The sequence below is a fragment of the Protomyctophum bolini genome (assembly GCF_963924005.1).
Source record: "Protomyctophum bolini genome assembly, chromosome: 23".
NCBI lineage: Eukaryota > Metazoa > Chordata > Actinopteri > Myctophiformes > Myctophidae > Protomyctophum > Protomyctophum bolini.
This window is the reverse complement of record NC_137884.1, coordinates 19,332,655-19,393,602: the sequence shown is the minus strand read 5'-3', so window position 1 is coordinate 19,393,602 and position 60,948 is coordinate 19,332,655. Positions and strand designations below refer to the sequence as shown.

The 60,948-nt window shown below is 42.8% G+C and overlaps 2 protein-coding genes across 3 annotated transcripts in view; both read left to right on the top strand.

The window, feature by feature from the left end:
* The first annotated feature begins 215 nt into the window (after positions 1-215).
* tmcc3 (transmembrane and coiled-coil domain family 3) lies at positions 216-40,480 on the top strand. Of its 2 annotated transcripts, none has more exons than XM_080757552.1 (5): positions 216-540; positions 33,250-33,420; positions 34,300-35,132; positions 36,263-36,398; positions 37,969-40,480. In XM_080757552.1, the coding sequence occupies exons 1-5, from the start codon at positions 496-498 to the stop codon at positions 38,272-38,274; spliced, it is 1,491 nt and encodes a 496-aa protein (XP_080613678.1). In that variant the 5' UTR covers positions 216-495; the 3' UTR covers positions 38,275-40,480. The 2 variants fall into 2 exon arrangements, with proteins under 2 accessions (XP_080613678.1, XP_080613679.1); XM_080757553.1 differs by lacking the exon at positions 216-540 and adding an exon at positions 14,948-15,222.
* Positions 40,481-48,061: 7,581 nt separating this feature from the next.
* Positions 48,062-60,948, top strand: part of fbxo18 (F-box DNA helicase 1) — a 16,113-nt gene continuing 3,226 nt past the window's right edge. The window contains exons 1-17 of the mRNA XM_080757541.1: positions 48,062-48,108; positions 48,463-48,600; positions 51,162-51,314; positions 51,590-52,086; positions 52,881-53,026; positions 54,138-54,267; positions 54,427-54,611; positions 55,430-55,504; positions 55,819-55,907; positions 56,585-56,753; positions 58,405-58,618; positions 59,083-59,170; positions 59,270-59,365; positions 60,098-60,234; positions 60,318-60,417; positions 60,570-60,730; positions 60,920-60,948. The exon at positions 60,920-60,948 is cut by the window's right edge and continues 47 nt beyond it. Coding sequence (XP_080613667.1) covers positions 48,582-48,600; positions 51,162-51,314; positions 51,590-52,086; positions 52,881-53,026; positions 54,138-54,267; positions 54,427-54,611; positions 55,430-55,504; positions 55,819-55,907; positions 56,585-56,753; positions 58,405-58,618; positions 59,083-59,170; positions 59,270-59,365; positions 60,098-60,234; positions 60,318-60,417; positions 60,570-60,730; positions 60,920-60,948 — 2,288 coding nt within the window. The 5' untranslated portion in view covers positions 48,062-48,108; positions 48,463-48,581. The remainder of the gene's footprint in view (positions 48,109-48,462; positions 48,601-51,161; positions 51,315-51,589; positions 52,087-52,880; positions 53,027-54,137; positions 54,268-54,426; positions 54,612-55,429; positions 55,505-55,818; positions 55,908-56,584; positions 56,754-58,404; positions 58,619-59,082; positions 59,171-59,269; positions 59,366-60,097; positions 60,235-60,317; positions 60,418-60,569; positions 60,731-60,919) is intronic.

Sequence of the window (60,948 nt, the reverse complement as noted above, 5' to 3'; positions counted from 1 at the left end):
GCAGTGGAGAGGGTGGCTGATAAGGATCTGAAAGCTCAGCCCCGGGGCAGCTTCATGCCTTATAAGGAGGTACCTCCCAATTCCCCAGGCTGCAAAAGGAGGCAGAGCACTTTAAGAAAAAAGTACAGAGCAGAGCAGCCGGGGAACACTGCTTAGGTCGGTCGGAACAAGGTGGAATTATAGGATGGGATGTAAGTGTACTCAAACTCTGGACAGGGAGTTATGGTGTGGGAGCGTATGGGGGTGGGGTGTGAGTTGAGCGAGGTGGCAGCTAACACTTATCTCCACTTGCAGGAAGGGAAGCCTCTGACAACACAGCAACAGGGTTGCGCTTTCTCTGTCTCTCTCTCACACACACACACGCACACACACACACACACACACACATGCACAACTCTCTTAGAGGGTAGCCCCTAAACAGAGCAAGAGCGCTCCCTGACGTGGAGGAGTCTTATGAAGGTGGCTGATGACCTCAGGCTCTGAGGAAGAGGAGAGATGAGGAAGCACGTCAGCACCATTCCGCTCATCCATGTGACAGAGGTAACACTTGTTTGAATACTTTATCGATGTCTGAAGCACCACTGTCTGTGTTTATTTGTGTTTGTCTAAAACAGTGCAGGTTTTCAACCCGTTTTATATCAAGGCCCATTATTTATTCAGCATTTGAGCCACAGACCACCATTTGATGACGTTTAGCCTCTCGGATCTTATCGTTGGATAAGATTTTGTCCACAATTCCATGCTGTATTGATGTTGGTACCATTAGGAGGAACAGGCAAATGTTGATCAAAATAACAATTCTTCTACATTCTCTAATTGTGTAGACTTCTTGTAAATGAAGTAATGCAGATGTTTAACAATACATTGGCTCTCGAGAGTTAAAGATCTATAAGGGTCCATTCGGTTACCAACTCCCCATCATTTAGCTGGGGACCACCTGGAACCCCCTCAAAGCCCACTGGTGGTCCCTGGACCACTGGTTGAAGACCACTGGTCTAAATCATTCTGTTTATATATATATGCAGCAGCCCTTTTTGCTCTCTTTTTGGGGGAATGACACGAAGACATGGTTATTGCCTAGAAGAGTTACATGCAATCAGCATCATATACTTCTGCACCTTAACTTCTGCTCATGTGCAGACTTTGACCTGGTGGTCACATGTCACGAGTTGTTTATTTCGGAGAGATAGGAAGAGCCACCTTTCCTGCCAGTCGAGTTGCCTTACCCTTTTCTCATGCCAGGAACTGTCTCATGACAATGTTGTAAGGACATGGCATCCTGAACATAAGATTGTTGACTGGATTAAAAGATAAAATATATTAGTATATGGACGATGAGGGCTGAAAGGAATTCCTTCAGATGGATAGGATGTATAACCATAGCATATCAGAGATGTTGTTTTGGTATACACATGTATACAGACATGCTGATACATCATACAGTAACTGCAGCAGCAGCTTACCAGAACAGGGAAGGGTTGTGATATTTGACAGTCAATTGCAGTTTCAAACGTGTTGCACCATGCCCGAGTGGGGTGTGTGTGTGTGTGTGTGTGTGTGTGTGTGTGTGTGTGTGTGTGTTTGTGTGTGTGTCATTTGACCTCACTGCTTACGTAATGTCTAAAAGAATGTAATTATAATAAACCGTATAGATCAAGCACACCCGTTACTGACGGCTCACGACTCACGAGTTCCTTTTTCTTATCTCTTTGTTTCAGAAAAGAATGTTAGTGAGGTTTGCTTTATCAGACTGCGGGTGCCAGATGGCCTGATTAGAGTCTCTGTCTGTCCTCGCACAGTATATCCATCAGTGTCACAGCCATGTAATATCCCTTCTGACTGTGCATAGACTATTCTATCATCTTCTTCCTGCAGAGCACTGTGTGTGTGTGTGTGTGTGTGTGTGTGTGTGTGTGTGTGTGTGTGTGTGTGTGTGTGTGTGTGTGTGTGTGTGTGTGTGTGTGTGTGTGTGTGTGTGTGTGTGTGTGTGTGTGTGTGTGTGTGTGTGTGTGTGTGTGTGTGTGTGTGTGTGTGTGTGTGTGTGTGTGTGTGCGTGCGTGCGCATACCTGGATGTGTTTGTGTGTCTTTGTGTCTCACTCCCCATATGTCTGCATGTTTTTGTGTAATTCAGTGGTTCTGGTTCCCAAACCTTTTCACGTCAAGGACCCCCAAATTGACCCCAATTTATATTGTAAATCAATGTTAATTTAAAGGTATATTCAGATATTCGGTGATAATCCTCCCTACTGTAGAGTGTGCTGACCATATAAGTATAGTTCCTTACCTACCTGTCCCCAGTTAAACCCCTGTGGACAAAAAGGACGTAGGTTTCGTTTTTGGCTAGGTGGCCCAGCCTTCATCCAATCAGGATAGAGAGGGGCCTTCCACCAATCATGATCGAGTGGGGGGTGCCTTGGTGTGCGTACTGTTGGCCTGTCGCGTGTCCCCCCACTGTAGTGCGTGCATGTGCACATCTTGTTACCGGGGCGGACCGGGGTTTTCTTTCCAAATCACCCAAATCACTGAATGCTCCTTTAACTCTGAGAGTGTACAAATGGTTCAGTTTGTACACTCTCAGAGTTACAGACCCATAAGGGTCCATTTGGTTCCAAACTATCATTTAGCTGGGGACCACCTGGAACTCCCTCAAGGACCCCTGGGTGTCCCCGGACCCCACTTTATATCAAGGATTTGTCGTGGCATTCGGTTCCGCACTATGAGCTTGTAGATCTGCTATTTTTCAATGGCGTGTGTAACATAATGCTTAAAACACCAAAAGGGGTTCCCACCCTGAATGGTAAACCATGCCCAGACAAAGGGAGCCAAACCAGTTATTAACCATTCTCAGTGGTGTATTGGAAAATGGCCTGACCTGATAAAATAACCTTAATAGCCCGGCCGCACAACCCAGAAAATAGCCGAATGAATGGAGCATAATTATATACCGTATATCAGTGTTATATCTGAAGGAAAGCAGACTTACACAGTCTCCCTTCTTTGCTTGCAGCTTTTGTGCCAATACTGAACCTGGAGGTGTATTCACTCACTTAATACAAAGGATGTACATTTAGATGTATTTATATAGTCTACCTGTGGCTGTGATAACCTATGATAACCAGTGTGGCGTCTTAGATAATATAAATCGCACGCCTCGAGCTTTGCATTGTTTTCCTTTACCCTGTTCCTATACAGTCTGTTTATCCCATAATAGTGTTGGTATCTTTGAGGACATCATGGCGTAAAGCATAACTGTATTATACTGTGTCCCATAATAGTGGTAATAACTTTGAACATAATGAAATCATGGCTGTAAAGCCTTATTCGTCCTACAGAGATGTGTTGCATGTCGAATGTGACTGATATTCAAGCTTGCGACGTGGCGTCATCATTTCATTTCTGTGATGAATTGGGCTTTGATGTGTCAACATTTCTACGGCGGTTTGTGTGCTTGTATTAGTGTGCTGCTGCTTTGTAGAATGAATAGATAATGTATCTTTGTGTCTGAGACTTGTGGATAGAGCACTGGTTGCCAAAAACCCATTTGTGGGTCACGGACACCATTTTTATGGGTCCCTTTTATTTATTTATTTGTTTCCTTCCTACATTTTGTTTTGAATTATTAATTCTAATTATTAAGTAATCCCATGAATAAATAAAAGAAAAATCTAAAAAATTCCATAAATTAGAAAACAAATGTTTAAGAAGAAGTGAAAATAGCAAGATCTACAAGACACGTTGTGAGCTTGTAGATCTGCTATTTTCACTAGTTTGGCTTCCACGGCAACGGAGCCTTAGATATAGACAGTTACGCAAACTGCGTTCACTTCATGGGGCCAGTCCAATGGCGGCTCTCCTACATAGACTTCTATTCTATTGAGAATGGGGACAACCAACTGGAAGTAGGCAGAAATGCCTTTATTTTAGATTGTTTTGTATTAATAGTACAATATAAACATTAAAGAGACTTTAGTTGTTACTGAACAATACTTTAAAACAGTTGTCATGTTTGCACAAAAGCTCTTATTTGTGCCGCCCTCGTTGAAAACAATGTATTTCCATGAACAGCGCCGCTCGAGCGCTCGGTTTCCGCCCCCTCAATATCGTAACTCTTCTATTAGATGGCTATGTCTGGCAGAACCGCGTCTAATTTCTCTTTTGGGTCTTCTTGGACTGAAACCAGTGTTGGAGCATCACAGTGTGGGAGCCTCGTGACCTTACAGTATTAATGAGGTCAACGCTGGCCTTCCCAGATCCTTCCCCAACAGGCCCAGTGGAGCAGCTGCTCTACGTCCCAAAGTGGGGTCCGGGGACCCCCAGGGGTCCACTGCTCTACGCTCTGGCCGGGCGATACACAATCTGCTGTCACAGCGACCTCCGTCTCGCTCCATCGCTCCCAATTAGACTTGGAAACCTGTGTGTGCTCCCCGGTGTGTAGGATTCCCCGGCATTGATGATGATGATCCCTGACCCTAGCTGGACCACAGCCCCTCCCGCCCCACACCATTAGAGACTAGAGAGAGAGAGAGTGGTTTTTCTACATTCATTCCGTTTCTCTCTCTGTCTAATTGTCCATGTGCGCACGTTACCCGCCGTGCGTATACCGTGTACAGTGCACGTGTCGGCAGTCACTGTAAAAACAACCTTCCATTTCGTTTCCATTTCTCTCCCAAATGTTTTATGTCACGGGCAAATGGCTCAATTTGTTGTACACAAAAGCGCCTGCGTATGCATTCACATGCACACTCATGCACATTTTACGACGCGTCAACATGTTGACGTGTTAACTACCCATTATGGCCAATTCCATTGAAAACCTTAATTGTAGGTTTGAAATGAGACAGTGTGTGTGTACGTTGTAATTAGAATCAGGAGGTGTACTGTATTATCCTTCTGTCTAAAAGTATGTGTGTGTGTGGGAGGGGGGGATGTCTAAATAACAGTGATCCAAGTATGTTAAGTATTTGTTCTCAGTCAACCCTCAAGATTAATGAAGTGTGTGTGTGTGTGTGTGTGTGTGTGTGTGTGTGTGTGTGTGTGTGTGTGTGTGTGTGTGTGTGTGTGTGTGTGTGTGTGTGTGTATTATACAGTATATTTAGCATATAACCTTGTCTGTCTGCAGCTGGTCCGTTTTGAAAGTGGGAAAAATAAGCGTGTTTGTTCAATTTACTTTATAGTCTCATCTCCTTGCTTCACCCCCTAGCACTGCTAGTCAGAAGGAAGAATAGTCTATTTATTAGATACCTCCTCTCACACTCTCTTATGTTTTATGTACATTTCACAATACGGGATCTGACTCCCCCCACACCCCGAGAATGCTACTTCTTCAATATACAAGTACGAGTAATTTGCTTTGTGAATGGAAAGTTGTATACAGTACCTGATAAAAAAATTACCGAGTGCATGTGCTCGTTTGCATTGTGCGGATGCCTCTCGCACACGTCAGCAGCCAATTCACCTTTCCTTTTCCTACTTGTGCCACTGGTAATTTGTTACCATGGGAACCTGACAGTTGGTTCTAATTGCAGTCACTGTGATTGCCACTTCCCCCTCGGTTTGATTTTTAAGGGGCGCTAGCCAATAAGGGACCTTATGTACCTTATGTTGCAATGTCAAATGCCCGCTAACATAAATTGATGTACAATGACAAGAGTGCCCCACATTTCACACGGGTGTGATTTCTTTTTTTTAAAGCATGGCATTTCCTATCACTTTTAGGCAGGTGTTTATGCATAACAGAGTTATATGACAGGCAAGGGTAACTTACAGCATTCAGTTTAAGATTTGAATGTTTGTGAAAACTCATGTCTACTCCTTGGCTACCTTGGCTTTCGGAAATTACGTCATATGGCGGCTAAATCTATGGACTTTTAATGATGTTAAAAAAACCACATGTGACATGTGGCAGCCAAGTCTATTGACTTTTAATGAAAAAACAGAACCCCACGTGACTTAATGTGTCAGGTCTATGGAATTTCTAAAGTTTGTTTAGAGCACTTTAAACAAACACGCTCTCACTTCGTCGTCGTCCTCCGTCTAGTGTTTGTTTTGCTCTGAGTATGCAGCACTTAAATGTGCTCGTTAAATTAAGTGGAATGGATTGGATACACACATACAGTACACGCATATGCATGCCTAATACCCATATTAACACACACGTCAACCTGTTAACTACCTATTATGAAGATTAGTTAATTGAGGCCCAGTCAATTGAGATCTTGCCCAGTCTAGCTTCTGAAAGACGGAGATGAAAAAAACAACAAAAACAACAAAAGATAGCCTACATATTTGGCAGTAACCTCGTGTCGCGACTAGCCAGACTTTCCACCTCACCTCGGCTCGGAGTGACATTTGCAGCCCCTCACCCCTGTGCATGCAAATGTCTCTTGTAGTAAGCCAACGTGTCCAAAATCACACCAACCCCTGCAAGCCGCCTTTGTTTTAAATGGTCCCCTGTTAGCAAGTCGGCAAAACTGGTAATTGGCCCTGTCAAAAATTCTAATTACACAAGCTGCAACTCCTTGCAACAACTCGCAACAAAGCAAACCACACCAATGCAAGTCCTTGCAACTGCCATTGGGAATAATGGTTGCAAGTAGTTGCATGTTACAAGGAGTTGCATGGAGACCCTCTGGTGTGGTTAGGGCTTAAGGGTGGCAGCAGGGGCAGTGTCTTCAGTGTACAGGGTTTGATGAGGGCCCAGGTAGGGCCAGCCGGGCCCTAATGTTCGGGCCTGTTGAGAACTCTAGTTTTCGCCTGCTGCCGGGCGCGGCGGCTGCACTAATAACTTTGGGGCAGGTTCGTCTAGACTTTGAATGGACAGGTATCAGTCAAAAGGGAGACATCGAAGAGGAAGAACGTGGGGGGATAAGGTCAGTGTCGTGATGGCTATTATTGGATGTATACCTCTCACTCACGATCTCTATTTACATTTCATGAATCACGACATGGAATTTGATTTCTGCGCCGATAATGCTACTTCAATTATGCACTCCATACTTGATGAAGTATGAGTCATTTGCCGTGTAAATGGAAATTACACTACATTAAATGAACTCTCTCTCCATCTGGTGCAGGGGTTGACAGACATTAAGGTCTCAGAGGCACTTGCCCGAAAAGTAAATTCTTAATGCTAAATCCAAGTGATAACTGCTGAGTGGCGACAGTCACTTTGAAAAACAGAATGAGTGCAACTGCTAGTTGTAAAAAGGTAGCATTGTTCTTCATGAATAGTCAATTATATTTAATGATGCACTTGCCTGTCGGGCAACCTGAAATCAAGCTCCACTTTCCCGAATGTTTTATTTACTCGCCGCGGGCAGTTGGACAACTGTTAGTGTCAACCTCTGCAGTGAGCTTTGTTCCTTTTGCTGCATTGACGTGTGAATCAGGTCGTGATGATGATGTCAGAGCAGCCAAGGATGCGTCACTCTCAGACAGATGTGTTATACTCTCTCTCTTGCTTTAATGTCACAACTTCAACTCTCTCCCTGTAACTTCATCCCTCTCTAGCCCCTCATATCTCCATAGTTGTCATATTTTTCTCAGAATAGACCTCTGACCACAGAGGACAAAGGAGCTGAAATGCCACGAGCTTGGTGTTTTGGGCTGTGACGTGAGAGGCTGGGAGCGCATGCAGAGATGAAAGAGGAAGGTGACCGTATGGGTGTCCCAGTACTGACCCCCACCAGCACTCTTTGACAAAGTGACCCTTTAGATCATTATTTCAAAAGGCACCTGGAGCTGGCATAGGATCACAGCATCCTTCTCTGGAACCACGTTCATCCATAAACTTGGGTAATTGGGAATTAAATCTTCTGATGTGTACCGTACTTGTATGATCCTTGATGTGTTGGTTACAAAACAAACACCCACACGGTGTATGTTTCTCATGTTTGAAGTTGAACACGAACACTGACAAACAACTCAGTCAGTTTCATCGTCTCAGACCGCTGTAATAAAGTGGCAAGACTTGTGTAGGCAAGGCAGGGCACAAACTAATAAACAGTACAAACATTGGTCAATATCCCTGTCGGACGGTTGTATAATCCATGTACCGAAGAACTCACGCTGTTGTGACGTTAGTGATTAACACCTCCGCAGAATTTCATATATCTATCTCCCACCAGACTGTACATTTACCACCAGTGCCCCATAGAACCGAACCACCACTATTCATGTCCAGTGTGCCCATTCATGTGTCCCTGATTTAGTTCCCCTGCTGGGCACTGACAAAAGACACTGATGGATTTAGGGAGGGGGAACCTGAGGTTGTGTGGGTCTCTTTACCCCACACAAAAATAAATTATGTTGAGCCGTAAAAGAGAGAGGGGTGGGTGGGGTTATGTAGAAACGGGAGAGGGGAACATTTATTTAGCCATGTAGTGATCATGAGGGAATTAAGAGAGAGACGCGAGTGTGGGGAAAGCTTTCTACCCCTTCTGGATCTCTGCTGTCCAGCTGAAAGATCCTTGCCTTATTAAAACACGGGAAGAACACTGTTCTGCTTTAAGTTATGGTGTAATTTTGGCTGTATGGTATTGATGTTGTCCAGTGGTGTGGTGTCCTCTGAATGTGTTGAGCAGGGCTGTAGCTGACGATTTTGTTGCCCTACTCACAACTATCTTTTGGTTTTGTGGCAAATGTGCTCAAACAGTCTTCTTTCCTGCCTTGATCTGTTTAATTAATATAATTTAATATTTTTATTCGGCCACTATAATTACTTAAGCCTTAAGGCCTAAACTTGATAAAAGATATGGGGAATTCAGAGATTCCGAATATGAGCCGAGAGGAGATGTGGGAAGTCTTTTAATTAAAATGACAGGAGTGGAAGATGAATGACATAGGCAAGGATATGATAGCTGGCACAAGCAATCACTTGTAATATAATAATTTGTGGGGAAAGGAAGGAGTGTGATTTACAGGCAGAATAGACACAAGCTCAAGAGAGAAGAGGATTAGAGTGAGATGAGAGGGGAAGTGTTTTGGACTGCACCATTCTGGGGGCTTATGCAATAAAATATAAGACAATCCGCCACAACGTCTGACTCTGTGCACTAGTCATTGAGAAACGGCCAACAGGATGCACAGTGGTAGAGTATTGGCTCTGTCCCAATTCAGACAGTTCGGGTCTTAACACTGCCTAACCTGAACCAACGTCTTAGCTATAACCATGATGTGAACCAATCAAATGACATAAGAGAGTGGTGGTTTCAAAACTTCCAATGGCTGAATAATCTCTACCACTTTAATCTCTCAAATTAGATGTTCTTCTTTTTACCGAATGGGTTCCCAACCACCTACAGGGGGACAGTAGGGGGACCCTTAGATGGTTAAAATTTGTATTTATCGTTACATCCTGTGCACAGGTACATAAAAAAGCGACCTTTGGAAAAACAAAGCTCTGCTGTCCCTGCAGGACACACAACATTGTGTGCTTTAGTAGGGCATAATTATTTGATGTTAAATGGAAAGATGTTTTATAGATCAGGGCTCACTGCTGGGAAAGAGTTATTTCCTAGGGTCAGAGCCCTCAGTTTGGAGACATGGTCAAAAGATTTAACAATAATAATGTAAGAATCCTCAAAGTATTACTTGCACAATGTACATTTACATTTATTTCGTCAGCACTTTATTTTATGATATATTTTTACTTGATTTATTTGCATTTTAATGTTTTACCTTCTATTGTTTGTTTCATGTTTGTTTGTTTGTTTGTTTGTTTGTTTGTTTTACCTTGTTGTACAGCACTTTGTAACATTGTTTCGAAAGGTGCTCTATAAATAAAATGTACTTACTTACTTACATACTTACTTACTTACATGGCATGACAGCTTAATAGACAACTTCTGCTTGTTGTCAAATTTGACTGCTGTAGTGTTAGATATACATATATGCTTACTGCTTCATTATATTACATCCAGTAACATTACGATACTTCTTATCCAGTATCACTTCATCTTCTTATAAAGTTATATTGTATAATATTGTGTTAGAAGTCTCTGTGGAATATCTCCCACCAACATTTCACTGCTTGTACCGCGATATACATTGCAAAGGCAGATGACTCTCGCGTAGCCAGGCTAGCTTGTACCTGTATCATGAGTCATACAGGGTTGTAGTCTTAAGTACCAGGTCTTATTCCCTAACTTGAGTAAACTAAATACCTGGAGGCGTGATCAATGCTCTTTGGCCACTCAGAATAGCCAAATGGCATTGATCACGCCTCCAGGTCTTTAGTTTACTCAAGTTAGGGAAAAAGACCTGGTACTTAAGACACGCAAAATAGTCTCTTAGTGTGGTTATATGTTTGGGTGTGGGTTTGACTTTTAAATTGATTCAGGTGAGTTAAGGTTAGGCAGTGTGTCCGTATGGTTAAGTTTTGACATGGGTTTTGTGTGGTTAGGGTATGGATTCAGTGTTCAGATTCCATCCGACTTCTGAATATTTAATGCACCTATCATGTATCCCAATAAAATAAAAGAAAGAACGTATAACACAATCTGATAGTTGTCTCTGTTATCCAAGATAATATTCTATCTGATTCAAGACACGCACATCCCTCCACGATGAAACATTAAATATCCCTGATTTGATTATCTGATAATTGTGTTATCATCCTCTTATTTTCGGAGATATTGGTTCCTGTCTTGTCTCCCCCTTGAGATCAGCCTAAGAGTCGTACTTACAGCTGGGCACCACAGCCAGTAACGCACACGCTATACTGATTTTAATTAAAGTGGTGTGTGTCTGAGTAGGAACATGTTGTAAAGGAACAAGGAAATGAGGAAGACACAATCTGAACAGACAATGCCCTGATGAGAGGTCACTTCCTGTCTGGGTCAACGACAAAGTAATGGAAGGGCCTAATTACGATGACTTGTGTGCCTGTCGTCTTTCTCTGTTCCTCGTGCTCTCTTTCTCTCTCTCAGACACACACGTGCACAATACCCCCCACCCCACCACTGAAGTCAGTCGTTTTTTTTGCATGGAAGTCACGTTACGATATACAACAATACACAGTTTCGAGGAATCCAGTGGGAAGTTCTGGGAACCTGTTTGACTAATAATAAGGGCGGCAGTGGCTCAGGAGGTTGATCCCGGGTTGCCCCAGAATTGGTTTCCTTGAGCACGACATCGAACGCCTAATTGCTCCCAGTGAGCATGTTGGTGCCTTGCATGGTCCTCTCCCCATCGGTGTATGAATGTGCGTGTGGATGAATGCAATGCACGATCATTGTAAAGCGCCTTGGATAAAAGCGCTATATATAATTGCACCACATGTCATCTAAAACAACATTACACACCCTCCGCCTAAACATTCCATACCAGCACCAGTGTTCCGAAAGCATGTGGCAATGGTTGAGGTCAGTTTGCGTTCACAGCTTGGAGAGAGTCAGGAAGTGGCACAGGAAGCATTCAGGATGAACACAAACATTACTGGTGGGAAGGAGGAACAATGGCGTCTTGTGCTTATCATCGTACATTGCATACATACCGGTACTTGCAAATGCTTTATTTCATGATGCAAACATTTATAAAATACAGGGCCTTCGTTCTCCCTGCTCTATTCTGAGACTACGCTCATTGTATTGAACTCAAATGTATGGCATCTCTGCTTTTCTTGGATAACGGCATTCTTCTGATCTGGTGACATCACATGTAAATAATGTATGTGTGTGCACTACAGTTCAGATATCGGATGTATTTGACCATGGGGTGTTATTTATTTTTAAAGTGGATCAATGCAGGCAGAGGCAGGCTTTACTTCAAACATGATGCTGCTGCGTAGCTACAACTCGACAAGTAATGAGCTGCAGCTCCCATTAATGATGTGTGCACTGTGCAGAAGCCTGAAGACACACTCTGCAAGCACATAGCCTTTCTTTGCCAGATCAATTAAATGAGGAAAAACAACACTGTTCCACTGCTTATGGGAATGTGAGGAGATTAAAACATTTTGGAGGTCCGTGGTCCATTATGTCTCTCAGATTACGTCAGGTCCAGTTCCTCTGTGTCCTAAATTATGTATACTCAGTATTTATCCATTAAATTGTACACTAAATAGTAATGAAAAAAGAATGACCGACCTCTGCCTGTTACAGGCCAGACGCTCAATTGCGCTATGTTGGAAGAATGTCAATGCCCCTACGATCGGCTTTTGGCTGAGGAACTTAACAACCAGTTTGGCACATGAGAAATTAACATATGTAATTAGGAAGAAACCTGCAGTATTCTATAAGATATGGGAGAAGTTCTTGGACTTCATTAAGCGAGGTGATATTGAAGAGGCTTTGGATGTATAGTGGTTAACTGGGGTAGCCAGCTGTGGGGTGGGGGTAGGGAACTGTGATGTATGTAATGTGTTTTATTTTCGTTTTATTTTTCGTTTTGTCATTATTTATTAATTTTTGTTCTGTATGTATTGTTGTCAAAACATTTTGTGATAAGATTTTGTTTGTATTTGTGCTGCCATGGGGATGTGGGGGGAGGGGGGGAAATATATGTCAATTGTTTTGAAAATACTTCTTTGTACTGTAAAGAAAATCAATAAACATATGTTTAAAAAAAAAAAAAATGAGGAAAAACAGTGCCAGCTCATTTAATTCTGAATTGCCTTGCTCTCCTAACACATCTTTCTTTCTGAGAGTCACACTCACACATAGTTATTGACAAATTAATAAAATAACCAATATGGACTGGAAATGTGTTGGGCAATCAGGATTGATCAAAGCGGAGATTTGTTCTGGATTTGATGTAGACATGTAGTGTGTCAACTCCCTCAACACCCTCGGCTCTCTCACTCACACAGAAATATGATTTAATCAGACTGGATGAGATTCAAATTCAGCAATATGGTGCTCTTTTTCTGTGCGCACTCACATTTCCACTGTGCTATGTCCTGTGGGCTAAATCATTGAGTCCCAGAGTGTCAACATGTCAGCAGCAGGCACTCTCATCACATCAATTAACAGCTGTCTGACTCATTCACTGCTTTCTCTATGTGCACTTTAACTAAAATTGCTTTATTTCGGTGGTTTTCAACCTTTTTCATATCAAGGATTTATTTGGTATTTGAGCCTCGGACCACCATTTGATAACGTTTAGCCTCTCAGACCCAAAACGAAAGAATATTTTGTTGTCGTTGGGTAAGATTTTGTCCACAATTCTTTCCAAATTGATGTTGGTAGCATATAGGAGAGACAACAGATAACAAGTCTTCTACATTCTCTAATTGTGTTGTAGACTTCTTGTAAATTAAATGATGCAGATGTTTTAACAGTCGGAGCTGGAACCCCCCCAAGGACCACTGGTGGTCCCCGGACCACCGGTTGGGCATAGTCACCCCTTTATTTTATTTTGAATGGCCACTGATATATTTTGGGGGTGGGGGTTAGAGAAAGAAATGAGTGGTGTGTTTAAATTTGTGGTGACAGATGTCAGGTGTGGGACTGGAGGACTGGATATGATGGAATGAATACTTAATATGTGCTTGTGTAACAACCTGCCAACTGGCCATGGTCACATGACAGAGCCACTGACTAAACTAATTACTTTCTGCTGCTCTATAGCTATATAGACTGTCACTGTAAATCATTCATGACATTGTCAGGTTTTTCAAATGCAGGAAAGAGCAGACAGGAGTTCATAATGTAAAACCAAGTTTTACATATGATCGGCTTGATGCAGAAATGCAGGCAATGGATACAAGCAGTTTACAGTCATAGGCACAACACAAGATGAAAAATGCAGTTATGGTTAGGTTGAGGGTTTGGGGTAGGTAGTCGATGGGACCAATGGATCGGACCTATGCCCCGTCGGACAAAAGGCATGCACTCGAACACAATGGGTGTGCTATAGCGTGATGGAAGCGTCACAGCTAGGCTATGACACATGCTCCTGCCTGTCCAGCAGAAGTCGCTCGATCGCCCCCCACCTCCCCCAACCCATCTATGTCATGGGGTGACTCCATAGCATTGACAGTCAGACATGATGAGAGACATTATGGTCTTCAGTCCCTGTGGCCTGGACCATTATAGGTTAACAGACATCAATTCAAAATTTGGATATGTTCTACATATTGCCCTATACTACCCAAGTAGTCATCACCATGTTGGCTTGTGGTGGACATTTTTGTCAACATATTATTTTTGCCACGGACATACAAAATGAGTGGACAATAATATGACCAGAAACAAATAAATAGATAGCCCTGAATAACAGGTCTGTAACTCTGAGAGTGTTTGGTTCCATTTGAACACTTTTGCAGGTCTTTGCAAATAATAAAACATTTGAGACCACTAGTAGCCTACTAGTTGGACTCCTAATGTGCCATAGTGTCATAATAGATAATTGCCATACATATTCTGAAGAAAACCTGGAGATTGACATACCGTAATTGGGTGTTGTGATAAAAATAAGAACATCATAATTTGCCACAGACATATGACCAAGTCTTTGCTACGTCCGTGTACGGACATGTTGGTGAATGGTGACCCCTGGACTGGAGGATCAGGCATCTAATTTTGTGTTTTCCCCCCATCTTTCTAGAACCATATGTTAATAAGAGAATATAATTGTTCTAGATTATTCAACTGCTGACTGTCATTCTTGTTTTTACTAGTGCGCCTGCAGCCTGCTACACTCCTGCTTTATTTGAAACAAAAATAGAATGGGTCTTCTTATTTTGTATACAAATCTGGGGAAACTGTAAGTAAATTGATAACAGGGTGAGAGAAGTGAAAGTGAGTATATTATTAAACCAGTTGTTGACTTCTGTTACCTCTCCCCTCATAACCATTGCGTCACCACTGACTGGCTTTCTATATTCCACCTCGGAGTAAAACTCCCTCATAGTCCAGCACGGTGATGGGCGGGGTTAAATCCCACATTGTTGTGAGACACCCACCCTGGGTTCCACAGAGAGGGACAGAAGGGAATAGGGAAAGCTATCGTCGCCGCCCCGGTCGCTGATAGCGGCAAGTATAAGAACTGAAGAACTGTCTGTGATGTAGCCTAACCTACATGATACATCCCATTATGTCGGAGGGTTAGACCAGCTTCAGATGTAAAAGCAGGGGCTCGAGTCGGTGTTCAATTTAAACGTGAAACTGCTGCTTATCCCACACTCCCATGGAACTATGAACGGCGCTTGTGTTGCAGTTGGGGGAAAAAAAGTTTATCACAAGTAGAGGGAGACTAGAAATTAAATAAACGGCGAAATGGTAAGTATGACATCCACTGATGATCAATTAGATAATATAGCCTGTATGTTGTAGGGCAGGCTACCTCAAAGGTGTGACATGTTGGCTATGTATGTGGTATGCATGGTGGACCCTATTGTAAAAAAGTGTAATGCTCGTCTACACTCCACAGTTATTGACTTGTGCTTGAACTGTATACTGTAATCATCCAAACTGTGAATACATTCTTCAAATCAATCAATCAATCAAAAGGCTATCATCGATGGATCATTTCTATCCGCGCCTCTATACTTAAGTAGGCTACTCTGTCTCCTTTTTGGCCACGTCGTCAAAAACTATTTAGCATCTGCTTTGCGCGCGACTGGATAAAGTTGATTTATTTTGTTGTTGCATGGTCTGATATAGCCCGATTGACCAACACTATTGTGAAGTCACGTAACGAATTATTAACAAGCAAATGAAGATCAATCATGACATTGACATATTGTATTTATTTTGTATCGTCATGCCGTGTGACGAGTCGACGGGGCTGTGTCTGTGTCTTAATTGTCACTTCATGCAGGCTGCTGCAGAGCTGAACACACTTCTCTGTTCTCTATAGTCTCCGCATAAAGTTTTCAATCACGGCATGCTCTTCCAGCCAGGGCAGGCTATAAAACAATGCGTGTAAAATCCTTGTCCAAGGTTCTGCGGTCGAACTGGTCGTTTTTGCGTTTGTAAGAACAGGCAGTTTGTTGATGACAGACAGGTCCAAACATGCGTGGTTTCTTTAGCAGTATAGCACGAACGGATCCTAATCATATCTGTCATCAGAAACTGTCACCGGCAGCTATAATAAATGCAGTCCAAATGGCACAGAAGGGGGGCGCGTTATTTCCCTTGTTGTCAGCACTCAGCACTGTCTGCAACACTGACTGAAGTCGCAAATGCTTCGCTTTTTGCCTTTCTCCTGCGTTTATAGCCTAGCCTACCTGTTGTTGCCTTGGCAGTTGGCACGCGCAGCAGCAGTGATGGCAACAATTATTAAAGAAACATCAATACTGTTGCTTACATGACTCAAAAGGTGATTATCCGTCCTATGATGACCCAGTTAGAGTTAGGGGCTCACAAAAGCCTCACATAGGCTGCTATGGTTCAGCTTTGCACAGTCTTATGTAAAAATCACCCGTGTGAACTGAGTGGTGCAACTCCCCTCCCCTCTCCTTCTCTCTCTCTCTCTCTCTCTCTCTCTCTCTCTCTCTCTCTCTCTCTCTCATTAGCAGGCAACAGTGCAGCACTGTGTCTCTCTCTCTGTTTCTGGCACAACAGCGCCCCTACTGGTACTCATAGTCATACTGGTGCTCATTAACGTCACATAGGTAGTCACATTGAACCAACACATAGGTGAACACGGACATTGCTGTTCCTTGGAGTGGTGGCACCACTCAAAAACACGCACACTATAGATATTTTACATTGACAGTGATGGCATAATTGCCATTCCTTGTTCAATATTCACCACCAATGGACGTTTTTTGGCAAGCTATCACCTTGCATCCATGGCCGAAATCCTCACCTTTTGGCTGTCCATCCATTCAATGTATGTTGTAAGAAGCCTGGCTTCCGGAAGGGGATGCTGTGCATTTTGGTCCAAACGGAGGGCAGATTCTCAAATCGGTTGCAAAATCTTCCTTGTTCTGCTATCTATCCATCATCATCATCATCATCATCATCATTATCATCATCATCTTTGATGATCCTGACGAACAGGGCTCTTGTGTGTTTTTGTGTGTCAGGGAAGATACTTGACATAAATATTCATGGAAATTATCCTTATTACACCGTTTTCAAAGCCCTATGTGATTATGTAGCTAATAATAACCTCAGACCTCATCATGTGAAACCTTGTCCTTGTACCCTCATTCCTTGGCCATCTGTTTTCTGTTACGGTTTTCTAGTTTTATCCATAGGTGGTTAAAATATGCTTACATCCTCCTTCCAAGTTCTATCATCCTTTTTTTCCCTCTCTCTTTTTTTTTTTACACAAACTGTTCATAAAGTATTCAATCAAACAAAACATAATTAAACAAAACTATAAGGCCTAGTTTACTTTGCCACTCGATTCGCCATTGACTTTATACTATAATGAAATCATAACATTATAAACAAGTTTATATTGAGACTTATGCATCCCATGTTAATTCTCAGACATAATCATTTCATATTGCTATATAATCACTTATGCATTATAATGTCATTGCATTATAATCTTATATGTTTTGAAAGTTTCAATTTGTTGGTTTAAGAAAAATAATAAATCTATTAAGACTAGAGACTATGAATATCAGTTATACAGCATTCTACGAATTTGTGAGTGCTTAAAACTATAATTTGACAGTGTTATAATTATAAACAGATTATTATGCATTATAAGTATGTTTGCAACGCATCATAGACATGGGATATATATATATATATATATATATATAGACAGATAGGTGGCAAGTTTGGCCTAAAGGGTATAAGGTTGGATGAACCCTATTGATATTGGTGACTGACCCCCCAGTATCAGGGTTCCTCTACCGCAGAGCATGCAGATTCCATTGCATTCCGAGGCGAGGCAGTATAGTTGTCTAAATAAGTGATTGATGGACTGACATTACTATCCTTAGACCTAGCATTAGCATTGCTATATTAATTAGATAGGATAATGTACTAGAGATAGAGAGACAACAAGACACCGGGTGTCTGTCGGCTTAGTACGCACAACTCACGAGGGACATACATTGATGCAACGTGATGAAATGCAGTGACTGACTGGTTCCTGCATTGGAACTTTAAGGGAAAGATTTGTAATGCATGTCGGGAACTATCTCCCCTCAGACAGACAGATTGATAAATTAACTTGCAGATGCGTTCTCTTTTACATGGACAAATAGTGAGGTCAGGCAGAAGGTCTTCTCGACTGGGCCCTCTTACTCATCAATATTGATGATATGTAAAGGTCAGCTTGCTCCTGTATGCGACTGTCTGGTTAGATTACAGAATAGGTGCAGGCAAGAGGTGGTTATGTGTAATGTTTGAGTGCTTTTGTGTACATGTGTGCACTGTCTACACAGTAAGCATCAAGTAGCCTTTTCTCTTTCTCTCCATTACCCCACTTAACTCTGTCGACAATACCACCCGATAGTATGTGTGTGCGGCTGTGCGTGCTTGTGAAAGTGCATGTGCAATTGTGCATGTTTGATTAATAAGAGAAAGGTGATGGGTTGTTTTTCCCCTTTAGCAAGGTTAGCATTAAAGAAAAAACAACACAATGTATTGTTCCTAAGGTGTTGGGCCAACATAACAGCTCCAATGTGCCATGACAATTTGGCGCACGTCTCTAGAACGCTACTAAAGGGATGGACCACTATACACTCTAACAAAATATATTCTCTCATGCAGTGTTTCCCCTTGCCAGAAGCTGTTAGTGTGGGGGGGAAGCTTCCACGCATGCACGTTTGTGCTTCGCGAGTGCATCCGTCGGACCCGTAAACACCCGCAAACACCTGTAAACACACAGGCGAAACTGTTGTAATACTTTATAACGGAGGAAGACACTGTCTGCAAACTTATAAAGGACTGTATGAACAAGAGTGAGGGTGATGATCGAAATAATTATGTCGCAAATACAAGTGGCCAAAATGAGTTTTCTTCGATGGAGAGAGACTCAAAGTAGAGTCGCTGCTTCTTCGCCTGGAAAGGAGCCAGCTTAGGTGGTTCGGGCATCTGGTTAGGCATCCCATGGTCTCCCTAGGGAGGTCCTCGAGACCCCGGGGCAGACCAAGGCGCAGTTGGAGGAAACACATCGACTCACTGGCCTTGGAACGTCTCGGGGCCCCCAGGAGGAAGTCACTACTGTTGCTCTGGAGAGGAAAGTCTGGAGCACTCTGGTGGAGCTGTTGCCCCCGCGACCCGACTACAGATAAGCGGTTGAAGATGGATGGATGAACAAGAGGGCACTTTGGATATCATCTCCATAGCACTACCATGCAGATCAACACGCAGAAGAAAGGCACTCTGAGCTGCCACTACCTCTTGCTTCTAATAGCGGAACGTGCACAGATAGACACGTGTGGTGCTAGAGCACCTGCCATTTTGCCCTCTGGACAGCAATGTGCCCTTTTGAAAGTTTTTATTTTTGAAAGTTTGTTTGCTCATTCACTATTTAGGCAGCCGGCGGTTCCACGCACCGCACAATGTGCCTTTTTTCACTTGAGCACCTGCCCAAGCAAAAAAGAAAAGTGTTTTCAGACCGTTACCACAGTCATAATTCATATTTTGTATGTGAATTACGTCTAGTTATACATGCCACAGAGCATTGCCCCGATATTAATTGCTTAATTTCTCACCTGTCTGTTTTGGACTTTTCACCAAGCTGGTCTTCACCTTTGCCTTTAGATAAGCACATATATTACCCTCAGCAACACACCATCTACTCCAGTCCAAACCCTAATAAAATGCCTGAAGTCATGCTTCAGTCCTGGTCCAGGTTTTGACTCAAGCTTATCTAGGCCGTTACTCTGTTTGTATTTCTCAATTTACTTCTATATTTGTAAAAAAAAAACTAAAAATGAATAAACAACATAAAAAAAAAAGAAAAGCTTATCTAGGCCATAATTTTAGACCGGTGCCTTTGCGAGTCCACACAGATCTCAGATCGCCCCCAAATCAGGTTGATGAGCTTTTGCCATGCCCATTGTTGTGCTTGTAGTGAAAGGGAATGAATGGGAGGAGTAGATGTATTGAATGGTGGTGGGTGACTGATGGTCATAGGGTCTGACACGCTTCACTGGCTATTATGGCAGTCAATGTAGGGGCCAACACCAAGCTCTGCTAGCTTGCGTCTGTTGTCAGGGCAACCAGTGGAATCTCTAGCCCTCTTTGTATTGCTTTCTCTCTTGCCCCCTCTCTCTCTCTCTCTCAGCCTATCTTCGATAAACCGCCGTATTTTTCTTTTTCTCTGCTGTCTTCTGTTTGTGCCCCTTATCTATACCGCCATGCACCATTCGGTGCACTCATGCCATGAATAAATGTGATTTTTTATTTCACTATTTTATTAATTAAGGTCCCGACTCCCCACCTTAATTAAGGAGGTGGCTCCTTAAAACGAAAGGTTGTGTGGTGTCTCTAACACACCGTGATGTCATGGCTCTGAAGTGTGTGTGTGCGCGCAGAGCTGAAACCATGGAGTCATACATCATAGATATGTCATAGACTGTCGTCTATGATGTCACAGGCTGGCCACTTGAAGTCTGTGAGATACACATGGGAATTCTACTTTAATTTTCCACATTTGATTTTCTCATTGAAAGAACAACTCCACATTGGGGGTGTCTCAAATGTTGGCACATAGCCTAAATGTTTTCCTCTACCTTCTCTGTCTCTCTTTCCGCCTCTCCCCGCTGCATATGGATTTGGAGGGAGAGTGTGCTAAGCTTCAAGTGATAAACTTGCACTGACACATCAGCAGAGATACCGTGTGTGTGTGTGTGTGTGTGTGTGTGTGTGTGTGTGTGAGTAGGCTAATGGCGTGGATTAACACAGACGCCCATCAGCGATCCTATGACAGGCACAAATCACTCTAGTTTTCATGAAATCATGCCATATAAACCTGGCCCATGGCCTATCACTCTCCATTCTCATTCCTCTTCAATCCTCACATAGAGCAGAGGCCTACATTATCAAGATAATTCCTTTTAATCTAGACAAAAAGCAGCTTAACTCTGAATTCAATGCCGGCATCTCAATTCAAATGAATTGCACGGCCTGTGGACTATTATAATAAGCCGTGTGAATTGAATTGGTGCCTGAATGAAGCACAAATTGTGATGCAAACTTGGGAACAGGAACACACAGGACATGCATATTCACACACAAATGGGATTCAGTTTTGTTAAACCAGTGTATCCCTCACAAAAATATCTGGGCAGCTTGAAAAGCATGCGGTCCCATCACATGTAAGTCTCACACATGCTCTTTATAAAAAGGCTTGGGAAAGTGTGCACATATGACAGAATAAAACCTCTGCCTTCTTAAAGGCAGAGAGGTTTTTAACTTTACAGAATTTACCTGAATAATGGAGTCAATAAGTGATTAATGATGAATACGTTTTCTCAAGCCAATAAAGCCCTTGTGGTGTCAAACATAATCGTTTCAGCAATGCATCTCGATTCTGCATCGATGCAACAACGTGACATAATCGATAATAGGAGCCTAACATATAACGCTGTATATAATATTATATATATAATATAATTCTAAATAAAATATTCTGTTCAGTATATCTGACTGAAACTTGCCATGTATAGTGCAGTAATATAGAAAAGGGTGATGCATTGCGATACATGGTAGAATCAAATCGAATCATTACCTGGTGAATCGTAATCAAATTGAACCATGGCGGCATTGTCAATGCACACTGTGTGTGTGTGTGTGCGAGTGTGTGCGCGAGTGTGTGCGCGAGTGTTGTGCATATGTGCGCATCATAGTCCAAGGACATAGCCGCACTGAGATTAAATGAGAAATCCTAAAATGGAGCATCTCTGATGGTGGAACAAGACTGAGCCCCCTGAGCCCAAATGAGGCAAGCTCGGTGCAACACAGGACCATTTACCATGTGATTTCTCTTGAGTTCCTAAAAGAGGATCCATTTATCGCCAGACCAAAATAAATGTATTATTCTATTTCATAGGTATTGGATGGAGCCCACACAGCACACCACAGGTACAAGAAAGACGTTCTTTATTGAAACGTTTCAATCTATTTGATCTTCATCAGGTCATTGGCCCTGCATAAAAAAAAGGAGATTAAAACTCAGATTACAAGAGTAAGGGGAGGACAGTGGGATTATAATGTTTTTTTTCCACCCATAAAATAGAGCTCTGGCACTGCACCTGTGTACGTGTAATGGGCCCTCTGATTCGTGTAGCACAGCTTAAGTACTCAATCGTTTGTGCGTTTTTGTGAGTTGTGTGGAGGAGGTGTGTGTGTGTGTGTGTGTGTGTGTGTGTGTGTGTGTGTGTGTGTGTGTGTGTGTGTGTGTGTGTGTTTGTGTACTTTCATGTAAATGTGAGGAGTTGTTTTCATTATCAGCTGTTGCCCTCCGGGGAGTGGTTTAGCTCGAGCAGAGCTCCCCAGATACTAAATGGAGTGCTAACAGGCTGTCGATTTCAACTCAATATCCCCCTCGCCCACACCTAGCGCTCTCTGGTTCTCTCTCTGGCTGTGTTGAATGATTTAGTCACCGTTAGCCTACGGTACAGTTAATTTCTGCCACGCTTTAGCAGCAGCGTCCTGGACTCCACTGAATTCTATTGCATTACCTCTTTGCGCTGTTGTAATCAAATCTCGCCTCACATTGTCTCTCCGTTTCCTTTTTTGAGCTAGCATGGCAGTTTATCTGAGGTGAAAGTCACATTTCCCTCTTGCACAGCAGCACAGAATGCATTGTGTGTCCCAATTTCTTTTGCCCTCAACCCCTGATCTGAACAACATTGATCACATTTGTGGTGAGTCAGCTAACCAATAACAATGGAAGAAAAAAAAAAAGAAAGAAAATAACAGAATTTGGTTCTGTTCTTTCTCTCTAGTAAAAAAGGCCTTTTCCTTCCCTTGTCTGATCTGCTAGTTTACAGTACACTCATCTACAACCACCTCCTTAATAATGATCCTCTGGCAGTATTCAGACGGCATTTCTGCAGACAGACCCCATTGCACTGTATTGCCTCTAGATATCTTACATGTTGTGCTATAGATCCTCACAGAGCCTGACTGTACAACACTATCCAAAACATCCTAAAGGGGTAAAAAAAAAGAGGAACAGCCTTTATCTAATTTCAGGTTGACTTCCCAACCTTAGTTGGGAGGTCTTCATCAGGGCGAAATGAAATATGCAACAACAGATTATATACTAGTACTGGAACATGTGAGAATAGAGCTGTGCAATTAGGCAATTAACAAATTCCTAGGTTCTGCACTGACCAATGTTTATTCATGAATCATGTATTTCATTTTCTCACTTTAGTTTTTCTTTTTTGGTGAGCAGTCACACCCTAGTGTCAAGGCTCTGTGCAGATTAGACAGGTGAGGCACACTTCTGTACACGTAGGTGCACACACTAGTGTCACACAGCCGAAATGGCAGATCTATGAGCTCACAATGCATCGTGATGTGACACGTTGTGGGCCTATAGATCTGCTATTGTCATTGGACAACACAGCATAGTAAAACGGGCATCAGTCTGTGACACTGTTATGCTAAGCTCCGCGGGCAACAGCGGACTTGTTCTGCTTTGCCCCATGACTCAAAAAATGTGTCTGCGTGTTTTGCCAACCATGACTCAACATGTGCCGTGTGTATGCATATGAATGAGCTGAAGCTGGGGAGAAAAAAGACGCCAGTAATCTGGTTGTGTACTGTTTACCTAAACTAGGCTTGGCTTCAGCCTAGTGCTGTCAGTGGCTCTCATTCAAGTGCACAGTTTGCATACGCAATCTTACTCTGAGTGCCTTTTGTTTCATGAATTTGAAACCCTGACCCTAGCCTGTAACTGAATATGACTTTGTGTAACAGACTTGGTGGAAGACAAGATTCAAGAGCCGTGGGTTGGAGTTGCTTCTGGCCACACGGGCATGCAGAGAGTACAGTACGGGACTCTACGGACAAGATTCAACAGGGCTTCTTTTTTTGATCAATAAAGTACACCACACACAGTGAAATGTTGGTGCGGCATGCTCTGCAAGTCTGTGTACTTTGGAAGTATTCGAGGATATTGTGCAGTGCACCGTGGCACTTGAAGCTTCTCACCCTCTCCAGTAGTGGTGGTGGTGTTGTTGGGTTTTTTTCTGTCTGCCTGATGTTGCCTGTTCAATATTTTTGTCTTAATTTATGAAGTGCATTTTGAGATGATTAAAAAAAAAAGAGATTGTTCATCTCTTGACTTTGATGAGGCTTGTTGTCCTGGCTGGCACCACAGCGACAGGTCTGCCGCCTCCACCAGGTACGCCCTCTTCTTGTCATCGTTTGTGCTTGGCCCCGCCACCACCACCACTGTGTCGTCTCTCAATAGCCGCGGAGCCATGTCAACCAACATGTGAGAGAGGACCTGTGATGTCATGACATACTTTTTATTTGTGTTTTTTTCTATTCACTTGGTCATTAAGGTCCACAGAATGAGAGGTCTGCTCTGCCGGAAACATCGCGAAATGTTATGGACATTTTTGTATACCACACCATAGACAACCAATATTGGGCAACATTTTTCAAATATCATCATGCTTTAAGTAGCATGTGACATGTCAAACTAGGGGGTTTTCGTGATTCTGAATCCTCCAAGCATTAGTTTTGCACGAAAAACACTCCTTGGCCTAAAAACGGCCATCACAAATTTGATGAGGTCAGCACAAGTGGCTATGGCCAAATTTAGCCCATGGGGTGTTTTTCGTGCAAAACTAATGCTTGGAATGGATTCAGAAGCATGAAAACCCCCTAGTTTGACATGTCACATGATGAAATTTGGAAGATTTGGCCTTATATTGGATGTCTATGGTGTCATTGGTGTGATATACAAAAACGGCCATACCGTTTTTTCGCAGTATTTCCGGCAGAGCCAGACCTCTCATTCTGTGGACCTTACTGACCCAATGAATAGAAAAAACACAAATAAAAAGTATGTCATGACATCATCACAGGTTAATCTCTATTCCTTGAGCTTTTGGGCCTGTGGCTCCCTGGCTACAACTCGATGATGGTGTTGGGAGTCGTTTCTGTCCATGTAGACACGGGTGTACACTAACGGAGAGCATAGCTGCAGAGCACCCTCTGCACACAACCTTCCCTTGGGGCTCCACTTGAGTCGAGTGTGATGGTGGTGGTGGTGGCAGAGGAGGTGTGACTGCCCAACAAGACACCCTCGGGTCTGGCACACAAGAAGTCCAGGATCTGAAAGGTCAATGTCTTTTCAGTCGGAAGCCCTCTCCTGAATAGATTGGCTCTGAATGAGGTTTGAAAATGGTGGTCTGTGGAGTATTGTGTGTGACGTGATTTGTTTGGGTGGCTAATTGCACATGACCAAACTACTGATGGTGTTGATGGATTGTGTGGAATAGGAGGATTTTCTTTCTGGCCTCCCTTTTTTTTGACCGTGTCTTTGGTTGGTTATGAAAATCAACCAAAAGGGCGAAAAGATATATACCGGTAGACTAATAATAATAATTCAGCGGCAGCCCATTCATAGATGGACACACACACACACACACACACACACACACACACACACACAGTCTTGTGTCACCGAATTGTACAAACAAGAACTCTTCTGCCTGCCGTTATAATACTGTTCAACTCCTCATGCTGGATCGATCAGCTGGCTGGTTAAATTATACTGGATTTTTTAGTACAACTTCTATTGGAATGGTATTAGATATCTTGTCAACGTGACAGTGAGCTGCTGCAGTAATGCCTTAATTTCCCCTCTGGGATGAATAAAATACCTACCTACTTAATGCACTACTCTACTGTACCGTCTTTGCATCACAGCTCCTAAACAGTTTCCTGTTTTTGTGCCTGCTATATATATGCATGAGTGACGTCTGCATGTTTTTCTCCCTAGCCATTCTCCTGGAAATTTACAATTGCTTCTTTGGAGCCCTGTGTGGAGGGGGGCTGGCTGGCTGGCTGACTGCCGCTCTGCCCCAGAGTAGAGATTAAAAGTTTTCCCAGCCTGGGCCGTGGCTCAGCGGTCCAGGCACCGTGGCTGGTAATCCAGTCTGGCAGTGTGCCGCAGGTTCGACTCCCGATCCCGACAGCCTTTACTGCATGTCACTCCCCCATCTCTCTCCCCATTTCCTGTCAGCCTACTGTCTGTCATAAAAGAAAAAGCTATTTTCCCTGGTGAAAACCACCGGTGTAGTAGTCATCATCACCAGTGGTGGAAGAAGTACTCAAGTAAAGGTAGCGATGCCACAATAGGGGGAAAAAAAGGTTGATTTTTTTTTTTTTCGTTTCACACTAAACCAAAGCGGTTTAGGTTCTAAACACTTATTTGTAACACTTTTTAAAGGTGTCAGTGTTTCGATTATAAACAGAAGAGCATGTTTAAATGCCATGATTGCACTGAGTCATCTGGCTAGTGCTACTCCTTCTCATTGTGAAAAAGTTGCCTGTTGCAGACTACATACAGTACTATGCATAGTTGCATACCCTACCTGGCAGGTGAAAACAAGCCACCAGATTAGCATTTGAATGCCTGACCTGCATGTGCACAATAGGACAGGCAACGCGGTCCACCCCCCTGCCCCCGGGCCAGGACAAAAGAGGTGTTAAGGTGTGTTCAGACTTGGATGGTTAGAGTGGCGCGATTACATACAAAGTCAATGTAAAGACGTCGAGAATTGCGCGAACGGTCGCGGCGCGACCTGGCGCGGTACAAACGGGACGGACCGAGGCGAATATATTCCATAGAGTAATATATTCAGGTCTAATTCTTCATGGGGGCCCGACCCCCGCCGCCCCCCACGGAGTCTATGTCACTGCTTGCAACCCATAAACATGGGGGCGCGACACAAAAATAGCTAGAAAACCAAATTAATTTAAAGGTATATTCAGTGATTTCACTTCATTCAAATACCACTTTTTTTTGGGATAATCTTCCCTACTATAGAGTGTGCTGACCATATAAGGAGTTCCTCCCTGTCCCCAGTAGTGAGCCCCTGGGGTCAATAAACCCTAGTTTCATTTTTGGTGGCGGGTGGCAAAGCCTTCATCCAATCAGGATGAGAGGGGCCTTCCTCCAATCATGATCGAGTGGGGGCGGGCGGGCCTTGGTGCACATATGCTGTTGGCATGTTGCACTTCCCCCCACTGTAGAGCGTGCATGTGCACATTTTGTTACCGGGGCAGACTGGGTGGTTTTCCAAATCACCCAAATCACTGAATGCTCCTTTAAATCAATTTTTTCAGCTTGAGTCTCGTCTACTTTACACAGAGTGGTTTTGGATGTGTGTTTTCATAGTCATCTTTGAGGAAATCTGAGATTGGATTTAAGTGTCACAAGACACATGGCTAACTTGGGGTGCTGTGACGTGTTTCATAAACTGCATGTACAGTACCTATCTTTTGACAGCATGATGGATTATGCTGGGTCTAGACAGCGTTTCTCCAGGGCATCTGGAAGCACGCTGATAAATGACCACGTCATTTGTGTCATTGTGCGTCAAACCGAGCAGAATTTCCTATTCATTTGTTATGCCTGTCTCAACATGTGATGGAGAATGAATATGCATGCCTGTGCCTGGTGCATATCACTGCTTCGTTCTATAAATAGATCCTGAATTAGGTATTGACCACCATTTGGCTTTTTTGATGACATATTATGTATCGGAAGTTATGCAGCTGATATGTTCCTGTTTTTGAGGGGCGCTAGCTCCTCCTATATTCAGCTATTAGTGTAGATTCACACACGGGTGTGATTTTTAATCGTAGTTTTAACATTTGCAAGCTTAGTGTCACAACCTGAAGAAAGGCTTTTGCACCACTATGCGTCGGTTGTATCCTGTTTTAGATTTATATGCAATTCTATAATGAAATAGCCTTCAGAATAAAGGTTTTTAATATACTTTGTTGAACATTTGCGTTCGCTACCAAAGAGCACCTTCACCACACAGAATGAGCATCATTAAAGTGTCACTTTCTCTGATTGGCTTAGTTAACCCATTCTTGGCGGGACCCCTTTTGGTGTTTCAAGCATTATGTTATACTTTAGCTATTGAAAAATAGCAGAACTACAAGCTCATAGCACGGCACCGAGTGCCGCGCTATGAGCTTGTAGTTCAGCTATTTTTGAAATATCTTTGAATATATATATTCTTTCAGAGGGAACGGTTTTAACTCAAATCTTGCTTCTGGGGGATCCCTGGAACAACATATTTTCAGATGGGGGTCAGCGGCCAAATACATATAATTCTGGGGCTCCTTGACATGAAATAGTTTGAGAACGACTGACAGACACATGGGTTTTTCTGAAAACTGTCATGATTTAGAAGGCATTTGTAGAATCGTCCTCGGGTCTAAATGGGTTAACATCTTGGCTCATCATGCTCATGTACTGAATCCCTCTGGAAACCTCGCAATCCCATTGCCTGACCCCACAACAGACATACCGAGCCACACGAAAATACAGATCAGTTTAAATCTGCCCACGTTAATCTGCTTTGCTGGTGTAAACTAAAACAATTGAGACAGTTTAGTATAATCTGCACGTGGTCAGTTCTTTAATCTCCAACTACTACAACTACTACATACTTACTAACTTCTGAAAACCTGGGATTGCAGTTTTGTGTCCCTTTCCTTTTTCTCCTTTTCCCTTTTCCCTATATACGCTTTCTGTAACTGCACTGCTGTGAGCTGTTTCACCCACTCTTTTGACGTACAGTTGATTCTGATTCTTCTCACACTCTCTCACACGCAGACACGCACATGCGTTTCATATATTTCGTTATCACCACCTTAATATGTATTCATAGGGTGATATGGGCCATTATCTCTCAGCTCCACCCCAGTCTACTGTGAGTCAGGATCATCAGTGATTCATACCGAGGGATGAGATTCATGAATATTTCCCATTCTCCTGTGTAGCCCAAGCTAGTGCTGCACAATGAATCGAAAAAAGATTGAGATCTAGATTCAGACACCTACAATATGCAATCTCATTTTGTGAAGAATCGTGAAGAACGCTCCATATATGGTCGTCAGTCCGTCACGCCTCGTGACACGCTTCATATATGGCCGTCACCGTCTCCATATATGAAGATCACGACACTGACCTTGGATAACCATACATGGAGAAGACTGGATCATCATGATGATCGTGATGATCCAGTCTTCTCCATGCATGGTTATCCAAGAGATCTGCATATATGGAGCCGGCCAGCAACTCTACATCAGTGACCTCAAACCTCCATATATGGAGCTGACCTGTTCTGAGTTCTGACATCCCAAATGTTGATCCCTCCCCAGTCCCCACCCATCCTTCTTCTTCGATGTCTCCCTTTTAACTGATACCTGTCCATTCAAACTCTAGACGGGTCCGCCCCAAAGTTAGCGCAGCCACGCCCGGCAGCCGGTTAAAACTAGAGTTCTCAACAGGACCGAAAATTAAGGGCCGGCCCTACCTGGGCCCTAACTGGGCTGGCCAGAGGGCTCGCCTGGCCTTACTAATTAGCAAAAGATTCATTCCCAGACCTGTTTCAGGTCGCTAGTTCTCGCCCTCAGGGCGTCTTACTGGTAAAATATTATTTTGTTCCATTGTGGAAATATACACTGACCGATAAAGAAAAACAAAACAGCGTCCCTCTTGACACCGGGGCCTGCAAAGGAAGGCATTTCCCTGGGTGGTTTCCTGTGTGTGTTTATGTGTGCACTGTAATGTCAGTGTACAAAATGGAACCGGGCCCATTTGATTACATTTATATAAAGGATTTATTTTACTTTATATCAGGGTGTCCCCCACCTACTTGTAGCCAGGTCCCTACACAGTAAAATCCCTCTAATCAAACATTAGAGAGGGAATTGTCACGCATTTGTGTACATTTGTGTGATTGTGTTGTGTGAGAAAAGCATGGTCTTTGGAGCAAATATGGAACTTTGCCAGTAGCCACAGGCTATGAAGAGTGATATAAGCATAGCTGTATGGTTCACACCAGTGTTGTTTTTGGCAGCAAAATTTGATTTTAGTTTTAGTCATAGTCTTTTGAATAGTTTTCATTTAGTCTTAGTAACATTTTAGTCACTTGAAATGTTTAGTCACTTGAAATGTTTTAGTTCTAGTTTTAGTCGATACAGTAATATACAGTTGATTTAGTCGACTAAAATGTATTTTGCTGGGCCTTCATGCCTGTCGTAATGACTGATTTTACACGCGGCGCGTTGTGAGCTTGTAGATCTGCTATTTTCAGGATGCAACCAAGTGTAAAATTACTTATACTGGATCTCTTGTCCACTAGTCCCTTCCTAACATAGTTAGTTTTTAGATCGTTTTTATTTGTTGACGAAATTGTCAGTATATTTTCTTTACTCTTGGTTTTAGTCACCATAGCTTAGTTTTAATTTAGTTTCCATTAAGTTTTCGCCAGTGAAAAAAGGTAGTCGACGAACATTTTCGTCTTCATTTAGTCGACGAATTCAACACTGGACTGTTTGCTTATGCTCTATGTTCAGATAGTCTGCTGGCAAAAAAGCAAAGGAAATCTGGCAGTGGAAAAAAAGTCCAATGCTATAATACTGTAAATAAATGGGTTGTTGCCCTTCCAAAAGAAGCTCAGTTCATGTTCATATTTTATTCCTTGTTGTGATGCGTCGATCAGCCCGCTTTAAAAAAAAGAGGGAATTCAGTTCGTCCTGTGTGCGAGTTTGTCGGAATGTTTAACGGCAATCCTTGTGTGTTATGCGTTTTGCACGTGTGTCCACCCATCTGTAGCATAATCTCCATGGCCTCAATACAGGCCCGGGTCAGAGGACTAACACTGACCAGATAACGTGTCCCGTGTGGGCATATGGTCGGTGCCTTTGAGCATGTGTGGAAACGCTATGTAAACACTTGCATGTAAATATGTTTTTCCTCTCCCACTCTCGACCACATACCCGTGTTTATGGATTTGCTGAGTGTGAGTGCACTGCCAACAGGCGGGCACATGATCTCCACATGTCTCCAATTCCTAGCAGATGTATTGTGCGTGCACGTGTGTGTTTGTGTGTGTGCGTGTGTGCGTGCGTGGATACGCGCGTGTGCGTGTGTTTTCTGTCCTTCTGTAACGAAGAGCTGAAACATGAAATGTGTGTGCTTAGGTAGAACTATTTACTGTAATAGACATGGGAATGCTGACTTTGCCATGCGCTACAGGCAACATTACTACAAAGCTGCAGGCACCATTAAAGTGCTATAATACAAACTCAAATATTTTATATATATATATATATATATATATATATATATATATATAATATATATATATATATTTATTTATTTTATTTGGAAAAAGCAGTACATTACAGGAAGCATTTCTCTTGGATATAAGACAGGTTTTTTCCCCCACCCCTTTGCCCTCCCTCCCCCCCCCCCCTCCATCTCCAATGTCTCTGTATAGTCCTCGCTTTCTTCAAATGGAATACATTATGGCATCAAGACCAGGGGCAACAAGGCAACATCACTTAGTTTAGAGTGTACATTTCAGAGGGAGAAAAAGAAGAGAGTGGCCAAAAAAAAGAAGAAATTACAAAAATCAAGAAACGAAAGTATTTACATTATTGCTGAGGGGAACAAAAACAAAACAGCTTTGGACTTCGACCATGAGAAGAGGAAGGGTGTCTTAATTTTTTTTTTGTTTTTTACAAAGATCATAAAGCAGGCAATTAGGACCAGTGAGATCACACAAAGTCTGCTCTCAGTGGGGCAATATTATGTAGTACTATCCAGTTGTTCCAAATTTGGTAGAATTTGTCTAGTCTAGTTCTTAGGATGTTAGTTTTTTTGAAAATATCCAGGACTATCCCGTGCCAATCGTCCATTGTGGGTGTGATTGGGGTTAGCCATCTTCTTGTTATTGACTTTTTGCTGGCTGCACCTGCAGTAGATTTGTATCTCTCGTCTGGTTAAGACAGTCAATGTGGCACAGATACAAGGTTGTGAAGTTAATAGGATTGGAGTATTAAATACTGAACACAGTGATTTGTGAATATTGTTCCAAAACACCCTCAACTTGGGGCACCCCCAGAAAATGTGAAAGTGGTTGACTTTCTTTGCCCCACACTGCCTCCAGCACAGCTAGCCTATCATCACCTATGTGTTTTTCCTGATACGGGGTCTTAAAATATCTAATAATATTTTTCCAACAATGCTTTCTCCAGTCCATAGAACTGGTTGAGGTAGATTGGAACTCCCAGATCCCTCCCCATACTTCCTCTGAGAGTACAATTCCCATTCCCATCTCTCTTTGATGTACATCGTGCTTTCATTTTTAGCATCTGAAATGGCACTATATAACTCAGAGATGGATTTACTTGGCTCGACTGTAAGGGCTGACTTCGGTATGAAAAATAACTTGGATTCAACTGCAGAAAACTCTGTTCCAAACCATGTTTGACCTGTATTGATCTGAAACTATCGATTTCATTTCTTTGTATGAATGACATGTAAGTTGTGACATCTTTCTCTATCCATGACTTAAATCTTATGTCGCCTCTATTTGGGGCTAAATCTGTATCGAAAGCACACCATCTGAAAAGTTTCAACATTATTTTTAAACGATATGATCTCACTACCTTTTGCCACACATAAGTTAACGTATGGCTTATCCATGGATTATTGATCCTCTCTAACTCCTTCCATGTCTAGCCTTATACCCCCTATTACTCCAGTATAGCAGAGGAGTTATCTGTGCTGCATAATAGTAATTTCTTAAACAGGGAAGAGCCATGCCTGTGCGGTTGGAATTTTGCCCCCATGTGTGCATTTGAAGGTTTGGCCTTGTATTATTTCTGTTTTCTCCGTTGCCATGGCAACGGTACAGAAGTCATTTTCACATGGTCATGTTTTTTATGTTTGTTTATGTCCATTTATTTTCAATACAGAGAGAATGATTTGTCAGCCTTGAAGCCCTGGCCTTCAGAGTTCAGACTGCTTCACTCACCACCAATTAAAGAGACAGTTTACTGTGTCTCATCTCAGCTGCTTGCTCACACACATGACGTGATGTTCCGTCTCTTTCCTGTTTTTATCATTATCACATAATTATAATATGTTGCCGATGTAAATTAGTCAGACGAATCAGTTTGTCCCTAAAATGACCTGACTTCTCATTGCAAAATAGAGAGTGTTATGAGGAAGGAGGAGAGACCCGCACACCGCCACTTGCTGGTTCAAGAAGTTTATTTAAAGAGTCTTAAGAGTTCTTCAAGTGTTAACATGTGTGTGACTGTGTGTGTGTGTGTGTGTGTGTGTGCGCGCGCGCGCGTGTGTGCATGTGTTCGCAGGCAGACCGCAGTGGCTTTGACGGCAACATCCTCAGCGTCCCGGTGCCGATGCGTCGCGGCGGCTCGGACTCGAACTTGGATGTGGTGGACAGCTCGAGGGAGGGCGGGGTCGGCCTGGACTTCACCAAGGGGGCGCTCGGCATCGACAGCATGCAGCAGAAGATCCTCAAGGTTGGAGAGGAGATAAAGAGCCCGTTTATGGGCCCTTTATGTCTTTATGGTGTTATACTACAGAGCCATGTGCACACACACACACACACACACGCATGACACTTCAGCCACCGAATCACATGGCTTTAATGGCATAATTGCTGCAATATGCGGTATCTGTACTGTATTTGCCCCCACGGCCATCGGAACACATGAATGTGTTGAGGATGGTTTATGTACCTTCTTAGTTATGATGGCATATATCAAAAGCATTGAATTAAATTAAAACGACATATATACCGTTGTTTATTATACGTTTCCCCACGTTCAACTTAACTTTACACGAATAGCCCTTAATCACTGTCTCGAAGGGCTTTGCAGGCCCACATTTAACAAAGGAAGTAAATCATTGATAACCCCGGTCCTTAGACATTAAATCAGGCACGGAACAATTCCCAAGAAAAACCCCTTGGTGGGGGGGGGGGGGGGAGAAACTTGCTTCCAGGGCGGACAGACAGGCGTTGCAATAAGTGCCGGCTGGGCAATATTCAACTGCAAAACAACGGGGTTATAAATCTTAACACAATGAGGGCTATCTGTCAGTTGACAGAGATCAGTTGACGAGTCGACACACATCCATTTGTTGCACATTATTCCCATTTTGGGCGGGAACCCCTTTTGGTGTTAGCATTATGCTATGCTTTAGCTATTGAAAAATAGCAGATCTACAAGCTTGTAGATCTGCTATATTTGAAAAATCGAAGAACGACTGACATAGAAACATAGCTTTTTCAGAAAACTGTCAGGATGTAGAAGACAATTTTTAGAATCTGATCTCAGGTCAGAATGGGTTATCCCCAGATCCACCCTCTCATCCTCGTCCGGTCCCTGTGCCACCAGGTGACGGAGCAGATCAAGGTGGAGCAGACGGTGCGCGACCAGAACGTGGCGGAGTACCTGAAGCTGGTGGACAACGCCGACAAGCAGCAGGTGGTGCGCATCCGGCAGGTGTTCGAGAAGAAGAACCAGAAGTCGGCCCACTCCATCGCGCGGCTGCAGCGGAAGCTGGAGCAGTACCACCGGCGCGCCAAGGACGGCGAGAGCAGCAGCCGGATGCACCACTGCCACTTCGGCCAAATGAGGGACGGCGGCGGCGGCCACAGGGAGCTGTTGTCCGGGACGCGCAGCAAGGAGGGCAGCCTGCGAGACGTCAGCGGCACGGGCCGCCACCCGACGGCGCTGGACAAGGTGAAGACCGTCGGGCCCGGCGTGTCCCTCTCTCCGCCCTACTTCTTCAACAAGTCCCGGGAGTTCGCCAACCTCATCAAGAACAAGTTCGGCAGCGCGGACAACATCGCCCACCTGAAGAGCTCCATGGAGGCGGCGGGCGCGGGGGGGCTCCACGCGGAGGGCGGCGCCGCCCGGGCCCTGAGCGGCAGCGCCAACACGGTGGCCAAGGGGACCAAGTACCCCAGCGACGACGAGTGCTCCAGCGCCGGCACGTCGGCGTCGGCCGACTCCAACGGGAACCCGGCGGGGGGCTCGGGCTCGGGGACGGGCACGGGCACGGGGGGGCGGTTGGACTCCCAGGGCAGGCTGGGGGAGGTGCTGGAGGTGGTCAGGGAGATCAGGGAGGCGCAGGCACAGCTGCAGGACGACATGGAGACTCTGAAAGTCCAGTTCAAAAGAGACTACACTTACTTCACACAAACACTGCAGGAAGAGAGATACAGGTAGGTGCAGCGCCCGCGCACACACTCACACACGCACACATCTACACTCAGGACCACCTACAGTCCTCCTAATTGGGAGTTAATCATATTAACTCCCAATCAGCTATATTATGGCTGTTGGAGTTAATACTCCCAATTAGCCGAGGATTTGATTAGTAGCTAATTAGTATTTTCCTGACCTCTCTGTTCATGAGGTCATCTCTCCATGAACTTGTGTGCAGTAAAAACAGATGGAGGATATTCTGCCTCACACAACACAGACTGTTGATAATGTCAACTAAGGACGACTGCCATCCAATGTGTATAAACTGTAATCACTCGCCCACTCACTCAGTATTATGCATCGTCCTTTTCTTTCACTTTTGGAGTCCGCTGTCTTGTCGTCCACGCGCACACGCGAGCATGAGTGTGTGCTTAAAATGTGACTCAATGCGATGCATTGTAAGCTTTGTAGATCTGCTATTTTCAAATGGGACATTCTGCATTATTAAAGAGTACTACATTTTGAATTCTGGACTTTTTCTTCTAAAAGGGATTGAAGTATTGATGCGTTTACTTAAGTAAAGAATGTGAGTACTTTTTCCATCTATCCATCCATCTTCAACCACTTATCCATAGTCGAGTCGTGGGGGCAACAGCTCCACCAGAGTGTTCCAGACTTCCCTCTCCAGGGCAACATTAGTGACTTCCTCCTGGGGGATCCCGAGACTTCCACGGCTAGTGAGTCGATGTGTTTCCTCCAACTGCGCCTTGGTCTGCCCCGCGGGGTCTCTTCCCAGTGCGATGTGCCTCGAGGACCTCCCTAGGGAGACGCCCGAGAGGCATCCTAACCAGATGCCCGAACCACCTAAGCTGGCTCCTTTCCAGGCGAAGAAGCAGCGACTCTACTCCGAGTCTCTCTCGTGTGACTGAACTTCTCACCCTATCTCTAAGGGAGATGCCAGCCACCCAAGAAAACTCATTTCCGCCGCTTGTATTCCCTGACCTTATTCTTTCGGTCATGACCCACACTTCATGACCATAGGTGAGAGTAGGAACGAAGATTTGCATGTCTGGGTGTGAGAGAGTGTGTGAAGAATCAGAAACAATGTCATAATCGTGTGCGTGTGTGTGTGCTCCTGTGAGTTCAGGTATGAGCGACTGGAGGACCAATTGAATGACCTGACAGAACTTCACCAGCATGAGACGTGTAATCTCAAGCAGGAGTTGGCCAGCATTGAGGAAAAGGTGGCCTACCAGGCTTATGAGAGTGCCAGGGATATACAGGTACACACACACGCACACACACACACACACACACACACACACACACACACACACACACACACACGGATTAAAGTTCTCAGTCGCCACGACTGAGAACGTCATTTGGATTCCATACAGTCAACATTTGTTTCTCTTGGCTTTCTTTAAAGCAGTGGTTCTCAAACATTTTTGGCTCAGGTCACACCTCTAAATAACTTTTTCATCCATGAATGACATCTACTGTTAATTAGTAGAACATTAATGTTATATCACGCTGCGTCAATGTGTGAAACTTTCCCTTTAAGATCCAGTATGCCACGAGGAAAACATGAGCGAATATCCATTTCCGAGTTCCATTAGGATAGAACGTTTTTACTTGCCGTTTAACGACTTGAACCCCAGTAACCTTATTCTGGGGGGAAGTTGGATGATTATACTTGGTTGCGTGCCACTGTCACACACTGAAAATAGCTACATCTGAAAGCTCACAACGCGTCTATTTTCAATGCAATACAATGGCAGGCAACCAAGTGTAAATCAGGCATCAAAGCATGTGGCTGGAAAAGTCTAACCGAACAGTAATACTAGATATTAAACTTGTATTTAGAGTATTTTAATTGGTCAAACTTGCAATAGAATACATGTTCATAAGAGCATCTACCAATATGGTCTGGATGTTTCATAAAAGCACAGGTGTAGATAATCCATCGTAATTTTAGAGGGCTAGTGTGGAGGGCTTCTTTCACACACACACACACACACACACACACACACACACACACACACACACTCTCAGGAGCATGTTATGGAAGCTGATGATGCACCACAAATATTAATCTTATAAAGTGATTTGTTTCTGGTCAAATAACACAATATCGATTCTAACTAGTCCATAACCAGGCATGTATGCACCCAAACTATTTGCAGACTAAGTAAATTGGGACCACAACCCAGTAGCACGCTGAGTGCTACTGCAGGTTCTTGATTATATCGGTCTATACATGTAGCCATGCCTCGCTAGGTCAGCTGCTTGCCTTGCATAAGACCTTTATAACTTACCACTATTGAGCGAGCTATTTCTCAGTCAGTGGTGTGTGTGTGTGTGTGTGTGTGTGTGTGTGTGTGTGTGTGTGTGTGTGTGTGTGTGTGTGTGTGTGTGTGTGTGTGTGTGTGTGTGTGTGTGTGTGTGTGTGTGTGTGTGTGTGTGTGTGTGTGTGTGTGTGTGTGTGTGTGTGTGTGTGTGTGTGTGTGTGTGTGTGTGTGTGTGTGTGTCTGTCTATTGCCTTAAGGCCAGGTCCAGCACACTTGGACAATAGGCTCTGTGCTATAACTATAGTCTCAGGTTTCCAGAAAGTGGCATACCCAGTTCCAGTTCCAGTTACATTTTCCATAGCTTCGACTAAGAGCAGCATGTTTGGTGCGTTTCCGCTTCAAATTTGCTGCTCAGCCAATCAAACAAAGCTACGGGAAAATGAACTGGAACTGGACATAGGTATTCTGAACACTAGTGTTGACTACAATTATGTACAGAGGCAATTGGAAATTCCCCCTGGCACTGCTCTGTGAGTCACTCCCCTGACATTTCGTTTAGGAAGCCCTAGTGGCGTGCCAGACGCGAGTGTCCAAAGTGGAACTGCAGCAGCAGCAGCAGCAGACGGTGCAGCAGCTGGAGAACATGAACACCAAGGTGCTGCTCGGCAAGTGCATCAGTGTCATGCTGGCCGTCGTCACAGTCATCCTGGTGTGCGTCTCCACGGTGGCCAAGTTCGCCGCGCCGCTGCTGCGGAGCCGGCTGCACCTGGCGCTCACCTGCGTGTGCGCGTCCCTGCTGGCCTTGCTGTGGAGGAACTGGGAACACTTGCAGTCGGCACTCGAACGCTTGCTCGTCCCGCACTGAGGCGCCGCCGGAGCCCTGCCTTTTTTCCCACCCCGCCCCGCTCATATCATATCTTTTATAAAGACGCCCGCGACTGAAGATGGATATTATCGTGAAAATTACATTATGGAGTTTACATGTAGCTTTATGCCAGCTCTCTCCTTCTCTGAATGGTTTCCAATGTCTTATTTATGGCTCTGCATTTTGTATGTCCAAAGCGGGTCATGTGCGTGTATGTGTGGTGTATGTGTGTTGTATGTTTATGCTGATTGTTCAGTTTTAAATGCATTCATTCCTTTCCTCCCACCTTAATGTAAATATGAAAGAGCCCTTTGCATCGCAGAACACACTGGGCTATATCTTGCTTACCCCTTATCCCTAAACGTATTTGCCATTTTTTACTATTTAAAAAAACCTTTTAAAATAGTTCAAATGGCTGATCTACAAGCTCACAACGTGTAGATGTAGATCGGCTAGTTGAACTATTTTAAAATGATTTAAAAAATAGTAAAAAAAAAAAAAGGCAAATAAGTTTAGGGATAAGGCATAAGGGTGGCGCAATATGGAGCCCACTGTCTACAAAGCTGGCGGTGTGCTTCACTCCCACAGATGGTGACGCAACACTACCCCATCAGTGCATCACTACAATTGAAAGTGACATTTAAGTCACCTAGCAATGACCAATCAGATAAAGTGCCACACAGGTGCGGGCACGTGACAGACATTTTCGACTAGTCCTCTTTCTCGCTTTCTCTCACTCCTGGTTTTGTGTCACCATACAGAGCATTAAACCTGCAATCCATAACATAGTTGGAGGCAGACCACCTCCAACTACTGCAGCTAATTGTATCGTATACTCTACCAAATTGGTTAAAATTATGTTTTATTGATTAAGATCAGTTATGGATTGCAGCTTTAAATAAAGAGTGCACTTTTATCAGGAGCACAAAATTAGAACAAATGCTGTCCTTTATATTAAGCTTGTTAAGCTGTGAAACAATGTCTTGTTGTGGCGCAGTCTGCTGCGCCAACATTTTAAAGCTCATTCATGCACATTATGATGAGCATGTTTTCCATCTGCTGGACGAACATAATACAGTCTTAACCATTCCATGTCCTATGGGAGCCATTTTTAGGCGGGTACACCACATGTCTGACTAAAGTACTAAACATTTTATGAAGTGTTGATCAGTGATTTTCCTATGCTCAAATGCAGATAGTAGTGTGTATGGAAACATAATGAGGGCATGGAACGCCAAGGGCGTATGTGATTTTATTTTTTTACATGAGAGCTTTTCATTGATTGTAATTATTTAATTAAAACGTTTTTTCTTTTTTTAAAGCAATCTATACTTTTATACAGAGCAGGAATTTATTTTGAGATATTTATGTTTTATGTTTTTTTTTTTTTTTAAATAACTACAATCAATTAAAAGATCTGTTCAATTCTGAAAAGGTCACTTACGCCCTTTGTGCTCCAAGCCTTGAGGAAAAATATAATGAAATATTTATCGTTCAAGAAAGTCGCATATGCCTACAGTATGCCTCGTATACAGTACCAGCTGGCTGTGACATGTACCGGAAGGGCCCATTATTTTTATTGTGTCAACGTACTGTACTGTGTATATTTGAAGAACATTTAGAATTTTGTTATTACTGTGGACAATTTATGAGTGTAAGCCTCACGAAACAAAACTGTTTTTGTGTGCATTTTACATGTGTACATGTCTGTCCCACCAACTGCACCCTAGCGGCTTCTAGCCTACATTATACCGGAGTCACAGTTATACACATCTTATATACTGAAAGCCTAAGGCCTTTTAACATGGTTTTATAGTAATGTAATGCTCATTTGTATATTGCATCTCTGTACTGAGGCCACGGAACAAAGGACCACACTCTACAAGAAATCTGAGAGTGTAGCATCTATTCAATTTTTCCACCCCCCGCAACCCATTACAAGTGGGTGAGGCTGTGTAAAGGTGTTTCTGCCTCTAAGTCCGTTTTCAAAAGGGAAATGTGTCCTCTTTCATTTAGTTTGATAGATTTGCAGTTTTGTCATGCCAAATGTGCTTCACTAATCACTGCTCCATTAGCACAGTGGTTCCCAAAGTGGGGTCTGGGGAACCCCAGGGGTCCTTGAGGAAGTTCCAGGGGGTCCCCAGCTAAATGATCATTTGGAACCAAATGGACCCTTATGGGTCAGTAACTCTGAGAGAGAGAGAGTGTACAAAATGTGTAGTGTCAATTTGTGGGTCCCAAAGTTTGGGAACCACTGTTGTAAAGGATGCTCCATTAGTGTCCATTTCACCAACTGTGTTCTGAGGCCCCTGTTACAAATGTCAATGCAGCGCAACATGATGTGAGATCTGATGAGCTCTTCAGTGAACCCAGTGTCCCCATCTGGAAACCCGGCCAGTGTGGGTCACATGGCACCTGTGTGACCACCTGGATTCCAACCCGGGTGTCCTGCATGGGAAACCATAGGGAAAATCCCTCTTGCTAAAGGCAATTATATTAGACTACCCTGCTACATGAGCACTTTGGATTTTATAATAACACTTGTTTCACTGGGAGATGCTTATTTAATTGAAATGCCTTTTTTAATTACCTTAACTGAACAAATTGATTATGTCAATATCATGCCTTTAATGTCTGATTGGACAGAGGGTCAATGAGTTGTAGCTCTATGCTCCTGTATCACTGTGATGGGAATAACTTATGCTCTGTCGTACGACTGTCGCAGGGCAAAGTATAAAACAGGCTGAAGAAGGGGATGGACGATGCGGGCGCAATGCCTTTCAATGCAGCGTATTCGTCTGAACTGAGTAGGAGTTGTTCACCCCAAAAAAATACTTATTTTCTATCAATTACACACACCCCATGATGCCTTGAATTCATGGAGCTGTTTTTTTTTGTTTTTGTCTCATTCCTAAGCCAATAATTTGATGACCGGGTCAACGGTGAGAGAGGTCATAGGGTGAGAAGTTGAGTCACAGGAGAGAGACTCGGAGTAGAGTCGCTGCTTCTTCGCCTGGAAAGGAGCCAGCTTAGGTGGTTCGGGCATCTGGTTAGGATGCCTCTCGGGCGTCTCCCTAGGGAGGTCCTCGAGGCACGTCCCCCGGGGCAGTTGGAGGAAACACATCGACTCACTGGCCTTGGAACGTCTTGGGATCCCCCAGGAGGAAGTCACTAATGTTGCTCTGGAGGAGAGGGAAGTCTGGAGCGCTCTGGTGGAGCTGTTGCCCCCGCGACCCGACTACGGATGAGCGGTTGAAGATGGATGTATAACCGGTTCATCAGTCAGTAGCTGGGCATCAAATTATTGGCTTAGGAATGTGACCAAAACAAAATGCATTTATGTGGTGTGTAATTGATAGAAAATAAGTGATTTGTTTGGGTGAACTACTCCTTTAAAAGGCTAATTTAAACTTTGACACGCAACAGTTAAGGATAGCTCAAAGCAAATGCAGTAGTTTGAGCTAAAAAAAACAAAACGTGTTTTCAAGTTTAAATTAATTTAACTTTACTGTCATATTTTTCTTCAAAATGCCAAAGGGGATGTGTCTTCTACAGAATGTTATGGCTGTCCTCCAATGAAATGATACAATCACTTCAAATAGACAATGGTCTTATCCTCCTGTGGGATTCCAAATTGTCCCAAATGCTATTTCTGTCTCCTGCCCTGAAGAGAGGCATTTCCCCTCTCAGATTCTTTTGCATTCAGATTGTTTCTGAATGGTTCGAACAGTTTTCATCCTTTTTTCAAAAGGGAAAATAAATAATCTTTTTTCTAAAAGAAATGGCACCCTACAGTTTCCCTTTGTTGCCAATGGATTAAGAAATATGTTCTATTCAGAACTCATCTCGATATCCATTGTTAGATGTTCTGGGTGGAAAATTGCCCAACTCAGTAGATCTGCAAGCTCACAATGCATTGCGATGTGAGTGTGCATCAGCTAATTTTGGCAAAGGGATTTGGTTGAGAGGAGTGGGGAAAAAAGCAGACAAAGTACAGAGCCGACCCTGGTCGAATAAAGTATTGGTTTACTAAATAGTACTTGAGGTTTAATTGGTTGGACTTTGGGTCAATCTGGGGAGATCGAAGTAGGCCTACAGATAAATTAGATAAACCTTCATTTATCCCCAGGGGGAAATGAAGGTGTCAACAGTAATGACATTGTATCATGAACAGTATTGACTGAGTGTGAAACCTAAACAGAACAGTAGAAATCAAGAGTGAATAACAAATAAAATAGGCTATATGTTCAATATGACAAAATTGACATATGTAGCCTACTTAGCTTCTCTAAATCTCTGAGGTAACAGTCTCTCACTTATGTATGCATACATTTCACAAACAGTCTCAGTGAATATGACTGAATGATAGAGATATCACTGCAGTATCAACAATGGATCTATGAGTGAATACGTCTCATCATTTATCCTTGACAGCATCTGTCAACATTCTGTAGTGTACATCCTAGGTCAAACTTCTTTATGATTGCATCATCATACAAATATACATGATATGGGTAGGTCAAATATGTTATTACACCAACGAATACAAATGATACAGGGTAGGTCATAAGATATTACACCAAACACCATTCAATTTTTATATATATATATATTATAAAAGGACAACAACATTTGTTGTCTTGTGTTTAATATCAACTGTAGAAAAAGCGCCACAATAATTACAGTATATTGGGAGTGGTATGACATCTACTAGACGGGCACATTAATGTAACAAAACATTCGGTTTAAAATACAGTAAATAAATAAAGTGCAGTTCATGTTCAGACTGTTAATTAATCTTATCTAGCTTGGCTATTTTAGACTGTGTAGTGTGTATATCTCCCCTCCCTCTCTTGTTCCTGTTGTGCCAAATTCCCTGTTTCTACTAGGCTTCATTCCATTCAACTACACTGCATGACTGCATGGCCCTGGCAGCACACTGCTGGGTGATGTAACTTATTATTACTATGGTAAGGAGTCAAGGACCACCTTATGCCACAACAACCAAAGGCCAACAACACAATGACTGAGTACAATTGAGAGGATGCTACCGCCTAGTGGATGCTTAGTGCCAATGCCACAAAAAAAATGTCATGGTATTTTTTTCTTTAAAACCTTGACAAATGAGTTAGAGAACTCATTGTGATACTGTCATACTGATGATAAATAAAGTATATTAGTTCCATTGATTGAACCGGAACATAATGCTGTGGAATATTTGAAGGAGATTTAAGCAACCTTCCTTCATAAACTATTATTAAATAAAGTATTTCAGATTAGGGCTGTTAAGTTAATTGTTAACCCATTCAGGCCTGACGTCGAAATAAAAAAAAAGTTCTGAAAGATATACCTATTCAAAGATTTGTGCCGCATTTTTACGATTTTTCAAAAATAGCAGACCTACAAGTTCTACAAGCTATGAGCTTGTAGATCTGCTATTTTTCAATAGCTAACGTATAACAAAATGGGTTAAAGTGTAATGTCACTTATTTTGCTTTAACACTGAAAAACAAAATGATGAACTGAGAGAAAAATGAACATGTCTTATAAAATTAAACAAATTGCCTGTAAATGAGTTTCGGTTTTTAACATTAACGTTACTTATAATGCAGTATTTTATGGAGTCTTTGATGTAAAACATGTCTGCTATGGAACAAGACTTTTATTGGGCTGTGGTTTGCACTGTGGTCAATAAGATCTGGAACACCAGGAGTGACCAGGAGGGCCATCTCTGGAGAGATGGTCTTCATACAAATAGTAACTGAACTGAAAAGACAGAACCCTGGACTCAAGACAGAAAGACTGATACCAACACTCGGTGTGTGTATTGCAATTCCTTACTACTGTACTGCCAAACTCATGTAATATGAGTTCCATGAATAATTTAAATAAAGCATATTTAAAAAGGAAAGCAGGACAGGTTTAAAATGTATTTCGAAACATAATTTGTTTTTGTATTAAATATTGTAGGATGGCATTTTGTATTGCCGCTATTTTTTATTCCTCAGGTACCCACACTTTCTCTCCATAATAAGGACACACGCTCTTACACCAAATGGTAGGGCTGTAACGATTACAAATATAAGTTTATGATTAATTGTCACACATAATTGGGTGCTTGGACATGTATGAACCCACGCGTCACGCATCACTAACATGTCCTACACATACAAGACAAAGGAAGTGTCCCTCTCTCACACAGCAGTCATCAGTGCTGCTGTACGGTACCTTCTGTATGGGGCCGAGACATGGACACACAGGACAAGGGCCCTGGATGGAGTCAGTCTGCACAAGAATGTACTAACTAGGTGTCACATGGACGGACCACACCAGAAATGTGAACCTCTGTCTACTCTACAGGGACCTACAGTATACCAGGGTTCGGGTCACAGACACTCTAGTCTACAGGGACCTACAGTATACCAGGGGTCGGGTCGGGTCACAGACAGACAGACACAGAAGGATGAGGCTACATGCAGAGAGAGAGAGAGAGAGAGAGAGAAGGATGAGGCTTGGCAGGACTTAAGAAAAGGCCTACATTGACAGAGCTGTTGACACAAGCCAGCGTCATATGAACCAACCAGAGAGAGAGCGAGAGCAAGAAAAGAAAGAAAGAAAGAAATAATTATGGCCACGGCGGGTCATGAGGAATTGACCAGTACATAGAGATAAGTTTTGCCGTCAAGCCAGTCATTAAACAATAGCCGTCACAACACACAATCTTCAACACACCCACAACACAGCAGCCGCACACTTAGTAACAATAACTAACTATCTACTAACTGTAGTGTAGATGAACATCAGTCTTCATTTTTAAATGATGGCTGTCGTCATGTGAAAGCCCAAAACCTCTAGCTTGAATTTAAAAGGCTAATTGAAGTGGCCAAGATCCACATGATAATACTATTCTCTGTTACAACAACTCAGTTTGTTCAGTGGCAAACACAACACAGACTGCAGCATCCACCCAATCCCAGAGCACAACACAGACTGCAGCATCCACCCAATCCCAGAGCAGACACAACACAGACTGCAGCATCCACCCAATCCCAGAGCACAACACAGACTGCAGCATCCACCCAATCCCAGAGCAGACACAACACAGACTGCAGCATCCACCCAATCCCAGAGCAGACACAACACAGACTGCAGCGTCCAATCCCAGAGCAGAAACACAACACAACACAACACAGACTGCAGCATCCAATCCCAGAGACACAAACAGTCACTGACTGAACATGTTTCATTAATTGCCACCCAATCATTGCCCTAAAATGACAGCAACAGCTTGAAGTGTACACACAGCTTAATTTGCTTACAACACAAGCAGCAGCAGCAAAGATGGGGAAAAGGGTTCGTACCTTGAGCTGTCTTCTACTTCAGTTGTAGAAGAAGGGATGGCGGCCAGCAGGGTCAAAGTTTGGAACCCACCAATGGATAGAGAGAGATAGAGCAGTCCTCTTTTAGTTCGTCCTCAGATGAGCCCTCCAGCGGGGTCTCCAGTCCTCTCCATCCTCCATATGTATCCCGACTGTGGCGACTGTGGCTCAGGAGGTAGAGCAGGTCCTTGGGCAAAATTGCTCCTGATGTGCAGGTTGGTACCTTGCATGGCTTCCGCCGCAATCAGTGTATGAATGTGTGTTTGTGTGTGAATGTAATGCATATGTAAAGCGCCTTGGATAAAGGCGCTATATAAATGGCACCGTTTACCATTTAATCCCAGTGTCAATGGCACCGACCAGCCTCATTCTCCTCCTCCTGGAGGCCATCTTCTCTCACCCACCCTCGGTATCACTCCATACAGATGCATGTTGGTAACGTGTTCATCCTGGTTGATGTTTAGCACTGCACGTAGCATTCTGGTGTAGCACAGTGGGGCCAGGGACGATAGAGCAGGCTTCAGGGTCCAGCATTCACAGCTATATAGGAGAGCGGACATCATGAATGGTAAATGGTGCATTTATATAGCGCCTTTATCCAAATCAAATCAAATCAAATCAAATGTATTTATATAGCACATTTAAAAACAACTCTCATTGTACCAAAGTGCTTCACAAATACAATACAATACAATATAATACAGTGTAGAAGACGTCAATAATAAAACAACAGAAAAAGGATTGTGCATTACATTCACCCATTCACAGTATTTTTTTTACATTGTATGGTTTTATTACTGTAAATTGTTTGACATTGACTTATAATAATAATTATAGTTGAAATGCTTGTTCAGTTATTGTTAGTTTAGTATGTAAAAAAAAACATTTGCACATAGCTTGTAGAAATGCCTATTCTCATACTTTAGTGTAACAGTCTTGTATGAAGAAGTATAGGGCATTAAGAAATTTTGGGGCGGGAACCCCTTTTGGTGTTTTAAACATTATGCTATACTTTAGCTATTGAAAAAAAAGCAGATCTACAAGCTCATAGCGCGCTATGAACTTGTAGGTCTGCTATCTTTGAAAAAATAGTGAAAATTTGCCTCAAATCTTTGAATATATATTCTTTCAGAGTTTCAGTTTTTGCTTCTGGGGGGTCCCTGGAACAACATATTTTCAATGGGGGTCGGTGGCATATATTACATATCATTTTTGGGGTCCTTGACATGAAATATTGAAAACCACTGATATAGAAAGATGAGGTTTTTCAGAAAATAAATATATATTTTAAATTTCAGGCCTAAATGGGATATGATATTTCTGCCTAACAGCAAACAAACACAATATTATTCACTTCACAGGCACAGCACACAAACAATGCTTTTAGGCTATATCCTGACTAGTTCTTTCATTTTACTTTTTGTAAATATAATTAGTGACATGACATTACACACAAACAAACAATTCACCTCTATTAACCATGCATGCTAAATCAGCTAATTAACTGTAGGTAGTAGCTAGGTAAGCTAACGCACCTGGTCTCTTGGGGAAAGGACTCCCTTTTTTTCCAAGGACGATAATTAAACTTCTCCTCCTGCTGTCACCGTCATGTCTCTGGGCAGTTTCCACTCCCTGACAACACTGACAACTCTCCTCAACTTCCATGAGGTGGAAGTGGTACGTTTTAACTTGTTTATTTCGCTGTTTTACTAACAAACACGAAGGAGTTTGAGTCATAACAAACACTCGTCAGTTTAGAGAAGGTGTCTGTGTGTGTGTGTGTGTGTGGGGGGGGGGGGGGGGGGGGGGGGAGGGGGCGGGAAAACCAAAGCCCTTTAAAGTTTAAAGAGCCTGCCTTATTACGTTTTTAACTCAAATCTATGCTTCTGGGCCGGGTCCCTGGAACAACATATTTTCAGATGGGGGTCGGTGGCCAATTACATTGACAATTACATTTCCTTGACATGAAAATGTTTGAGAACCACTGACATAGAAACATAGGGTTTTTCAGAAAACGGTCATGATTTAGAAGACATTTTTAAGACATGAGGCTGCCGATTCTACAAGATGTCTTCTAAATCCTGAATATAAAATGCCTTTTGTATTCTTTCTGTATCAGCAAAGTGTAGATGTTTATGTTAGACATTGAGGGAAATTAAGATTCTCAATAAAATAAAATAAAATAAAACGCTGCTTATCAACTAACCGGTTATTCGATCGATACGCTTATCAAAACTATCAATTCATCATTTAATGCATTCATCGATAATTCACATCCCCAATTCAGATACATGCTGAATATTCCGGTGCAGTAGGTGGCGGTATGTACTTGAAACTTAGACTACTACTCTATGGTCTACTCCTAGAGAAAAAGTAGAAGAATCCGGAAGCGGAAGGCACATGATAGCATTCGAACTAGAAAGTAAACACATTCTTCGACGAAAACAATGAACAGGTTAGTAAATGTTTTTAAAATACTGTTCTATGAAAAAGAAACGTAACTGACTTCGTGAGGTTATCATTAACGTTTTGGCTAACGGCATCGCAGTGATGGCAGTTCAATGAAAAGCACTGACTCGAGTCATACTTGCAGCGTGGTAAAGTTACTCTGCATACTTGGTTGTAGCCCCATAATATGTGCCCTCTCCCTACGCTCATTCTGTAGCTCCGAGATTAGAATGAGCATAGGGAGAGGGCACATATGGGGCTAACTTGGTTGGTGCTTGTTTTCATGCATTTAAAGTTTTTTCCCACCCCTCTCTCTCTGTCTATCTGTCTCTATCTATCTCTCTATCTCCCTCTCATACAGTAGAGTAGCCCCGCGAGTCAGAACCCAATGGTAGTGAAGTTTCTGACCCAGGGGGTTCCGAGAGGGGCTAACAGTAGAGTAATACTCAACAAAGCCAGCACTAAGAGGTTTTGGCAAGGATGGAACTCGCTGTAAAAGGTAAGCTGACTTTTAAAGTTCGTGGAAACCGTTCCCCAGGGTTCTATGTTCTCCGCTCCACAATAAACCTAACCTAACATTAACCTAGCTCTGGTCCATAGCCTTCTATAGCCCCTCTCGGAACCCTACATAAAGCTTTTATGAAATTTGATTGTCGCTTTATGTAGGGTTCCTGGTCATGATAAGATTTTCTAATGCGATTGTTGGAACGCGGATATAAACAAACTCATCGTTTAGTCGATCGGCGCGGTATTACCACGTTTTTTCCTGAGTTTGCTTACGAATGTGCGAACTATAAGTACCTTACATACCTCTGATAAAATCTCCTGTGTCGCGGAGGCCGTTAAGTATTTTTAATCCATGTTTGATTAAAAATGTCGCTTTGATTATTCTTGTTTATTTACCGTTTATTGTACCGCCTCCCGATGTGGCGTTGGCTTTGCCGGCTAACGTCATAGCTATAGCGCCACTAGCTAGCCAGATAGGCGGTACAATGAGGTGTCAATAAACAAGGTAGGAAGAGCGACATTTTTAATCAAACATAGATTAAAAATACTTAACGGCTTCCGCGGCACAGGACAATTCACAGCGGTATTTATAGGTACTTAGTTCACACATTCAGAATAACTCAAACAAACAGAAGCCCTCAAACGGCGCCGCAACGACGTATCCGACGTATTTATGTTTATTTCTGTTCGGTACCAGGTGGCACCCGACCGTGGAATAGGACCCAATGGGGTAAAGTCTACCAAATGCCAGAACTTTAGTACCATTTGGGTTCTGCTTGTGGGGCTAAGCCTTCTACTGCTTCGACGATTCTGCCCTGCGCAGTAAGGCTATGGGACTTTCCGCTTTAAATCTCAAATCGAAATCAGACCAGCCTCTCCTCTTTGGCGTAAATAAAAAGAACGTTTTTGCTACTCACCAAAACAAAGGCGGGTTGTGTCCTTAGTGGACGCACTCTGAGCCCCCCACCACACGTATAAACGGTACTTTTTGTTTTCACCGGAGGAAAAATATTATCTATGAGGCAGTTCTCTGGGCAATATCAGTAGAGGGCGCAGCGGAGTAACTAAAAATATTATTTTTGTGTTGGGGGCTCAGAGTGCGTCCACTAAGGAAAGTAGTCTTTCTAATGACACAACTTGCCTTTGTTTTGGTGAGTAGCAAAAACGTTATTTTTATTTACGCCAAAGAGTAGATGCTGGTCTGCATTCATGCGAGCGGCGGAAGTTGAGACTAACATAGCTCTAATGCGCGCATTAGAGCTATGGACCAGACCTAACCCTAAGAAGTGGGGAACATAGAACCTTTGATTGATTGAAGTATTTATTCACAGTTTGGAGAATTACAGTACATTTCAAGCACAATTTAGTACAAGACTGTTAACTGTGGACGACACCATAAAGCATTACACTTGTTTACAATAGGGTCCACCATGTTCAATTCATCATAACATTTACTTTAGAGACGTACAGATATACACTTCTATAGCCAAAAACAGGAAATCATCATGAGGAGGTAAAAAGGGGAAAAAACATCTAGCCTACAGTGAGGGGGGGGGGGGGGGGGGGGCACGGGTACCGTCCTAAAGTCGGCTCTTCGGTGCTACTGAAAATTTCTGATGAGCCAAAATCATTTCGGCACTACAGCGCCGAAACAGCGGTAAAATCGGCCCTTAGTCTATAATTCAGGTGGAAATGTCCAATCTGATTGCATTAATCCAATTAGACCTGAGACCTGATTCTAGTTCTACAAATGTCTTCTAAATCAGAAAAAATCAGCTTCTATGTCAGTGGTTTTCAAAGTTTTTCATGTCAAGGATCCAAAAATTATATGTAATTGGCCACCGACCCCCATCTAAAAATATGTTGTTCCAGGGACCCCCTCAGAAGCAATGATATGAGTTAAAAATGTTCACTGTGAAAATATATATTCAAAGATTTGCGCCACATTTTCTTTCAAGATTTTTCAAAAATAGCTGATCTACAAGCTTGTAGATCTGCTATTTTTCAATAGGTAAAGTATAACATAATCCTTAAAACACCAACAGGGGTTCCCGTCCTGATTGCATTAAACATAAACTATAAACTCACCAATATTGCAGCTGTAAGGAAAGTAAATTTTTGCTCTTTGTCTGTGTCAAGACTTTTTAAAAGTAAATTCCCCCACTTGTTAAGTTATGAGCAACTTTCTGTCAATAAACTTTGCAGCCATGTGTGTTTGAGTTTGGAAGCACTCGTTTTATTGAAAGTAAGTAGTCCATCATTTTTTTTAACAAAGTCTTGACAGAAACAAAGAGGATGACCCAAGCTGTCCATAGAGGTGCAATATTGATGTGTTTAAAGCAGTTTTATACAGATAGGACTTTTTTGTTTCATGAATGTGCTTGTCAGTGTCAATTGCTTGCTGCTACTCTACAGTACACACCAAAAGTTTTTGTCAAATTAGCAATCTATAAGCTATATATAACTAATAAATGAAAGCTATAAAGCTAAATTCAACAAACTATGAGAATGAGTGATCCAGCATATGCTTTTCTACATCCTCTGTTTTTTCAGCAAGGGCCAAGAGAAGGCACCTCAGTGCCGAGGATTGTGGCCGTTTGGGGAGAAGTGCAGAGGGCACCGATGCCCTCACCCGGCCCAATAATGTGGCCCAAAACAACAGAGGAGGACTCCACCCCAGGACGCCCACAAAGAGGCTGAGACATGGTAATTGACTTGGATCGATCACATCACAGAAAGCTAAATCTGAATGTTTTATGACATGACTAGCTTCAGCAATTTTGCATAAGCTATTTTAGACTATCATCACATCAAACCCATGCCGTCTAGACGGCGCATCTCTGATTAATTAAACCGCATCAAGCACCATTTAATTGGTCTGGCGCACTAGTGTCTTGCTTGTTTTGGTTCCTCCCGTCCTGGGATCTAACACTGGGCATGTTAAAGGATTTCTTCCTGCTTTTCTCTTTTTGTGCCGTCAGTGAGTCAGAGTCCACAGAAAGGAATCACGGAATTCTTTTCTGTGACGAAAGTAATGCGTTCCAGCCCACAGCAGCCAAAAGTGGAGGAGGAGGAGGAGGATGACGACGACGACGACGTCAGTCTCTTGGCCAATGCCATGCCATTAGTGCAGGAAGAGCAGAAAATCAACTATTTGGAGGGGATAACGGCCGAAATGTGGGACGACGATCAATTTGATGATCAATTTAACGATGACGATATCATTTGGAGCCAAGAAAGTGGCAGCCAGGTAGGAGGAGGAGGAGACGATCTAGAACAAATTGACGTGGAGGCACTCCCTGGCCCCTGCTATGGGCTCCTGGGCAGCAGCTGTCATCTGGTGGAGCCCCAGGGCTGCGCAGATGATCTGCCAGTGGAAGTGCTGAGGAAGGTTCTGAGCCGCCTCCCCGCCCAGGACCTGTACCGCCACGCCGTTCTGGTCTGCCACCGCTGGAACGACATAATCCAGGACCCCAAGGTCAGTAGATGCTAGTTAGATTGACTTTCATGTTTTTCATCATGGCCTTTTTTTCATTTCAGATTTTTTTTTTTTCTATTCTATTTTTCTTTTCATTACTCTTTTTTTTTTTGTGGTCATCTGCAAACGGCAAGCGTCAAAACAATTGGCCCCTTTATTGTCTGTGTACTGTTTGTGGAACCACCACTATGTTATGGAAGTCTGTTGGAGAGCACTTATAAGTAACGCAGTTTAATAACATAATGAGACGGACACAATTCAGACTTTCAAAGTATTATAATTTAGTATTCGAATTCGGAGCCAGCATTCAAGCGTTACAATGGAACACCACATATTCATAGCCCAGGCATGCCTGACAAAGAACATATATGGGCATAAAAAGGACACAGACATAAATGGGTGGGGCATGCATTTCCAACTTGCTTCGTTCCAAGTAGGCCACTGCTTTTTATTTAATTTCACCTGCATTTACCTTTTACCAGGTAGTTAACTTTATGAAGTTCTTAAATGCAAATACATTGGACAACATAAAAAAGAAAATACATTTTTAATTGTCATTAGAATATTATAACCTGGAGTAATTCAAGCGGATCATGTTTGCAACTTTGCATATTTGGAATTGTAACGGCTGAATTCAATAATATATTCCGGTATTAACCTGCAGGACACACACATTCCCTGGAGGTGGAGAATGCATGTGGCCCCCGGTCTGCCAGTTGCCCATGTATGGCCCTACATAGAAAAGTGTGAAAACCCTTAATGTGTTGTCGTATGTTTTGTCTTGTCGTGTGCAGTTTGCTCCCCTGAAGAAGCAGTACTACCGGTACCTTATGGGGGAGAAAAATACAATGTCCACCGTCAGGAGAATCCTTGAAGAGAGTGGCGTACTTCTAGATTTGAATGAGAGACAACAGACTCAGAGTGTGTGTCAACTGGTCAGGTAATTCTCTATTGTCTTGTAAGACACACTAGTTTGGAGTCAAGAAGTCATGCAAATGTTCACAGTAAATTCTTGTGTTATTTAACTCTTGAGTGTTGTAGCCAACTTTGGGGCTAAATGTTGGCTTCACCCCCCAGAGCCATATAGCGTGTGATTTCTTTCTACGTCTGAGCATAGACATCGTAACGCCCCGTGATTGGCCTACCGACACTGCCCGTCTTGCCTGTGCTCCGAGATGCAAGGGTACTCCGTGGTGGGAAATAATACAAGTACAAGAGAATGGCAACACGCGACAGTAACTTGTAACTTAAATTTTTGTAGAAGAGCTCCCGACCGGATCATACAGACTTTTGAAACAGAGACCAGGCTTTCCTCTGAGGTGGTGGAAAGCCTGGTGAGGCGAGGTTACATGCTGGATAGTCTGCCGCGAGGTTTTCATTTTGCAGATAAGTAAGCATGGGATGGGACAAAGGCTACGAGGTTACTCCGTGGTGGGAAATAAATATATATATTTTTAGTATTAGTTTACTATAATTAGATTAATACACGATATTAATACACTAACACTTTAATTTAGAACAAATCAAATCATAGTTGTTCAATCAATTATTAAATCAAAGCAAACGGCACAAACAATATTAGTTTGCCTCTTCTACAAAAATTCAAAAACGCGTGTTGCCATTCTGAGTAGCCTTGCATCTCGGAGGACAGGCAAGACGTCGGCAGTGTCGGTAGGCCAATCAAAGGCAGGCGGGGCGTTACCATGTCTATGCTCGGACGTAGAAAGAATATTTCAATGGCTCTGCACCCCCCCCCCCCCAATTGTCAGTCTGACATCAGCCACCATTGCCTTGGTGCGTTGCTCTCAGACACATACTGATACAGTGAAAGGAAAACAGCCGAGTGAACAGTATTTGTATAAAAGTCTGGTATTCTCTTAATGTATAAAAATAAAATGGGCAGTTCAATAGTGGGGGTAATGCCTAGATCTCAAACACCGTCCTAGATATCGGTTAACAATTCAAAAACATATTCTTTTAGTATTTCCAATTCCAACCCCTTTTAATAAGTTATACATTTTCATGTTTGTCTTTTTTTATGCACTCATCAGCTTGATGGCTCAACATACGCCTGGTGAGAGGGTGAGGCCTGAAGACGTTCAGCAGTGCATTAAGAGACATCGTCTGTTTCCCCAAGCTGAGGCCTGCATCACCTCCAGATTTCCAGAAATCGCACAAAATGTGAGCATTGCATTGTTGAAGCTAATTTGTCATCGCACAACTGTTTCAGGTATTTTCAGTCAAAATGGGCCAAGGAAGTGCAACAAAGTATACATGTTGCATTCCGCCTTTCCCTCACTTTAACTTCACTAAAACTAAATGTTTCTTTTCAATGTTTAGGGCCCTAATAGGTCTTATGCATCAATGGCTTTGATTTTGTTGCTGAGTGAAACGGTGAAGGACGTGCAGGCCCTGGTGTCTCACCTCCAGGGCACCATGACTCACAGTGCCATAACAGAGTTCCTGAGTGAGATAGCCACATTCCTGCTGGCCCTGGATAGGAACAATATCTGGATCAGTAACAGGTGAGAGACATGGTATACTATACAGTGTACTGTACATCTTGGCGATGGTACGATTCTTATTTTTAAGGCAGTGGTTCCCAAACCTTTTCACGTCAAGGACCCCCAAATTGACACTAATTTGCACGCGGACCCCCATTTCAAATGATATGCCAGGGTCCCCATAATTTTTTACGGCTCTAGCAGTGATTCTCAACCATTTTCATTTGAAGGACCACCATTAATGGCATTTCTATCTCTGAGACCCCAATTTGTATTTGTAAATCAATGTTAATTTAACTCTGAGGGTGTACAAATGGACCCTAACGGGTCCATTTGGTTCCATTTGTACACCCTCAGAGTTACAGACAAACTATCATTTAGCTGGGGACCCCCTGGAACTGCCTCAAGGACCCCTGGGGGTCCCCGGAGTAGGAGTTTCACGATTATCATGTGTATTCCACAATGTTATTATGTATAAAATTGCATTTGTAAATTAGAGGTTTTATTATATTTTCCTCACATCATGCATGTGTGAATGAATAATAACAATGATTAGTAAAAAAAAAATAAGAAAATATGTCTTTGGATAATACTTGTTACATCTATGTAAGCTGTACTGTACGTTTTCAGTTCTTAATTTAGTTTTTGGACCCAAGCAGAGAATTGCTTTTATTTAATTCTTTACACGGTTATACTGATCCTCTATGGTTAATTCATTGTGAGATTTTAAATCGTGGGCAATAGCAATAGCCTCCCTAATGATAAATAAATGAATTCAGGTTTATTTAGAATAATACTTTTTCATATCTCCCCCTTACACTCTCCCATGTCTACTCCAGGTTGCACTACAATATTTATTATGTACTTCACCTGATGGAGAATGCGCCCACTCCAATCTACATCAATCACAGCGGGTAAGGTTGCAAAGACATTGATATACATGGCTTTTGTTAATTCCATGGATTTGAAAGGTTTATGGATTGCACAACAACCTTTGCAGGTTGTAGTGAACGCCATATTGCCTAGAATGATTCATCCTGGCTGTGCACATTAAGCGTTTAGTTTTTTCAGTAGATGTTGAGAGATTGCTGTGTATCTCACAAATGTGGTCCACATCTTGCATTAATCCTAATGTTCAGGATCGCATATTGCACTTTTGTATAATTCTGTGTTTACTTTGTATAATAGATTTTTTTGCTTGTGTTCCATATTGTTTCCTGCCATTAAGGCCCCAGGTTCCCATGACCCATGAGCAGCATCAGATCCTAAGCCATGACATCAGGAACGACCAAGTGGTCAAGATCATGGCCTTTGCAGGTACTGGCACCATTCACCAGTAGGAGCACGTTAATATGGTTCCTAATAGAGCACCGAAGTCTGACGTCAATATCGGTAGAGGGCGCAAATCCACAGGTTCATGTACTTTTTATTTGCATTATAATCCCCATAGGGGGATTTTAGATCGCCTCATAAACATGTCACCCCGGGCCGCTTCACTCGTATGGATATTAAGAATCAACTGACTGAGAGAAAACGCTAATGTTACTGCTACTGAATTAGTTACATTTTCGCTAGAAGCAGACTGTATCATATATGAGTGACTGACTGTTGCAAACGATACAGAGACACCTCCCCGACAATAACGCAGAGACAGTTTGTTTATTTTTGGACCACAACGCTTATTACTTCTGCGAACCAGGGGAATGGAAGGGATGAGCGAGTTACGCCAGGACTTCGGCGCTCTATGATATAGAACACATGGCATCACATAGAGTCTATGTAATGCCATGTGTTCTACTTCATTCATGAACAATGTCAGTTTGAACAAAGCTTTGGTGCTACATGTTGTATCTACATACAATCCCTCTGCATATGAGTCATTAAAGATATTTACTCATAAAACTGTGATGGCAGTCCTATCAATGCTTTTAATCGAGTAAGAGATATGCATGAACGACGAACTTAGTGGTAAAGTGTCACGACATGTGTTTTAGGTACTGGGAAGACGACCACCCTGGTGAGGTATGCCGAACAAAGACCACACCTGAAGTTCCTCTACGTGGCCTTCAACAAGTCTGTGGCCAGTCAGGCACAAAGTCGTTTCCCCAGCAACGTGATCTGCAAGACCATCCACTCCATGGCCTACGGTGCCGTGGGCAAAATGCAAGTCTCATCCCTTTCCTTATTGCATCTATCGTTCTCTATAAAAGTCTTCATATCAATGCACGCTTGTGTGACTAAAAAAAAACTGGTGTTTTTGTTCACACGTTTATTAATCCTCACCTCAGAGTTTGCTTGCAGATTTCCTTGTATTCATGTAGAACTTGTAGAACAATACATTTGAGTGCCTATAATATTTAGGTTTCTTAGTTCATCGTTTGCTGTCCTGCCTCTTCACAGTTAATGCTTTGGCAATGCATAGGGGCGAAAAAGACAGTGACCCACTCAACCAATCCTTCCAAAATATCCCAAAACAATACTTTTTTTAAATTTGTTATATTGGGGCTTTCGCCTTTTATTTTATTTTTTATGGAGGGACAGATGGTAGGGCCTAGACAGGAAATTGGGGAGAGAGATGGGGGGGGGGGGGGGTGACATGCAGTAAAGGCTGTCTCGATCGGGATTCGAACCCGCGGCACACTGCCAGACTCTATTACCAGCCAAGGCGCCTGGACCGCTGAGCCACGGCCCAGGCCCAGACACTTTCAGTACTATAAGCATCTTGCTTTTGTGTGTACGAGATTGGTAATACATTGGTCAAATGATGCTGAATAACACATTTTTAGGCCATTTTGTGGGAATAAATTAATGCAAATGTCTCCCAGTCCCCTGCCTCGTCAAAGGTTATATTCACGCGCCTCCTATGGCAATGCAGTTGGTGTGGAATTTGTGATAACCATTGCATACTGTGGCGGTAACGTCACGCCAAGAAAGCAGCACACTCACGCTTTGTCTTTGACTCTTTGGGCAGTATTTTGCGTGTCTTAAGTACCAGGTCTTATTACTTAACTTAAGACCTGGAGGTGTGATCAATTCCATTTGGCTATTCTGAGTAAGACCTGGTACTTAAGACACGCAAAATACAGCCCAATGTCTCTTTTCTTGCAGTATAATACAGAACACTCTCACAAACATGGCTACATGTCTATCTCCCTGCAGAGCTGTAAGGAAAACCCTTTGAACCCACAAACCTGTGACAATAGAAAGTCATGGGCCACAGCTCCATCTACAGGCCTGATGATATCCAATTCATAACGCATTCATAGAATACATGCATGACTCATTTCTGTACCAGGCTAGTTGCAAATGAATGTAATGGAGCTGGATCACATTGTTAACCCATTTTGACCTGAGATCAGATTCAAAAAATGTTTTCTACATCCTGACAGTTTTCTGAAAAAGCTATGTATGTCAGTCGTTCTTCGATTTTTCAAAAATAGCAGACCTACAAGCTCGTAGCGCGCCACTCGGTGGCGTGCTATGAGCTTGTAGATCTGCTATTTTTCACTAGCTAAAGCATAACATAATGCTAACACCAAAAGGGGTTAGATACAGACCATGACTGACACAAATGATAACTACGCCATCGATATTGAGCCACACCGCTGTTGCTGTCGTCCCTTCGAGTCAAAATAATTAAAACTTGTAATAACCACACAAATGAGACATGCAAGGGTATTTTCTATTTTAAAAAAAAAACACCTATTCGATTCCTAGTGAACAAAATATGTTCTGACCATCTTAAGTCCACTGGATGAAAAGTTGTCTTCCTGCAGCTAGTCATGTTGATGTTGTCTCTGTCTCCCTACACCAGATACCATAAGAAGCTGGGCTCTGACCTGAAGGCGTTGACCACAAGCCATGTTCTGCCTGAAGGCCGTGCTGGATTCATCAATGGCAAGGTTGTCACGCAGACTCTCACTCATTACATGGCCTCAGCGGACAGATTCATCAACATCAGCCATGTCCCTCCCACCTGCAAAAACAACAAGGGCGTCCAAGTAGAACTGGACAACGAGAAATTGAGGGTGCTTACACAGACACACATTGCAAGAACATTCACAAATGTATACATTACTCCCGGCCACAACACACTAAGGCTGTCCCCAAACATTCAAGGTTCGAATGTTCGCTCGTTAGGGTTGGCACTCGAATCTTAATTAATGGGTTTGAACCGTTCTTTCTTTTTCTTTTTCTTTGATATAAAAATAAAAAATATTTTTTTCCTTTTTTATTAACTCGAAAATATATCTCTGCGAGAATGTGATATGAGCATGTCAAAAAAAGTTAGTTTCTAGTGCATTCCTGTCAGAAGTTATGTCTATCTCTGCTGTCCCTCTCCAAAATCCCCTGTGCACATTCATTTGGTGATGGGCCTGCAGCCAATCAGCAACACACACACACAGCACATTGCCAAACGTTTGACATACTGACAGTGGTGGTAAATAGATGACACTGGTTGTCATGCTTGTGAATTTCTGTGAAATTTCAGGGCTATGTGAAAGATGCGCAGAATATCTGGGACAAAATGACAAATCCTAATGATCGGAGTCAAGCGGGCTACAGAATGACTCACGACGGTAAGTCGGCAGCAATTTGTTACAAGCTTTGTTCATCGCTAAGCGGGATAAATATGAAACAAAGGTTTGACGGTTTCAACGGGACTGTCTTTTCACCAGGTTATCTGAAGCTGTGGCAGCTGCAAAATCCATGTCTCTCCCAGTACATGTCCGTCGATGTCATCTTCATAGACGAGGCGCAGGACTGCACTCCAGGTATCATCGCTGTACCAACGCACACACCTCCCTCCTTTTCATCCTTTCTGCCTTTCACCCATTTTGGTTGGGAACCCCTTTTGGTGTTTTAAAGCATCATGTTATACGTTAGCCATTGAAGAATAGCAGATCTAAAAGCTCATAGCACGGCATTGAATGCCGCACTATGAGGTCTGCTATTTTGTTTTTAATCGTGAAAATGTGTCGCAAATCTTTGAATATATATTCTTTCAGAGCGAACGTTTTGAACTCATATCTTTGCTTCTGGGGGGTCCATGGAACAACATATTTTCAGACGGGGTCGGCGGCCAATTACATATCATCTTTTTTTTTTTACTTAAATTTTTATTGTTTTACAAGACAGAAAAAACAAACTTACAATACATATAACATCACAGACGTACAAAAAATAAAAAACAGAAAAATAAAAAATACAACAGGCATCGACATTGCGTTTATAAAAAGTTACTTTATCTTTCCAGGCATTCCCAGTTGTCTCTCATTCCCCTATACCCTTAAATATTGTCCATTTATACCATTTGTCCTCCATCTTTTCTTCTTGTAGCCTCAGACTGTGTGTTAGTTTTTCCATAATTACATATCATCTTGACCTGGAGTAGTTTGAGAACAACTGACATACAGAAACATGAGGTTTTTCAGAAAACGTGTCAGGATTTAGAAGAAATTTTGTAGAATCGTCCTCGGGTCTAAATGGGTTCATTTCCTTCCCAGCCATCCTGGACATCGTGCTGTCTCCGCCCTGTGGGAAGATACTGGTCGGAGACCCCCACCAGCAGATCTACACCTTCAGGGGGGCGGTCAATGCACTGCACATGGTGGAACACACTCACATCTACTACCTGACACAGGTGCTCATTCTCTCTCTCTCACACACACAGGATGGTGAAACTGTGTACTGTAATCAATCTAATTAGCTAATTCCTCTTTCCAGAGTTTTAGGTTTGGTGCTGAAATCGCCTACGTTGCAGCTACCATTCTCAGAGTGTGCAAGGGAATCAAGAAGAAGATTCTAGTGGGAGGAAACCAGCCGGGTACTACTTGTTGACATTTTTTTGTGTTCGTAGTTTAGTGTTTAAAACAGCGACGCATTGTGACTGTTTTCTATGCATGTGCCTGTGTGTGTGTGTGTGTGTGTGTGTGTGTGTTTGTTGTTCCTCCCTGTATGTTACCTGTCCACCCACAGGTACGTTTTGTGACGAGAGCACATACCCTGCGATGAATGGATCAGAGGGAGTGTCTGTGCAGGGGAAGACTGCCATTTTGTGCCGTACGAACACCTGCGTGTTCAGTGAAGCTGTGAAACTCACCGACGCCAACCCCAGCTGCAGGATTCACTTTGTTGGAGTAAGACTCCAGAAGACTTTGTTGGGGTGGGAGTATTTGACCTGTGTGTGAAATGTAAAACTAGACTGACACACACACACACACACTAAAAGATTTTACTCTGATCTCGCAGTTGTAAGTTTATCTGGATAAGTGCGTCAGCCAAATGCCTTGATTGTAATGTGCTAATTGTCATTGCTTATCTCCCAGGGAAGCATGGCGGTTAGCCTGAAAAAGAT

Coding starts and splice junctions, on each gene's coding strand:
- tmcc3 (XM_080757552.1), top strand. CDS start 496: ATGAGGAAGCACGTCAGCACCATTCCGCTCATCCATGTGACAGAG. Junction 541..33,249: donor CGCTCATCCATGTGACAGAG/GTAACACTTGTT, acceptor ATGTGTTCGCAG/GCAGACCGCAGTGGCTTTGA. Junction 33,421..34,299: donor TGCAGCAGAAGATCCTCAAG/GTTGGAGAGGAG, acceptor CTGTGCCACCAG/GTGACGGAGCAGATCAAGGT.